Source organism: Helianthus annuus, chromosome 9, assembly GCF_002127325.2.
Source record: "Helianthus annuus cultivar XRQ/B chromosome 9, HanXRQr2.0-SUNRISE, whole genome shotgun sequence".
In the NCBI taxonomy this organism is placed as follows: domain Eukaryota; kingdom Viridiplantae; phylum Streptophyta; class Magnoliopsida; order Asterales; family Asteraceae; genus Helianthus; species Helianthus annuus.
The window spans coordinates 151875327-151947415 of record NC_035441.2 but is presented as its reverse complement, the minus strand read 5'-3'; the positions used below and the strand labels follow the sequence as shown (position 1 = coordinate 151947415).

General features: G+C 40.2%; 2 protein-coding genes, 1 long non-coding RNA gene and 1 other non-coding gene across 4 annotated transcripts in view; 2 read left to right on the top strand and 2 right to left on the bottom strand.

Moving 5' to 3' along the window:
* Window positions 1-421, top strand: part of LOC110874809 — a 2535-nt gene extending 2114 nt beyond the window's left edge. Inside the window, exon 3 of the long non-coding RNA XR_002556233.1 lies at window positions 197-421. This is a non-coding gene — a long non-coding RNA (uncharacterized LOC110874809). The remainder of the gene's footprint in view (window positions 1-196) is intronic.
* A 17037-nt stretch (window positions 422-17458) lies between these two features.
* Window positions 17459-18277, bottom strand: LOC110879128. The gene has a single exon (XM_022127544.2). It carries the CDS (start codon window positions 18215-18217, stop codon window positions 17768-17770), a length of 450 nt encoding a protein of 149 aa, XP_021983236.1. The 5' UTR covers window positions 18218-18277; the 3' UTR covers window positions 17459-17767.
* A 5987-nt stretch (window positions 18278-24264) lies between these two features.
* On the top strand, window positions 24265-31047 carry LOC110876561. The gene is made up of 2 exons (XM_022124729.1): window positions 24265-25252; window positions 30965-31047. Exons 1-2 carry the CDS (start codon window positions 24265-24267, stop codon window positions 31045-31047), a joined length of 1071 nt encoding a protein of 356 aa, XP_021980421.1.
* Window positions 31048-43961: 12914 nt separating this feature from the next.
* On the bottom strand, window positions 43962-44068 carry LOC118482501. Its single transcript, XR_004868535.1, has one exon. It is a non-coding gene; the product is annotated as a small nucleolar RNA R71 (small nucleolar RNA).
* Between the last annotated feature and the right edge of the window lie 28021 nt (window positions 44069-72089).

Below are 72089 nucleotides of genomic sequence, written 5' to 3'. Positions count from 1 at the left end.
TATCTTTACGCCATGAACCCCCTGTTTTACGGTGGAAGAATCAACATTCAGGGGCTACCGTAAATTACGGTAGCCACCGTAATTTACGGTGGACCCTGAACAAAAATATATTTTTAATTAGTTTCGCTTCGTGGACTCGTTTAGACATGTTTTTAAACCCCGAATGACTAAAGCATTTCAGGTTTATGAAATGTAGGTACTTTTGGATGCCGGAAGACGATCAAGCTCAACGAGGAACCGAACACGATAAAGATACACGCTTCCGCACTTTGCATCGTCATTAATTTTAAACGACGAATCTGATCACGTTATGTCAAATGACTTTTGATTTGTAAAAGTTTTAATAAACCCGTATTTCCGACGTATATGTAATCTAAATTACATGGTTGTTTTTCGTATATTTTACGTTAAAACTTGATTTTTAAGAACGGGTGTTACACAATGTTTTAATCTTACTTAGACTTTGTTCATGGGTTGTAAACTTTTTCTTAATCAACTTTTAAAACGTTCCAACTTAGTCATTACTTGACTAAAGTTGACGTACTTATGAACTCCATTAAGGAATGTTTTGTTACATAACCAATATTTTAGTTGAAATGGTGTATTTTATTTCTAAAATCAAGTGAAAAAAATTAAGGGTGTTACAGTTTGGGATTCGGATCGCGTTTAGAGGAAGTAGTTCGTCCTCTTTTCAAACTAACTTGAGGATGCGCCTCAGCATCATCACGATCACCCTCACCTTCAACATTCACTCCTTCATCCTCGATAGAGAGGTGTTCAGAACCGTACAAAATAATCTTGGAGTCGGACCCCTTCGCACCGCTCGACTCAGTTCTCTTTCCTTTGTCACCACCAACCACCACAGCTGCCTGAGCCGGAGCTACATTCACCGTCCGTATCGAAGGAACCGAACCCGAACCTCCCTGTCCCGCTGAACATCCTTGATTGATCGGAGCGGTTGGTTCTCTAATTTGATAAAGATTTTCTTGCACTACGCTCAAATATGGCGTATCGCCTTTCGGTGTCTTGGTGGCTCGAACATCAAGTTCGGTGGAATCGAAGGATTTCAACCTCAAGAGCATCTTTCAAACCTATAGCTGCACAAAACAAACAACAAATAATATCCATAGCCCGGCATGATAAAAGCATACAACGCACAGTAAAATAATCAATAAACAGTACGAAAAACACCGTATCTAGTTAAAAGTATAACTAACCCTCTCCGTTCCACCTAACGGTAGGATACCACTCCGGTTCGGCCCAAATCGTGCTTATCCGTCCCATGACAAGAATGTGTTCCGGATACTTTTGTACGCGCCCGGCTTCCTTGATCAAAGCCGCATATAAATTTTTATTAAACGCAAAGTCTTCAGGAAGAGGGGCTGGGAGGCGTGACTTTTTCAGTCTCCATGACATCTCGTCCGGAACGCATCGGTCATCAACCAGGAAGAAACGGTCTTTCCAATCTTTTAAATTGGTAGTAATCCACGTATAACAACAGGCATTTTTCTTCCTAACCTCAAAGGTATACCAGCTACCGGACCGATTCAGCTTATAAAAAGCTCGGAACACATTCAAACCCGGGTCAGAATTCAAACGACGACAAGCCAACTCAAAATGACACACCCTGGCAAGGCCGAAAGGGTTCATTTGAGAAAGATGAACCTCATGAAACAAAAGAACTTCGATCAAGAACTTCATCAAAGGAAGACGATAGTTACAGTAATCGAACAACCTGGTGTAAACACATATTTCTCCTGGAACGAACGGATATATGGTCGTATCCTTCGCAGGAAGAATCGGGTTTAAAGAAGCAGGAATGGCATACTGCTCCGTATACCACTTCAGTCCATTTCTATTCAAAATATTAAAGCAACCAGACAAGTTACTCTTATTCGCCATTGCATAAAGAAGGCACTAACCTGAGAGATAAACAATGTGCCGTTTCAGAGGAAAAGAAGAGGAAGGAGAAGGAGAAGAAGTGAAAATGTAAAAGTAAAAAATCTTTTTTTCCCTTTTTATAAGAAACCTCCACCGCCTCAGAACAACCAATCAAGTATTGACACGTCAGGGTGGGTGACGCATATCAAAAGTCACATCGATTGGGGTAAAAATAAGGTAACCGACGGTCACCAAAACAAAAGTCACCGCCAAAATTTGAAATTCAAAAATCAGCGAAACCAGCGGCAATTAAGGGCCCCGAATTGCCAAAACTTCGCCACTTAGTTCAAAGCTTTTGCTGAACAAACGCTACGAACTAGGGGGACTTGATGAGGATACGTCCATAGTCGGACCGAATGTCTAGGGAACACAAAACCGAACCGAATGTTCAAAGGAACTGTCGCACTTAATGCCATAGATGGAACGATCCAACTCCCTGATACAGCGTAACTAACTGGGGGCCCACAACTTTAACCGCTATGACAATGACAGGTCCGATCCTAACTAACTTGCCACGTCAGCATTCCCCAAAAGTATAAATACCCGGCCAAGACTCTACACCAAGGGTAATGACTACTTTCTCTCTCTAAACTCTCCTCTCTCTCTCTTCCTAACCTATTCTCTCCTCACAAATACTTATTCTCACGCCCGAGCTTGGTCACAGAGAGGCCCCCCTCCTTGTGACGAGGCTAACGGTGTGTTTCTTCCTTGTGATCTTGCAGGTTCTTGCCAGGTCATCTGAAGCTCTACTCAGACCAGATCGGACCAACTGGTTTTGAGTCTTCATGAATCATTGAATCAAATGATATTTGGACATACATAAATTTGGATGGATGAAAACTACAAAAAAAAAAGATGGCAAGTACCAACAAAATATGACATTCATATATGTTAATAAGCCAACGAAATGAATAGTACATTTTACCATGTTCATATATGATTGGGCCCATTTGGCGGTGATGGGCTTATCACCACCAAATGAGACACGTGTTGTGTCATCTGAAGGGCGATGTAATGCTACCGCCCCCTTTGTTACAGAGAGCAGGAGATGCGGTGACTCAAAAGGAATGCAGAGAGAGAAAGAGAACCGATTTCATGGCAGCTTGCTGGCGGTGGGTTGAGGCGGAGCTTCAGATGCCGCCTGTGAAGTCGGTGTTTTGCCGAAGAAGATGTCGTTGCAACCAGTGGTCATCCCCCTTGCCAACACCTCTTTGAAAGTCTCAGAAGAGAAGAGACTGAAGAGAGGAAAAGGGGAGGAGAGGGGCGGTGACCGGAGTCTCACCACCACTCTAATCAGGGTTTCTAGGGCTTCAGATTCATTTGATCTGTGGTTCAAGGTTTCTAGGGCTTTAATTTCTGATTCAAGGTAAGTACTGATTATATATTATATGATTGAAATCCTTTTTTTTTTACTTTAATGTTTAATTTACATGTTTTTCCCGATTGAAGATATTTGAGAAGGTTTTTTTTTGTTTTCTTTTGAAACATATTTGTTAGGGTTTATTTTCAATTTGTTATGTATAGGTGTTGGAATCCATTTATGATTAGTATAATATACATGCTTTTTAGTCGATCGAAGATATTCGACAAGGTTTGGTTGTGTTAAATTACTTTTGCTACAATTATGAATTTTGAACGAAATGAATAGTACATTTTACCATGTTCATATATGATTGGGCCCATTTGGCGGTGATGGGCTTATCACCACCAAATGAGACACGTGTTGTGTCATCTGAAGGGCGATGTAATGCTACCGCCCCCTTTGTTACAGAGAGCAGGAGATGCGGTGACTCAAAAGGAATGCAGAGAGAGAAAGAGAACCGATTTCATGGCAGCTTGCTGGCGGTGGGTTGAGGCGGAGCTTCAGATGCCGCCTGTGAAGTCGGTGTTTTGCCGAAGAAGATGTCGTTGCAACCAGTGGTCATCCCCCTTGCCAACACCTCTTTGAAAGTCTCAGAAGAGAAGAGACTGAAGAGAGGAAAAGGGGAGGAGAGGGGCGGTGACCGGAGTCTCACCACCACTCTAATCAGGGTTTCTAGGGCTTCAGATTCATTTGATCTGTGGTTCAAGGTTTCTAGGGCTTTAATTTCTGATTCAAGGTAAGTACTGATTATATATTATATGATTGAAATCCTTTTTTTTTTACTTTAATGTTTAATTTACATGTTTTTCCCGATTGAAGATATTTGAGAAGGTTTTTTTTTGTTTTCTTTTGAAACATATTTGTTAGGGTTTATTTTCAATTTGTTATGTATAGGTGTTGGAATCCATTTATGATTAGTATAATATACATGCTTTTTAGTCGATCGAAGATATTCGACAAGGTTTGGTTGTGTTAAATTACTTTTGCTACAATTATGAATTTTGAACTTGCTGTGATAAAGGAGAAAAAAATTTGTTGTATAATTGTAAACTTTTAGCTATGAGCTATCATGGTTTCATGAGTGAAGGCCATTACCCAGTTTAGAAATTAACATCCATGGTGTGTGTTTTTTTTTAATTTTCTACTAATTTATGTTGAGGGTAAACTTTAATCGAATTTTTGAAAGTTTCTGTACAAGTGTTTTGAATAATTATATATTGTTTGTGATTTTGATGTAGTATACATAAAACATTATAGAGATTTGAAACTGCCTCATATGTGCGACATCTTGATGTGTTACTGATATAGCTTTTTCTAGGTTATAAACCATTGGGGATGGGTTGGAAGAGATGGAAGTTGTCATGATAATTGTTGTTCTTTGACGTACAAAAGCTGAAATTGTGGTGGCATCAGTTAGTGATATACTTGAAATTGTGGCATCGCGTAGAGTAAGATTAGTTGCAGACATGTTGCTTATTGATGTTGCTAAACATTCATATGATCTAATCATGTTGCTTGTGGTTTGTTCCGATTGACCTATTTGAGCGGTCAACCCTCCTTGAGACGCGTCATCTAGCTTTATATGTTACCCCTCTTAAAGAAGACATAGGGGAGGTGACCGGAGTGTCACCACTGGCGTATTCAGGCCGTTTAACCAACGTTTTAGGAGATGGCGGTCGGGGTTCTTGCGAGGTTTCAGCTTTTCACTTACCTGACGATAATGGTGGCTTGCTACCTGGTATGGCAACTCCGGTTGCAACCGTAGCGCTACTGAGCGTGTTCAACGACGATGATGATCTTTTCCGGATCTAAGTCGTGTTGGTAATTCTGTTTTTTTTTTTTTTTTTTTTTTTTTTTTTTTTGCTTTCTGAGATTGATTAAACGATTGTGTTAGTGGTGTTGGCCATGTTGTTTCTCGCTATTGTTTCGGCTGTGATGTTGGTGGTTGTGTTGATAACAGTAGTAGTGAAAACACAAGCTATTTATGTTCGTGGTGAAAAGTACAAACTGTTTGTTTTTCGATTTATTTGGGATTTGAAGCGTTATCCGGCGATGATGGTGGCTTGCTACTTGGCGTGGCAACTCTGGTTGCAGCCGTAGCAGCACTGAGCCGTGTTTTGTTGGCACCGGCGATGATGAAGTGTCATTCTGAGCCTTTTTCGCTTTGTGACGACTAGCGCTGGTTGGTTGTGATTATCGTTGTTTTACTAAGCCGTCTTTTAAGGTTTGAATATTGGCGTTTAGTTGGTTGGTTGTGATTACCGACTAAAAATAGGTATCTATTAATACACCTGCATCGAATATGCTAACCCTAAAATGTGTACCGCATTATGCTAATTTGGATAATTCTGTTTATGTGTTTAAAAAGTGACAAATCTTAATCTGCAGAGTGCATGGGCTTTATAAAAGGAATCACGCACAAACTGACAGGTCAAACTGAAAGTATATGATTTTATAATTCCGGTGCGTGATCCGGAGTACAAAAGGAATCACTACAATTTTGTGGGTTGAAAAGGTCGGTTTTTATTCTAATTGATTTTAATAGAACAATTCGAAATAGAATTTGATGAAATCTTGTAAAGAAAGACTATAAAAAAAGTGTCGGTTCTGGTAACGTTATCCATTGGTCTTTGGGCTGATGAATATGCAGCCCCTGAGAGAAAAAGAAGTCGGCTAGGAAAATTAGAAGGAAAACCCATTAGTCATTCTTTGGGGGGGGGGGGGTTTCCAATCGCCCCACAATTTTGAGTAGACGCACACAACGAAACCAGTTTGAGAACAGAAACCGGAACCCGCAAGAAACCGAAACAGCTTTGAAACCGGTACCACTCATCGGTTTCTAACGGTAAGTTTCCTTTCAATACTATAATATTACCTTTAACAAAGAATAGCTATTTACTTAAGGAAAATTGTAATACTTTTTAACATCGTTATCATCAAACTTTGTTGTCAGGTACAAAATTTCATGTTGGTGATGACATGTAAGAGAGTTGGAAAAGGTAAATTTTCCTGCAAATCTGTGAGTTTTATGTCCATTTTCTTCACTATTTGGTTTAAGAATCATGCTTTGCAATATCGAATTCCATAGTCCAATAGTTAAGGAAAATGTTTACAAAACTCTAGAAAAACTCAAAGTGGGACTTGGCGAATTAACAGTTGGCTAGATGGATTATGGTCGTTTATGTATATATTTAACCGGCCCGTTTTGCCTGGAGTCTATACTGACTTCAATCCGTTTTGTCCCAAGCACATTTTAACCTGAACCAAACTGAACCAGTTTTGGATTAGCCTATTCTAAACCGAACCCGTTTTGACCCATTCTCAATTTGTAGTATCCATTATTGAAATACAACTTTGTGTTTTAGAGCAATTCCAATTGGTGTTCAGTAGAAGAAGATTGAAGAACTCATACTATTATATATTGCTACCAATTCGGATATTTGCAGTTGGTTAACAAGATTGCTGAAAAGACCATGAAAAAGCGAGACAGGGTTGAAAGGTTGAAGTCTTTGAAGAAAAGAAGAGTAGTAAAAACTTCACCACCATCAACATCATCGAATATTAGCATCTTTGATATGGCCATCACAGTTTTTTTTCATCGTCATCATTTTTCAAGGCAAACATATCTTATGCATGTGATATGATGAAAGATGATTGATATTCATTGATCTTGATGATGATCGGATTGTAATAAAAGTTTCTTTTGTGGAATGACTACGTTTTCATATATTGATGTTAATAGACACATTTTTTTTTGTATTTGATACAATATAACATGAGTTGTTTGTTTTGTTATAAATGCATTTGCCATCTTATTACAACAAAAATGATTCGGTTTAGCGTGATTGCTTACATGCTATCACCAAGAATGTGTATTTGATACAATTTAATATGAGTTGTTTGTTTTATTAAAAATACATTTGGCATATCAGCACCAAGAATGATTCGGTTTAGCATGACTGTGTTATGAGTTGTTTTGTAATGTAGAGCTCACATTTTATCACATCAAGAATGTTTCGATTGAGCTCGCCGCAACGCGGCGTTGGGTACAAAACTAGTTAGAATCTATAAACATGTATGGCATGCTTGTATAAGACTGTATAAAAAACGTGCTTAAATGTTGCTTTTAACAGGACAAGGATTTTTAAAACCAAATATGATGAATATTTGTTTAAAATCCGTATACATACAAGTTCCTTTAGATATAATTTAAAATTATAAATTGTAATGAAATCAATTGTATTTATCTTATTACAGTTTACAAACTCCTAGTTTTGTGTTAAAATAGCTAGATAAACTTTTAAACATATAATGTCCATGATTATTGTCCAAACATATAATTGAAGGGTATAAGACAAATGAGTACCCTCATACCACCACCGAAAAGTCAAATGTCTTTGAGTTCATGCCAATGGGATTCATGCATAAAGACTATAAGCAATTACATCAATGTGACATATTTCAATAATTATTATACATACATTATAAACAAATGACAATATCTTCTACAAGTGTGACACATTTCTAGAAGGAAAGTTCGTCATGGGAAAACTCATGGCTAACTGATTACACAAGGTAAAACGTAGTTTATGTTAGGCCAGTGGGACTGTGAAATTCAAGATGTTAAAGACAAATATTAGTGAAAACTGGTTTTGAATACGAGACCTTTGCTTAAGCAAATCATGCTAATCGTAGATTATAGTCGTCGGCATAAATGCAATCATGATTGAGATGGAACTTTTAGGAGAAAACAAGAAGGAATAATTTCATTAAATTGACAATTGTCCTCTCGTGTAACTTATTAGATGTCCCGTATATCTAGTTAGACATTTGTACAGTTTTGATAATAGCATGAGAGACGTAGTGTGTTGTGTCCCCACATGGCCCACACTTACAACGACATGACGATGGTGTTGATGCTTTGTCCTTACAAATAATTCAACTAGTTTGGTTAACAAATATACCCTTTATTGTTTTTGTTGGTTTGTTATTTGGCTCTTAGAGCAATTTCGGTAAGATTACACCTCAAAGACTTAACTTATTGTAAGTTTAACATATCTTAACCTTTTTTTTTTCATTTTATATCGAGCTTACATAAAAATTTAAAGACATCAAACAAAGAAAAGCAAAAAGGGAGTTTAGATGGACCAACCCGAACTCAAAGGAAGTTGCCTTACAAAAGATTCTTCCAGCTGGACTTCGTCGAGTCATCTATGAAATCAACAACCACATTAAATACCAACTTCAATTCCATAACTTTTTTAAAAATAAATTATTTCATTTCAAAAAGTTATAAATTAGATAGTGACAACTTCATTAATATGGTTTTTCCATCTAAAACATTATTGTTTTTAGTTTTCCTTTTATATGGCAACTTTTAAAATACTAAATTCATAATTATCATGCCTAAAATTGATGTACTTAGATAGCTTGTTTAATATCATGTCTAAAATTGATGTATTTAGATCGCTTGTTTAAAACTTAAGGATGTCCCACTCGAGCTTTCATGTTGTATTTTCTTGAAAAGAAAATTATGAAATTATTGTTTATGTCTTTATAAAATTATTGCCATGATTCAAAAATTGTTATGATACTTGTTTAACACATATAATGGAAATGTAAGATTTATGGCAGTTGCATTTCTTTTTTGTTTTGGTAAAGCACATGAGATATATGTAGTGGCGGATCCAGGAGGGTTTCTGGGTTACTAGGAACCCTCTCGGTTTGGAAAAAATGAAAAATTTTAGTGTAAACTTTGTATGATTTAGAAAAAAATAGTGAAAATTAGTGAGAATCTATTAAAAGAAACTCCCTAAAAAATTTTCTGAATATATGATTAACCATATGCTGAGACATATCCCAACACTGAGCCTACTAATGACTCACAATGAGTCACAACTGTGGGTGTAAAGTCATGGGCGAACGATACTGGGGGCAGGAGGGGGCGGCCGACCCCCCGAACTTTTCACTCAGTAGTGGAGAGTATATAGTTTTTGTATAGAAATTTTTGGGTATATGCGTTTTCGACCCCTCGTTTTATAGAAATTTTTTTGTATATACGTTTTCGACCCCTCGGTCGGAAATCTCAAGTTTCGCCACTGTGTAAAGTGTTTGAGGTGGAGGAAGGACCGCCTCTCAGATGAGACCACTTATGAATCACGATCCCTACTATATCTTACTATAGGTGATGTGAGTACTTCTTGCACTGCAATATGTCACACTTTTGGCTCTTATGTAGAGATCTTCACTTATTTTTATATAATGTAGTTTCTTTTATTGTCAAGAAAGTATTAATCTTGTTCAATGTTTATAACTTGCCACCTTGTAATACATCTAAAAGCAACGCATGAGGTGATGTCAGGATCACCACCACCCTGACACCCCCTTCTTATAAACTAGACTGAATCCGATGCAATAATTATAAACATATCTTGTAATAAAAAAAACACTCTTTGATTGTCATAAGAACTTTTCTTTGTTTAAAGTATTTTCTTTTTAACTTGGAACGTGTTATTTACATTTACAGAAAAACGGAAACTACTTACTTTTTTTAATAAGAAAACTATGATGCCAACAAACGACATAAAAATCTGTTGGTACAACCTGGTCGTTAAATTTCTTGATGAAGCATTTGTCACCGAGATTGATATGTGAACTGTTAGTAAGTTCCGCCATTAATATCTCGAAAAAATCTGTCGGCAATTTATTTACCGAAACCATCACTGGCGGAGCTTAGAGTAAAGTGGGGGTGCACCCGCCCCCGAATGTTTCGGTTAGAAGTGTAAAATTTCCTATTTTTCGTCCGAAAATTTTAAAATTATATAGGATTGTCCCCCCAATTATTTTGCCTAAATACTTATCCAATATATAAATTGGGTCCCATGACTTTTCGCCCCCTCGAAACTTTTGGTCAAGCTCCGGCACTGCACACCATGAATTCGAATAAGAGTATCGGCGGCATATACCTTTGTTTTGTAGTGGTCTCCCTTGCAATGTCTCTTGATCTCCCCTTTATAACTCATTTGAGATGGATTCTTCGTATCTATAGCATGTGGATTGTTATGAAAGTCGATTTATGTTGCAAGAATCATAAGATACTTAACCCATTTGACACATGTCAAAACAAAGTAATATGGATAGGGGTATCTGTCTTTTGAGGAAATTAAACATATAGGATAAATAATATATAAAATCAGACGTGCAACAACATAATTTCATTAAGCAACTAGCCAGATACTAGACCACATCGTAAAATAATGAAAAAGATAAATAAAAAACCAAGGTCTGTACTCGAAAACAGTGGATGCAGTAGGTGCAAAGCCCTCTAGTAGGGTTAAAGAAAAAAAGAAATCCGCTTTAATTATGCAACCAGCTGTAAATCAAATATGGAGTAAGAAAATCAATGTCTTTTGTAAAACTAGTAAAAACATTTACGTTTACAAAATTACAGCGGACCACAGGCTGTTCTTTCAATCTTGCCTGACAGCTAGGGGTGTTCAAAAAAATCCAGATCTGAAACCGAATCCGAAATATCCGAAAATCCGTATCCGAAATATCCGAAATTTCGGATATTCGAAAATTCGGATATCCGAAAATCGGATAATCCGAATTTTCAGATTCGGATACGAATTTCAAAAATTTCGGATAATCTTATTATCCGATATCCGAAAACTAATTATTTTTTTATAAATATATATAGTATATGAGCATTATATTTTGTTTGAAGTATTGTAAAAGTTAGTAAAAAAGTAGTAAATAATTGTATTCGTGTGAATTTATGATTGTTTTTAGTTTTAAATGTTGGAAATTTATAAAATCGAATATAAGTTTAGTTTTAATCTATACACGAAACGGATTTTTTGATTTTTTTTATAAATTCGGATATCCGTTTGGATATCCGAATCCGTATCCGAAATTTCGGATATCCGAAAATCGGATATCCGAAATTTCGGATACGGATTCGGATATCAATATTCACTATCCGAAATTTTCGGATATCCGGATATCCGAAAACCGGATAATTCGACCTTGAACACCCCTACTGACAGCTCATCCAGATTAAACTAACGTTCTTTTTTATAAATAAAACTAATATTTTATATACTTTATAGAAATCTTTATAATTAAGAACATTTTAGACTTTCCTAAAAAAATGTATCTTCTGCTACTCTGTTTTCATGAATAGAGAAAATATGAATATAAGTAATACCTCATAAAATATATAGAGATTGTTTCGTAGCCTCTTAATAAAAAATTTATATTCAACATTAATCATATTTGGTTTACTAGAAAGATATCTTAGGCTGCAAGTCTTTTTATTCATTATGTTTCAAAATGATGCTAAATGAAATTAAAATTTTATCTCTTTGTCTATTCATCTGTGTTTATAACGCTCAACGGACCATTCACGCAATAACTCCTTGACCCACTAACTACCACCACATCGGCGTATGTTTACTGATTCAGTACTTACTGGTTCAGAATCAATTTCTCAGTTAAACCTCTTACTAACACAATACTTAATAGTGCAGAAGCTACCAAAAAGCCTCTTACTCGTATACAAGAGCGAGGGAGTAAGCTTTCAATTCCATTCCCTCTTTCGTAAACTTTTTTTTTTTGGAAAATCACAAAACTAACCATTGACTCAACCAAAAAGCAAAATTAAGGCGTCTGGGCTTTGATAGTACAATATCATGGGTTTCCATGATGCTTCTAAGCTTAGAGGCTACACTTTTAAACGGAATAGACAATTGATTTGCGACACATTTCATGAAAGTTTGGAAGTAGCGACTAATCCTAGACGCTTCCCCATTGGAAAAGTCTAAGCCTAGCCTTTTTTTCCATCACGATTTTTAAAGGGTAATAACTTTTCATACAATAATAAATTTTTTTTTTTAAGTTTACTCCAAATTAAAGAGAATTTTATTTTCTTTATTTTGGTTTAATTTTTTTAAAGTACTATTTTATTAAAAAGTTATGTTCATTTAAAAATCGTTTACATCAAAGTAAGGAGAAGTTTATTTTCTTTAATTTTGTAGAATTTTTTCTTTAAAATATTATCTTATTAGAAAGTTAGACCCATTTAAAAATTATTATAGAGAAGAACAAAAGGAGTCTAGGCTTAGATTCTTCCTCAACTAGCCTTTTCAGGGGGGACGTCTAGGCTTAAACGCCTCATCTACATTTTAGACGCTACCTCCCACTTTCATAACATATGTCACAAGTCAATTAGGGGGTGTTTGGCCTAGTTTTTATTTTTTTGCCTTATGCTTATATTTTAAAGTAGCTCATAGCTTATTTTCTATCATTTAATAAGCTCTTTTCAAGTGTTTGGATTAGCTTATAGCTTATTTTCTATCATTTCCCTTATACAAATAAGCTTCTTCAAATAAGCTAAAAAACCATTTTCAAATAAGCCTTTTCAAATTAGCTTATATAAGCTAATAAGCATAAGCTTAAAAAGCTAAACCAAACACCAAGTTAAGCTTATTTTGTAAAAAAAAGCTATAAACTTTGTTAAAAAAGCTAGGCCAAACACCCCCTTAGTTGTTTTGTTTAAAAGTGTAGCGTCTAATCTGAGTTTTCATGAAGCATATAAACCCAAACACCTTAACTGGTTAATTTTGTTGGCGAACAATTGATATAATGGAACACGAATATGAACACAGTGATTTGTGGGGACTAAAACCACGACTCTTTTCTTTTTTATTAACTCAAAAACTCTTAAAACTAAACAATACAATTGACCTATTTATACTAAAGATAAACTTATTGTAGAAAAAACCTAATTCTACTCAAAATATAATAACTGAACAATAGGAGATAAACATAAACTATATTATTACTAATCTAATTATCTTCATGCAGACTTCATATTCACGCAACCTTCAACCTTTAAGTTATGACAAGATTAGTCCCAACAATCACTGATGAAACAATAGTTAACCGGGCGGGGTTAACACACTGGTCTCGTCAAGAAGAGTTAATCCCTTCCTCTCGAGGATCGCTGGCTGGATCGCCTGCTGGTTGATCTCCTGCACAAGGAAACAAACCGTGACTCGTAACAAGGTTGATGGGGTGGGGGGTGCTCCTTGTTACCACTCTCCGACGTGAGAATCAGTAGTCTGCTTGGGAATCAAAGTATGATAGTAGTAGCAGTGAGAGAGTTGTGAAGAGATACCTCAAACCTGGTTTGGGGTTGGTATTTATAGTCGAGGAGTGAAGGAGGAGGTGGATGGATAGACTGACGACATGCTGCACCTTTGTAGGTGTGTCAAGCATGTCGGCTGTGGAGGTGAAGCCACGTCAGTCTGTCGCTTACGTAGACCTGACAGGCGGCTGCCATTAGTGCTACTTGCTCTGTGGTGTCAGTCCCACTTGATGAGTGCACAGGATGCGGTGCGGGCCGCATCGCTGTTTGCGGTAACTGTAGATGTTCCCGCATCTCACTCTTTGATCAAGAAATACGCGAGATGCGGTGCCAAGCCACATCGTCGTCTGTGGTGACTGTTGTTGTTATCCAGCTCCCTTGTATTGATAGAAGTGTTCACTGGATGCGGTGCTAGGCCACATCGCTGTGAATACTTCCGTTTTCATACACCGGATGCGGTGCCATGCCGCATCACTATACCGTTCTCATATTCCAGGTAAGTCCTCCTCCATCATTGGGCAGATTGGATTCAACCACTGTGTTTGCGCGTTCCCGCACGGACACAGGTAGGTTGTTAGCTAGTGGGGGTTTTGATAAGGGTAATGGTCACTCGCGGTCGTGCTGACGCGAGATCTGGGACCATACCCCTTCAATCACCCCCCTAATCTTGTCAATAACTTTCTTCACATTATAGCCGATTCATCCTCATATCGGGTCAAGTTTGCCTCTTCATCTTTCAACTTCGGGCACTCGTTGTTATAATGACCATATTCTCCGCACTTATAACATTTCACGTGACTTTTATCCCGGATCCACTCATTACCATCTCGACCTCTCCCGGACCCACGGCCTCTTCCCCGGCCACGCCCAAAGTCTTCTCGGCTCGAGCTCCCATTGCCACAATGCTTGCACCCGTGCGATTTTTCATGTCTAGCCAACAACAACCCACCTTGAATGTCCTCCGTTTTCTCGTTGGCTTTTAAGCGCTCCTCATACGCTTTCAACCTACCAATACCTTCGTCGAATAACATGGATTCTAAGTTGAAACATTGTTCAATAGACGCAACAATTTGGAAAAACGGTTTGGGCATTGAATCAAGCAACCGTTTCACCAAGTCGACTTCCTCGAGTTCATAGCCAAGGCCTCTTACCTTCGATGCTAACCCGCTCAGTTTTTTCCACGAACTCATCAACCGTTTCGCCTTCCTTCATTCGCGAACTCTCAAGCTGCCTTCTTAATGTTGCCAGGCGAGCCGCTCTTACCCGATCTACACCCAAGTACCGTGTCTTTAGTCCATCCCACACTTGCTTGGGATTGGTGTAACTAGCCATCTGCAATACCAATTGTTGGCGAACAATTGCTATAATGGAACACGAATATGAACACAGTGATTTGTGGGGACTAAAACCACGACTCTTTTCTTTTTTATTAACTCAAAAACTCTTAAAACTAAACAATACAATTGACCTATTTATACTAAAGGTAAACTTGCTATAGAAGAAACCTAATTCTACTCAAAATATAATAATTGAACAATAGGAGATAAACATAAACTATATTTTTACTAATCTAATTATCTTCATGCAGACTTCATATTCACGCAACCTTCAACCTTTAAGTTATGAAAAGATTAGTCCCAACAAATTTCGCTTTTTAGATTAGTCAAAACTTACTTTCGTTTTATTCCTTTTTTTCTTTTTCAGATCGCATCTCGTTAGTTTTTTATCATCCTAAACTTTTCTATCTTTAAACCATCTTTCAAACAATGAAAATGATTATATCTCGCATCCCTCCACTCTTTTTTAATAAATAGAAATTAAAAAGATAAACTATAAACTATATGGAAAACTAGATAATTAACATCTTTACTTAAAACATATAAAATTATTTTAATATTGAAAAATTATGTTGCTCGTGATTGTGGCTTGAATTAAAATATAATATTTCAATAGATATTTAAGGTTTTATAATTATTTTAGTAAATTTTTATATTATATATAAAAGTCTGTTAAAATCTTATTAAAATATTATTAATTGAATTCATCTTTCAATTTTTTATTGAAACATCTTTCACATGAGCATCCTTAATAACTGAATTAAGAACATTTTAAAAGGAATCACATATTGACGTGTAAACAGGCAACAAGCTACGCATCTTCAAAACATAACTTTTATAAACGGTCTATTAAAATCTTATCGAATATGGCCATTTGTTTCTTCCCGGTTTGCATAGCTTTCCGCTTGACCATCCAAATCTTTCATCCCGCATGGGCGGTACCGTATGGGTGAATGAGTGATGTGGTGTTGGACCTGTTGGTGCGAGTACCGTCACACAATCTCACCATCCCTATTTTGTTGAATACGACGAGGTGTAAATAGATGAAAACTTTAAACTCTTTACGAAATTACAAGGATAAACCGATAAGGTTTGTATAAAGAATACATAAGAATGCTTTAATCACCTAAAAGGGAACATAACGTTTGATTATTTAAAAATTAGTGCTAGATTGGTATGGATTTAAAAGAAAAAAACAAAAATATGTCGTTTCCATGAACTCCACATCTCCCATATACATGGGAACCAGCTGTATGAGATTGTACATATCGAAAATCTCAACAAACCAATAAGTACAACAGTCCACACTGTGTGTGTGTGTGTGCATACCTGCATCTGAGTCATGACTCGGTAACACTCAATCTCTATTTCACTTTATGTATTCTACATTCTACAATAAACACACACTATGTGTATTCTAATTCTACATACATGTACATATGATACATGATACATCCATGCATGCTTGCATATGGTATATGTAGACTCGCAATCACATTGTCCTTTTGGCTACATGCAACGTTCAGTTCACAGCTGTAATGAAAATGAAGTTTTAATAAAGCATTTGTTGTAATCCCACGCATTGACAGATACCATCTACATTAGGGAAAATTACAAAAATAGCCAAGAAAAATGTTGACTTACCAAAATAGCCATCTCATGAGTCTTTGGAGAGGGGCATCACTGATTACGAGAGAGCTTATGCCTCTGCAGGGTCATTCATGCGTCCACCAATGTAGAAGTGACACGTGTCTTAGTGACATCATGCGTCCAATGCGCCCGTGACTCATCCCATGCGTCCGTGACTCATCCCATGCGTCCGTGACTCATCTCATGCGTCCCTGACTCATCCCATGCGTCCCTGACTCTTCCCATGCGTCCCTGACTCATCCCATCATCCCATGCGTCTCTTTGAGGCATCCCATGCGTCCGTGACTCATCCCATCATCCCATGCGTCTGTTTGAGGCATCCCATGCGTCCGTGACTCATCCCATTATCCCATGCGTCCCTAACTCATCCCATGCGTCCCTGACTCATCCCATGCATCCCTGACTCATCCTATGCCTCTGTGACTCATCCCATGCATTCCATTTTTGTACTTGTTGCTTCATCCATGCACGCATCCATATAAAAGAATTAAGGGGCATAAGAAGGGTGATGCCCCTCTCCAAAGACTCATGAAATGGCTATTTTGGTAAGTCAACATTTTTCTTGGCTATTTTGGTAATTTTCCCTCTACATTATCTTATCATACCATTCGATATTTTCAAACCGACTTTCGAAACTTCCAAATTCGTTCCACTTTAAACCTATCTATCATCCGTTGAAACAAGAACCGGTTTCTTGATTCTTCTATAGCGCGTTTAAAAGCCGAAAAAACTGTATATTCAAACTCTATCTATTATCATTATTATTGTTTTGAAGTACAATACTTTTTAAGTTTTTATATAAAATTGCTTTCCAATTTCCAAATATATACATTACAGAAAATTTGATGAAGATTGTGTTATGTCGCATTTTATACCTACCCTCAAATCAAGATAACAATCCAAACAACTTCTTATACATGATGTATCAAATATTAAACAAAATCTTAAAAACTTTTTCCTTATTATTGTTCACATTTCCCTTCTTGTTAACGTAACTTGCCCACCAAACAACACTAATTAATTCTTGTGATTCACGCAACGTACTTAATTCATCATGCATGATTTCACATCCATTGAACCTACTAAATGCAGGATAATTTTTTTTAAATTTGAATAAAAATATAAAATGAAGATTATGAAAGAGAGGAAGAAAAAAAAAAGTAAACTCCCGAATGTGAACTGCCCGTGATTAAAGCAATCCATAGATCTCACTAAAAGAATCACCCTTACTTCATACGATATTTACAACAATGCCACCGTTAAAAATATTTTTTTTTTTAACTTTTACTTTTACTCCTACTCCACTTTACACCAACTTATTCTAAACTACTCCGGAATAACACTCAACGACATTGCGGTAACACTCCGTCTCCTTCCACCGCCACCGCCTCTCCTCGCACTCCTCTCAAACCCACCCGCATCCGCAACCCGACCCGAAATCTTGTTAAAAGTCAAGTTTTTGTGACGGCAACTGGTCAATGCAGAGCTGGCTTTGACAGCCAGAGCCGCCATTTCTTCCGGCTGAAGCGGGTGTCTGAGCTGACTCAATGGCAGCGCGAAGTACAGCTGGCCAAGCTGCAACTCCTCATCGGCGCTAACGGCGGACAAGACGTCGTCAAACTCCATCTCATCGGAGTTACAAATAAAAGTTGAGGGGTTGTTTTGTAAAACGTACGACACCTTAACTGGATACGAGAATTCTTGTAACCGGCCGTCGTGAGATATTAGTTTTGCCGTCAGTACTGACGTGGACTCGCATGAACTGCAAATACCCATGTATTGTTATGTTATGTTGTGGATATATGGTGTAGTGGAGTGAGGTGGTGGATGTGTATATATAGATATATATAGGGGTGGGGGTGTTTATGGAGGGCAAAAGTGTAAATAAAGGGTGAAGTTTGAGGAGTTAATTACAAAGGGCGCAAAGGTGGGCCCAAGCAAGCTGTAAGATGTGGATGACAGCGGAGAAGATGTGTCCTTAAACAATGGTCCATGATTGTTGAAGAAATTACGAAGGGGGGACTGGTTTGTCATTTTGTCGTATTTGCGTGTATGTATGTTGTTTTTACTGTCATGGTAAAGATGACGTGTGCAGATCGGTGTAATATATTGTGAAAATTGATATTTTTCTACGTAAGCTTTTTTCCTAACAAAAGAAAAGAAAAGGTGTTTAACGAGATACACGAATACATAATACAAAATAATATAAAAAACTTAGTGTAAGAATTTTGGTTATTTGCTATTAATAAAAGTTCGGTTATTAAAAAAAATACTAAGATACAAATAAAAGTTAATAAAAATATGTCACGCGAACCTGAAACTGAGACAAGTGTGGTAAAGAGCCAAGACTATGCCATCGAAACACTATTCTACGAATGGCATTGACAGATGACAGATACTTGTTCAAACGCTTTATTGTAAGGATTGATTGTGGAACCAACCCTGGTGTATTCAAACATTTTAAAACATATAGTCAATTTTTCAAACCAAAATCATGCGGGTGTATCTATAAGTTCACAGCTTCACATATGATGTCTTTTGGCCTGAGTAACATTTTTGTGTAATTAGTTGAAATGGTCAAATGATCTTAGCTTAATAGACGAATGATATTATTCCATATATAAATTAGCAACTTATATGTGCATTATGAGTTGTATATTGTGTTTTGGGCATTTTTCAAAAAAAAAAAGTTGATTTTTTTACTTTTAACCTAAAGATTTTTACCTTTTGCAATTTTAACCCTACATAATTTGTTTTTTTAATTTTAACCCAAAACTTTTCATTATTTGCAATTTAACTTCACAACTTTTGTCACTTATACTTTTCTCTTTCGCAAATTTTCGTTTTACGTATACTTTTAATTTTTTCGAGTTAATACGACGTACCGTGCATGTCTGATTCAACGTTTTTACCTCTATTTTTCCATGTTTGATAGGTTCGTAGCAACACGCATATCCTAGGTCGAGTCAGTGTTTGTGGTCGATGACAGTTGTGTGACATTAGTACTATTTGACACCGTTTTACGCCTCGTCGCAACGCGGGGTGTGCTTTGGGGGCTTTTCAAAGAAAAAATGGTTATGCATATGATGGTTGTAACGTTGGCTTTGGGGTTTTAAAAAAAATTGATTTTTTTACTTTTCACCAAAAAGTATTTTATAAATTAATTTTAACCCAATACTATTTGTTTTTTTTTACTTTTAACCCAAAACTTTTTATCTTTTGCAATCTATCCTCATAACTTTTTTTTACTTTCAACTTTGGTCCTTTATAGTTTTCATTTTCCGCAAATTTTTCGCTTTATGCTTGGTTCTAAATTTTGTGACTTAACACATCGCAACGTGCGTCTTTGGTTTAACGTTTTAACGTTTCGTTCTAAATTTTGCGAGTTAACACGACGCAAGGTGCGTGTGTTGGTGAAAGTTTTTACATCGTCTATTTTTCTCTATTTGACAGGTTTAACATAACGTACGGGTCCTAGATCGACTTAGTTATTAATAAAGAATCCCCGCCGCATTGCGGCGGGTCGCAACCCTAGTTTTGACAATTTTCTTTGTTTTAATTGTTAAATGTCGTGAGTAATTAGAGTAAACATATCATATGGATGTGCACTGTTAAGTCATATTAGTTAAAGCAGTTAGTTTGATTTACCATGTTTGCATACAATAGATAAGTGAATTAAAAAATGAATAGGAAAAAACAGAGAAAATGATATGAAAAAATATTTAAGATAATGTCAAGACAATACACGAGTTAGAAATATTTTTAGACATGTTTTAGGAGTACTGATGTTCTTGATCATTTGTGCGCCTAATTCATCATTCTCCAAGATAAAGACACTATGACATTATTTACATCTTATCATTAGGTCAGGAGGTGTGGCTTAATTCCACCCTGTCACCTCAGCCACCATAGCGCCCTAGGGCTCCATCGACCACACCACCGGGAGTGGGGGGGGGGGCACGTTAACGAGCAAATTTGACATTTTTGAAATTGATGGTTTTTAAAGGGGGCGCTATAGTGTAAAGAGGGGTTTTATACCACACCTTCCAAGTTAAAGGAATGGGCTTTAAAGCCCCCTGTGTGACGTGACGTTGATGTGCCGCTGAGGTGGCGTGATAAAGCCCCTAGAGGCTTTATACCACACCCTCCAGCCTTAGAAGGATAATTTAGCATAATCGGCTAATGGTATATATTTTTTTCATATACCAATTAAAACATGAGCGATTTATACTCCGTATTTGTTTATAAATTAACACAAAATTTTAACTCAACGCATTCGGGATTTTTTTTCCCAATAGCGCTACTAAGTTTTGATATTATGATAGGTATTAGCTTGATTTTTTTTGGTAGACTTAAGTTAGATTGGGATGTGGGTTAGACTCAAACAAACTCTAATCCCCAATTCTTTATACTCATTAAATTTACACAAACTCTAATTCCTAATCTTTTGCATACAATGAATGGGTCAAATAATGAAATAATGAGCAATTCAATAAGAGAGCTCGAATAGAAGACTGATGGGTGGAGCAAGAGGTCAAATTTATTCGACTAAATATGTTAAACTAACTATACAGCCCAATGGTGGAGGTGGGAGGGTTTAACACGCTGGCGTGGGTTCCCGCCCGGGTGGTCGCGGGTTCGAGTCCACTCTGGCACCAATATTGGGTAATTCCAGTGCGGCTGGACCTTGGGGGGGGGGGGCTAGGATTCGAACTCGTGTGGGGGTTCAATTCTTGAAGGGTGTGTACCGCTGAGCCATTAAAAAAAAACTATAACCTAAAATGAAAAAATTAGTACATTCAAATTCAAAACATATAATTCTATACTTTTACTATAAAGTTTTTACAGGCTAATAAATTACGTCAAGTAACCAATTTGACACTTAAGAATAGTCATAAGTTGACTTGGGAAGATTTATCTACTTATCACTAACAAATATTAACACTAGATTCTATATTTTTTAGATATATATTCATCATAACCTCCATTCTGCAAAATTTGGCACTTATGACTAGTAACTTTGATCTACTAAAAACTATATAAAAAGAACATGTTTTTGATGGCTTTCAGATTTTAATGAAACGTGGTTTATTCATCCTTAAAAGATATCACTTTAATTTTCCATCATGGTTTTTAATACAATAAGATTTTAACAAATCTTTTCAACTAAGATATCAATAGGAATATAATAATACAAAACGACACTAAAAACTAAGGGCTCGAGGCAAAAGTGCACTTTCCTCTCCAATTTAAAAGGTACACAGAGTTTGAAAACTTTTAATACCTTTATGTTTTATTTATATATTCAATACATCATTATTTGGTGCAACTTTATATTGTTGGGATCATAATTGGATCATTTTATTACAGTTCAAATATCAAAACGTCAAACTTTAATGGACCACCTCCATTATTGTTTTCAATCATATAATCTTTAGATGCATTTACCTGATTTTGTAATTGTTTAGATATATAATGAGACTAAAATAAAAATGGTCGTCATTGTGATGCTTGAATATGTGTATAGTATTTGTGTATTTCGTAGTTCTGGATTCAATTGGGAGAGCTAAATGAATTGTTACGTTCACGCGTTGGCGCAACACCCTAACATCTAACATAATAATGCGACATTATATACGTAAATTATACTCTATTGAAGGGGTATGGTCCCAAAAGCCGCGTAAACCTTCCTAAAAGTCGCGCGCAGGATCATACTCCTTAATCAAAAACATGTTCAATTCCAACCTCGCGCAGGTTACTCCAGCATTGATTGACCTCGTGCGGGGTCTAAACAAGAGAACACATTAATTTCGATACTTAGCTTTCTGAATAACATCCTACAGCGACTATGATCCTGCGCGGGCTAGCTACGTGCTCAGTAGAGGCCGCGCAAGACTTGTAGCGCATGTACACTTCAGAGAGTACAAAAGGTACAAGTGGCAGATAAAAAGAGCCAATCCGCGTCCTTCAGACCCTGGTCAATCGTGCTCCACGATCGTCTGACGTGCAGGAGACAAAAAGTACTCAAGGACACCTACGTGGCACCAATCATAGGGCAAAGACATCTGTCCCACGATCTCCACTTACCTGCTGATGGCAGTGAGACAACAAGGCCGACAGCAGTGACACGTGGCTCCAATTACGGTGCGCCAGCACCGGAAAACTTCTAGAAGCCACTAACGGTCGACATTAGCGAGACAAGGAGCATATCCACTGCGTTGTCACTTTGCGGCCAGAGGCCCATCAGCCCACATCCTCTACACCTCTCCGGCTATAAATAGAGACCTTAGTTCACAGGTTAATTCATTCTACTACCTCTACTCTCACTCTTAATACTTGATTATCCTCCCAATGGCTTATTCTCACGCCGGAGCCCGGTTAAGAGGGAAACCCCCACATTCCCCTCTTAACGAGTAACGGTGTTCTGTTTTGCAGGGTTAAACATCAAGTCGGAGCTCAGATAATTCATTTAGAAGATTAACCACTATGGTAGTAACATAAACCAAACTGATTAATCTCATAATTAGTTCAGTGTTTCTTCATTGGCGCCCACCGGTTTTTCTACAACCATTTTCATCTTCTTTTTTCTGAGTTTTCGACATCTTTCTTCCTTCGATCATGGCTGGTCAAGGAACCATTCCCGAGTTTGGTTTCGGAGCAAACTCTAACGGGGCGTTGGGCGAGGGAATCCAAAACATTCAAGCCCAACACATTGAAGAGATTGGTGAAATCGAAGTAACCAACACTGGGAGCCCGCGCGGGAGCATCACCCGCATCACTCAGACGGTCACCCCAGGAAACAACGGTAAACGACCTTCAAACCCAACACCGCCTCAAAATGTTTCGGCACTGTTAGGGCTACCAGAAGGCGAAACTCCAGCCTCATGGTACGCCAAAAATATCGCCACAATCAACGCAGCATACCAATCTCTGATTGCACAGCAAGCAGTCTTGATGGCAGAACCGTCCTTGGTGACTCCTCAAAGTCAGGGGGCACGCCAGATACCCCACCGTCAAATCTCCAAGGCAGAATCAACAGGCCTCCCCCTACCAGACGTCTAAGCGTACATGACACGCGCGACACAAGGGGAGAAACGGAAAGTTACTACGACTATCCGTCAAACCTTCAAAGAGGTCTTGTTCATAGCCGGCTTACGCCGCGCAACATGAACAACGAATGGGAGGAGACAGACCCGAATGATCCAACTTGGGAAGATGACGAAGGCTCGTCAGTCTTCAACCGCTTGCAGAGGAATCATGAGTACTTCAAACCAAGACAGCACGTCGGGTACACAGAAGAAGCTGAAAGAGATTTCCGCCTGGCCTACCGGCCAGCGGAAGCTGCGGAGCATTCGAAGTTCATCCCAAAAATCGCACTCGTGCCGCTTTCAAGAGAAAAGTTACCTCCGACTGTCGGGAAGTTCAACGGATTGACTGATCCTGATGATCACGTCAGAACTTTCACAAGCGTAGGTTGCATGGGAGGTTGGAACATGCCTATGTGGTGTCACTTGTTTATTCAAACTCTTACCGGGGCTGCTCGTGCCTGGTTCGACAGCCTTCCACCGGGGAAGATTAAATCATGGGTAGATTTCAAGACACAGTTTTTGAGCTACTTCAGCCAACAACGACACTACCAGCGCGACACAGCTGAAGTAGAAGACATCTAGCGAAGAGATGGCGAAGGTCTGGAAGATTTTATCACCCGTTTTAACAAAGAATGTTTGGAGATAGGCGGCGTAAGCGAACAACTCAAGCGTTGTCACTTCAAGAAAGCCATTCGCTGTGATAGTTTCATCAGAACTATCACGGGCAAAGACGGAATGCCAAAAGAATGGGATAAACTCATGGAAGCCGCAAAAATTGTTGCGCAAACCGAAGAATCACTCGCTGGAAACAAGAGTTATTACTCTGAAGATCGATTCTCCAGAGGGAACACGCGCGACAACAACAAGCGCAACAAATACAAGGGTAATGATTGGAAGTCTGGAAGATTAAGGGGTCACGATGAAAGGCCGCGCTATAGAGAAGACACGCGCGAAACAATTGACAGAATCGGTTACTGGAAAGCAGTCAAGGATGATAATCATGACAAGCACTGGACCCCGCTCATAAAAACGCCAAAAGAGGTGTTAATGACGGAGAACCACGATTTCAAGGCTCCTAGGCCTATGACAAACAAGAAGGGGCAAGACCCCAACTTGTACTGCGACTTCCATAAAGACTCAGGGCACCTGACCGATGATTGCTATAGTCTGCGCCAAGAGATCGAGAAAGCGCTAAAGAGCGGAAAGCTAAGTCACTTGGTGAAGAACGTGCGCAAAGAAACTCGTCAGCTCCATCGCCACGATGAGGGAAATCACAAGAAAGTCCGACGCTTAGAGACCCACATGGTCAACGGACCAAGATACAGTGCAAAAGAGAAAGGCAAGCGCCCCTACGAGCCTTCATGGCAAGAGCAACAGGTCATTTTCCCGGTAGTGCGCGGCGGTCCTCGCGCCACACGACCCGTCGTCATTACCGGCATTATCGGCCACTATGAAACGGAGTACGTATTCATTGATCCAGGAAGTACAGCTGACATCATCTATGAACAGTGTTTTAACCAGTTTGATGAAGAAGACAAAGCGAGACTCGAGCCAGTTGATTATCCTTTGTCCGGATTTTGCAACGAGATGGTTTTCCCACTGGGTCAGATCAGCTTCCCCGTCACGCTCTCTGATGGGAAGCATTCAAGAACAACAAGCGTGAATTTCATGGTGATGCCCTTCAAATCGAGGCATGATGTGTTGATTGGGAGGGAAACCCAAGGTGTCACACCCCCAAATTACCACCTAGGGAGTGTCCCTGTTAGGTGTGTGACGACTAGCAATGAGCCACCCATTACATTGAATCACAAGTTTGAAATAAAATTTCATCATTTAATAATACTGAAATCCCAACATAAGTTATCCAAAAACCATAAGTTCAGCGGAAGCATAAATAATTCATAAAGTAAATACGAAACGATCTTAACAATTAAGTGTTTAATAAATAAGTCCCCAGCATGACCATGACCACTCCTACCCTCCAGCCAACAAGCTCTCGTTCCAAACACCTAATGACCTGCGAGCATGTAACAAGTGTATCAGACAAAGCTGGCGAGTCCACAGTTTTAGAAAACGTTTGTTACCAGTTGTATGTAAAACAGTTCAATAACCAATGCAAGTAATATTGTTAATATCTCATTTCCGAACAATGACGGCTCCTGAAATACACGACTGCCCTTCCCACGTACTCCTATCTAGTACTGGGCCAGACTGGGTCATTAGTTCACCTCCGTCCTCTACAGGCACGGGGTGAGGGTGCCAAACCTAAGTAGCGCTACTAACTAATACCCGATGAGGGACTTACAAAAGATGATAGGTGAGAATATTAACCAATATACCCGTTTTTACCCAAAGACTTATCCCCCCATGGGATACCCCCTGACTGTCCCCAACCACTGGGACACATGCTCGAATGTAGTGAACTCACCTTAGGGCGCTCGGTAGATCCAACTACTCGTTTAATCAGACAATCAATCAAGCCCTATGATTAATGCGCATATAACAGTTAGTATGCATTCAGGTCCATGTCATTCCACATACATTCACCAAACAATACACATCAGATACGAGTAGTAGCATTTATCAATCCGTATACCCACTTATTCAGCTAAGCACGAAGTATAAGAATTTATTACTCAGGTTCGGCTGGATAACATTCAAGTGCAACATACTGAATAGTTTCATATATATTACTAATAGGACATATGTGTGTATGCTCAAAAGATTTATAACCGCCCAAGGTCTCCACCAGCCCATTATTACCACAAGATACCCATGCAGCCCACCCCTTATTCGTGTATATTTGTGTGTGTGGCCCAGCTCTTAGGCTTAACCTTAACCATACTTCCAGTTTTTGTCAGCCTTATTGCTCATTTACACAAAAGTCATCATATTATATCACCATATTAGCCATCATTGATCGGTAATACCCAACCCAGACATACATACCCGGCCCATGCGGATCACATAAAGGTTTAAATATCCCTAATGACCTCCTGCCATGACTCTTAACAAGCGGCCCATCCCCACAAATCTAATCCAAGTATGTTTTAAATAAAACAGTTCACATGACTTAGAAAGGGGGTGGCTCAATAATTAGATGCTTAATGTATGGATCTGCTGAACACGTGCAGGCCACCTATTATGTTTTACACCCTTTATTTCACACCCTAAACCTACTTGGTGAGCATACATAATCATGTGTCATTCTATTGGACCTTTAGAAGCACTCAACCATCATTCTATTGGACCTTCAAAACCATTTACATCAATATGATAAATCATTTTTGACTCCATGCACACATACACACATCGAATCTGACTTCATATCTATGATATACCCTCTCACACACCTCACAACATAACCAATCATAGACAACCACAAGGAATTAATATGACATGTCTAAGAAACCTAATCATTGATTACATTAAGGAACTATTTAGGTGGCTAGCATCCTGCAACCTTGAATGACAATGCTATCCATTTAAAACATTCAATCCATACCCTATCACTACCACAGATCGAGCATCCTAATCGAACAACATTAGACATTCAACATATATGCAGACTTGATCGGTCCAATAAATAAAAAAAATAAACGATCATGGACATTCAACATGGAATGAATAAATGAGATTTACTAACCAATACTTCGGCTAATTGAGATGTAAGCCGAAACAGGAACAATAGCCTTGCCACTGCCGTCGTACAATAGGTGATTAGGGTTGTTGTGATGCGATTGTGAGACAAGGAAAATAGATACGTACGCTTGTATTATAAGGCCAATATTTGGGCCGGTTGTGTTTCCTAAACGAAACACTCAGTTGGGCCGGTTGTGTTTTCTAAACAACACACTCATTTGGGCCGGTTGCGAGTTTGTTTGTTTACACACCAGTGGGCCGATGAACTACAGCTTTGGGCCAGGGTTTTAATGAAATCACACAAGAGATGTAATGGGTTCGTTTAGATATGCATTTTCCCTCGTATCGGACCACATTCTCACATATGCACATTAACTTGTATGCTATTATCACATATGCACAGGACGTTATATGCATCATTTAACATAGATCATGTCGTCTACCGCTACGTTATTCGCCATGTATTAAACGTGATCAAAACAACCTAGCCGTATTATATAATCGACATCTACACCTTATAACTAACGTCCAACCAAGACTAGCAGCGAATCAAGATTCATAATAACTATAAGACTAGCCATATCAAATAAACACGATGAATCGATGATAGAATAAATCCATTGAAACTAACCAGAAAGTTGATGCGTGATAAACACGGATGCGGATTACTAATCCATTAGATGTTCGGTTGGTTATTGAGGCCCAGTACGTAATATATAACAGAGTTACTAAGTTTAACGAAGTTAAGAATCATGAAATTAAGGCGTAACTAACCTTGAGGGTTCGGGTTGTCACATCATCCCCAACTTGAAAGAAATTTCGTCCCGAAATTCACCAATGATATCAGAAGTTGATACAACCGTTTGTACAACTGAGGATACTAGAGCTTATTCCGCTCATCGCGTTCCCACGTGAACTCCGGTCCACGTCTTGAGTTCCAACGAACTCTCACGATTGGAGTTCGACTATGTTAACGAATCTTGACGTCCTGGTCCATGATTTAAGTAGATTCCTCAACAACTGCAACCTGTCATTAAGCTCCGACTTTAATAAGGGTATCACTAGCGTTTCATTGGACAATACTGCCTTAGATTCGGGACATAAATGATATCATGCACGTTACTCAACTCGATAGGTAATTCAAGCTTGTACGCCACTTGCCAATACGTTTCTAGAATTTTGAATGACTCAACATAACGTAAGTTAAGCTTGCCATGCTTCCCAAGGCGTAGTATACCCTCCCAGGGTGACACTTTCAACATGATACGATCGTCTACAGCGAACTCCCAGTGTTTCCTAAGCTTATCAACTTTCCTGACGGTCACGCGTTGCCGCCAACGATTTTCGATCCAAGCAATCTTCCCTAGAGTTTCGAGTACAAATCCTGGATCTGTGATCAGGTTGTCACCTACCTTAATCCAACAAAGAGATTAGCGTTACTGTCCATGCAAAGCCTCAAACAGAGTTGTCTGAATACTAGAATGGTACTGTTGCAGTAACTCAACCAAAGGTAGATGTCCTTCCAATTTTACTAAGTCAATCACACCCATGCTCGCAGCATGTCTTCAAATGTCAGGATGGTGCGTTTACTCTAACCGTTTGTCCTGGGATGATAAGTAATGCTCATGTCTAGACGTGAGCCGAGAATTTTGTGTAATGTCTGTCATAAATCAGGTATAGATTAAAATCAGAGATTACAGGAGTTGGCACCTCGTGCCCAAAAGGCCGCCTCTCTCAGAGGGATATCCACCAGCTGTGAAGACTCGTCAGTTTCCCTGATTGCAAGAGAGTGTATTGGTTGCATGAGACAATCAATGATCACCCAGGTGATATTGTTTCCGTTTTGAGTTCTAGGTAGACCAATGACAAAAATCCGTTGCAGTCTGTTCTCATTCCCAAATGAGTGTTTCTGGTTACTGACACAACCCAGAGGATTTCTGATATTCCACCTTGACTTTCGCACAAGCCAAACTTCGTTCCCGCACATTGCTATGTGGGCCTTCACGCCCGGTTACCAGTACCAGATTTATAACTCCTAATATCTCTTATCAAAATCCAGACGACTATAACGAGGCGGGTGTGCTTTGCTCAACACAAGTTCCCTACGGTTGCCGTATGGTGAGTTGCAAGCTCATTCGCGTTCAGGTTCCATAGTCGTAGTTGCTCGAGAGTTTCATCCCGCGATGCCATCACATAATTAGCTCTCTCAAGCAAAGGTACATGGGAGGCCCTTGTGGTCGGTCTAAATGGTGCAATTGGTACCGTCCAAGTAATGCCTCCATCTTAATTCCAAGGACCATGGCTTCCCCCACATGTTATGACTCATGCAATTCTTCCGGAAATTCTACTACGTAAACCATCACTTTCTCGTGTTGTATTGGCATGTAACTGGGACTCTGATTTGAACCGTCATGGTATATCGCCAAATCATCAGCACCCTCGGATAGAAGTGATGCTCAGTGCGTTGCAGGGTTGGGTTTCAGAAGCTGAAAAGACGTCCTCCTGATTTGTCTTCCACGAACACAACACCTCGCTGTGCTAAAGAGATTTAAGCTGCGCGATCTTCGAGAATCCTGTGATGAATCTGCGGTAGCATCTAGTGAGACCAAGAAATTGCTGCATCCTCGAAGGGATCTCTGGTGTCGACCTGTTTCTAACCAAAACGGGTCTTATCGAGATCCACGTATATTCCCACTTCATTGATTATATGACCAAAAAGGTATCCCTCGCATCCAGAAGTTACATTTATCAAGACTTCGCGCGGTGTGGCTCTTCCGCCAGGAGCTTTCAAATAAGATACTAAGCTGCCCATTCTCCCCTTAGACTACCTTCTGACAATAGCTCGTTTGTTATTCAATCCTCGAATGGAAACTCAACCCCCGCAACTGGTCGTCTGGTTGTCAATATATGGTCGTGGCAAACAGTTCTCTACTGTCACCTTGCTGAGTTCTGGATAATCATTACACATATGAAAAGGCTTTATCTTCCCGAATATAGCTGGGGCTCCCCAAAGCGAACAAAAACTATCTCCAATAAAACTCCTGTCCAACAGTTCCTGTAGATAGTCCTTGCAACCCTCCTGGTGCAAGACGGTATGTAGCACAAGTAATCAGGGTTGCCCCTGTCGTGAGATCAAACTGAAACTCTGCCTAACAGTGGTGGAAGTAAGTCTGAAAGCAACTCGGGTAGCACACTGAGAGGAACCACGAACAATTGGTGGATCCTCGATCCTCTTTTCCTTAGCCTCAACATCAGTAACGGTTGCTAACATAGCGGGGTGATCCCTCCGTAGACACTTCTGGCCTTCATAGCTGAAATAGCGCTAACTTTTGCACCACTCTGATGGTTTAGAACAATTAACGATTCTCCACACCAAGTTTTCTCCTCACAAGGTATATTTGCGTGATTCCTGGATAACCAATCCACACTAACTATTGCGTTGTAACTATCAAGAATATTAGAAGGAAGGTCGATCTCGAACACTTGTCCCACAAGGTCAAGTTTGCATCCCAATGAGCATAGGAGGTTTCCTTTGACTTGCCATCAGTCGGTTCCACAACAGGTTGGTTCCAAGAAGCATCAGGGTTAAACAGAACAGGAACGAGGCGTTTAGTTACGAAGAACGTGTAGGCCACCATGTTGTTATAATCCTGGCGTCGCCCACGCCAACCCTAAATGTCCCTCCATGAGAATCGTTTCCCGTATTGTTGTACTCGTTGCGAGGATTTCAAGTACAGCCGTCGTTCCCTTGGTTATTGTCGTTTGGTTTAACAACGGCCACTCCATGTCGTAGGCACCTTCATTTTCGATATTGTTGGTTACCATTCCAAATACCTTGATGTTGCCGTGACTATTTTCTCTAATGCTGTTGTTTGAAACGGAGCTCTACGATCGTTCACCGACAGGGTCCACCTCTTCACATTCCATGGCACGTGCTAAGGCTCTACTCACTGTGCGGGGAGTCTCACATTCCATTCTACAGTCATTTGTCATTGCTTTTGTCCTGATTGGTTCGTAAAGGGTGACTCCCATCAGTCGCTGACTAGGGTTGGAGATTCTATTACAGTCACTTTGCTACTTTGCTGGTGTTCGTTACCGATAATCAGGGTTGTCCAATTACTGAGGTTGGTAAAATACAACGCTCACCCTTCTGTCCATCGATCAAGCAAGTCGATTGGGTAATACGCGGTATGTTGCGAGAGTGTTGCAGAAGTGATCACGCATCGGAGTCTAAGACGTCAATTCATAGAGTTCCATCAAACGAAGAGAAGCGAGAAAGGTATAAACCAACTCGAGGATGTTCGTGCAAGCACCTAACATTCTACACGTTTCGCTAGGCGTTCAGATGTGTGTTCAAGTAATATTCGATAGCATCAAGATTTGTAAAGGTTCAGGAAGGAGTGAAAAGATCATGTTCGAGTAAGAGACAATCAATACTATGACTCATGTACACTGTTATGTTTCCCATCGATCAAATATCGGAACGGAACCCCTTTTTCACTTGTTAAGCCTCACTGGGACTCGCATGCACCCCACATTATTATTATGTGTGCACCCACAATAATATTGTGATTTGCATGCTCATCTCAGCTACTCCTAACTCATGTCAAATGGTTCCTCAAACTCGGGTAACAAGCAAAGAACATCACAAAACGCGATTCATGAATGTCTAAGGAAACACCACACTACCACTCACATAACACATGCAAGTAATGAATTCATACTGTTGTGCTAACCGTGCAATCACATGCATATATATAAGTGTTTACTAGTTATGCACTACAATGAGTAAACGAGTGACGAACCTTGCAGTCTGGAGCTGAGTGTCATGGTCAATGTCGGATCAGTTCAGTTATAGTCTGGTTTTATAAAACATTTCAAAACCAAATTCACTATAACCAGTGGCTCTGATACCAAACTGTCACACCCCCAAATTACCACCTAGGGAGTGTCCCTGTTAGGTGTGTGACGACTAGCAATGAGCCACCCATTACATTGAATCACAAGTTTGAAATAAAATTTCATCATTTAATAATACTGAAATCCCAACATAAGTTATCCAAAAACCATAAGTTCAGCGGAAGCATAAATAATTCATAAAGTAAATACGAAACGATCTTAACAATTAAGTGTTTAATAAATAAGTCCCCAGCATGACCATGACCACTCCTACCCTCCAGCCAACAAGCTCTCGTTCCAAACACCTAATGACCTGCGAGCATGTAACAAGTGTATCAGACAAAGCTGGCGAGTCCACAGTTTTAGAAAACGTTTGTTACCAGTTGTATGTAAAACAGTTCAATAACCAATGCAAGTAATATTGTTAATATCTCATTTCCGAACAATGACGGCTCCTGAAATACACGACTGCCCTTCCCACGTACTCCTATCTAGTACTGGGCCAGACTGGGTCATTAGTTCACCTCCGTCCTCTACAGGCACGGGGTGAGGGTGCCAAACCTAAGTAGCGCTACTAACTAATACCCGATGAGGGACTTACAAAAGATGATAGGTGAGAATATTAACCAATATACCCGTTTTTACCCAAAGACTTATCCCCCCATGGGATACCCCCTGACTGTCCCCAACCACTGGGACACATGCTCGAATGTAGTGAACTCACCTTAGGGCGCTCGGTAGATCCAACTACTCGTTTAATCAGACAATCAATCAAGCCCTATGATTAATGCGCATATAACAGTTAGTATGCATTCAGGTCCATGTCATTCCACATACATTCACCAAACAATACACATCAGATACGAGTAGTAGCATTTATCAATCCGTATACCCACTTATTCAGCTAAGCACGAAGTATAAGAATTTATTACTCAGGTTCGGCTGGATAACATTCAAGTGCAACATACTGAATAGTTTCATATATATTACTAATAGGACATATGTGTGTATGCTCAAAAGATTTATAACCGCCCAAGGTCTCCACCAGCCCATTATTACCACAAGATACCCATGCAGCCCACCCCTTATTCGTGTATATTTGTGTGTGTGGCCCAGCTCTTAGGCTTAACCTTAACCATACTTCCAGTTTTTGTCAGCCTTATTGCTCATTTACACAAAAGTCATCATATTATATCACCATATTAGCCATCATTGATCAGTAATACCCAACCCAGACATACATACCCGGCCCATGCGGATCACATAAAGGTTTAAATATCCCTAATGACCTCCTGCCATGACTCTTAACAAGCGGCCCATCCCCACAAATCTAATCCAAGTATGTTTTAAATAAAACAGTTCACATGACTTAGAAAGGGGGTGGCTCAATAATTAGATGCTTAATGTATGGATCTGCTGAACACGTGCAGGCCACCTATTATGTTTTACACCCTTTATTTCACACCCTAAACCTACTTGGTGAGCATACATAATCATGTGTCATTCTATTGGACCTTTAGAAGCACTCAACCATCATTCTATTGGACCTTCAAAACCATTTACATCAATATGATAAATCATTTTTGACTCCATGCACACATACACACATCGAATCTGACTTCATATCTATGATATACCCTCTCACACACCTCACAACATAACCAATCATAGACAACCACAAGGAATTAATATGACATGTCTAAGAAACCTAATCATTGATTACATTAAGGAACTATTTAGGTGGCTAGCATCCTGCAACCTTGAATGACAATGCTATCCATTTAAAACATTCAATCCATACCCTATCACTACCACAGATCGAGCATCCTAATCGAACAACATTAGACATTCAACATATATGCAGACTTGATCGGTCCAATAAATAAAAAAAATAAACGATCATGGACATTCAACATGGAATGAATAAATGAGATTTACTAACCAATACTTCGGCTAATTGAGATGTAAGCCGAAACAGGAACAATAGCCTTGCCACTGCCGTCGTACAATAGGTGATTAGGGTTGTTGTGATGCGATTGTGAGACAAGGAAAATAGATACGTACGCTTGTATTATAAGGCCAATATTTGGGCCGGTTGTGTTTCCTAAACGAAACACTCAGTTGGGCCGGTTGTGTTTTCTAAACAACACACTCATTTGGGCCGGTTGCGAGTTTGTTTGTTTACACACCAGTGGGCCGATGAACTACAGCTTTGGGCCAGGGTTTTAATGAAATCACACAAGAGATGTAATGGGTTCGTTTAGATATGCATTTTCCCTCGTATCGGACCACATTCTCACATATGCACATTAACTTGTATGCTATTATCACATATGCACAGGACGTTATATGCATCATTTAACATAGATCATGTCGTCTACCGCTACGTTATTCGCCATGTATTAAACGTGATCAAAACAACCTAGCCGTATTATATAATCGACATCTACACCTTATAACTAACGTCCAACCAAGACTAGCAGCGAATCAAGATTCATAATAACTATAAGACTAGCCATATCAAATAAACACGATGAATCGATGATAGAATAAATCCATTGAAACTAACCAGAAAGTTGATGCGTGATAAACACGGATGCGGATTACTAATCCATTAGATGTTCGGTTGGTTATTGAGGCCCAGTACGTAATATATAACAGAGTTACTAAGTTTAACGAAGTTAAGAATCATGAAATTAAGGCGTAACTAACCTTGAGGGTTCGGGTTGTCACACAAGGCGAGCTGAACATGGTAACTTCCACCCCCCCATTCAGCGATAGGGTTTTCAACCAAGACGGGAGTGGCAATCATCTACGCCAAGAAGGAAGTAATGTCAACTGAAGAATTGCGCCCAACAAAATCGGCGAAGGTCTCAACAACTGAGCCAGAAAAGTGGGTGTTAAACCGTAAATACCCAGAGCAAACAGTGACAATTGGCCACGCCATTTCGTCAGATATCAGAACGCATATAAAGCAACTATTGTTCAGAAATATGGATATCTTTGCCTGGACCCCGGCAGACATGACCGGTGTCCCGCGCAACATAACCGAACATTGCTTAAACACCTACCCTCTGTTGAACCAAAGGTCCAAAGAAGGCGCAGCTTAGGGGCAGACAAAACAAAAGCAATGAATGAACAAGTATGCGAGCTGCTCAAAGCTGGAATTTTGCGAGTGGTACGTTATCAGAGTTGGGTCGCGAACCCAGTAATGGTGGAAAAATCAAACGGTGGATGGCGAATGTGCGTGGACTATACTGATCTCAACAAGGCATGCCCTAAAGATTGCTATTCTTTGCCTGAGATCGACAAAAAGATAGACTCTCTCGCGCCATACAGATGGAAATGCTTCTTGGATTGCTACAAGGGATATTATCAAGTTCAAATGAAGCTCGAAGACGAAGATAAGACAGCTTTTCGTACTAATCTTGGGATTTTTTGCTATACAAAGATGCCATTCGGCCTTAAAAACGCTGGCGCCACATACCAGCGCTTGATGGATAAGACCTTCGCGGGTGACATCGGAAAACATATTGAAGTTTACATCGATGATCTAGTGGTCAAAAGTCCCGAAGAGGACAAGATGATGAAGGACATCGAAAAAATGTTCAATTCATTGCGCAGTGTAAATATGAAGTTGAATCCAGCCAAGTGTTCTTTTGGCATGGAAGAAGGGAAGTTTTTAGGCTTCATAGTCACAAACGGCGGCTTTAAAGTGAATCCAGAAAAAGTCCAGGCAATAGAGCGAATGCCATCGCCGCGAACAATCAAGGAGATGCAACGGTTGGCCGGCCGCCTGGCCGCGCTTAACCGCTTTCTATCAAACCACGCCGCGAAGTCGTACCCTTTTATCAGCACTCTGCGCAACTGTGTGAAGAAACAAGAGTTCAAATGGACCCCCGAGGCAGAAAAAGCTTTTCAGCAAATGAAGGAATGTTTGATTGAACTCCCCACCCTGACTGCACCGTTTGAAAAAGAGCCACTCATACTGTACTTATCTTCTTCGGATAAGGCAGTAGGGTCAGTATTGCTGGTGGAGAGAAATGGAGTCCAAACTCCAATTTATTACGTCAGCAGGGTACTCACTGACTCGGAAACGAGATATTCCACGATGGAAAAATTGGTGCTTGCGCTGCTACACGCCTCCCGAAGGCTGCGCAGATATTTTACAGGGCATGTGCTCACCGTGCTTACAAACTTCCACATCGGCACGATATTGCAAAAACCAGAAACATACGGGCGATTAGCAAAATGGGCCATCGAGCTGGGGGCCACAACATTTTGTACAGGCCGCGCCCAGCCATCAAGGGCCAAGTCCTAGCTGACTTCATCACAGAAGTCCCAATTGATAAAATCAAAGAGTGTGAGCTGGTGGAGACTCCCGAAAAGGACATGACAGATGAGACTTGGATGCTTTATACTGATGGGGCCTCAAATGAGGACGGCGCGGGAGCCGGATTGCGCCTAGTGAGCCCTGAAAACCATGAATTCACTTACGCCATCAAGTTAGATTTTAAAAACACCAACAACGAGGCGGAATACGAAGCATTTCTGGCAGGCTTACGCCTCGCCATCAAAATGGGAGCTAAAATTTACGAGCACATGTTGATTCACTCCTGATAGCCAGCCAAGTTAATGGTATATACGATGCAAAGGGCGAGGTTATGGCCCTATATCTAGAGCAAGCAAAAGAGTTACTTCAACAGTTCAAATCTCACAAGGTGATACACATCAACCGCTCTGAAAACAAACCGGCTGACGCGTTGAGCAAGCTTGCTTCAACTCCCTTTCAACATCTTGCCAAAGATGTAAGGATCGAAATACTCAAGAATCCATCAATCCTGCTACGACAAGTCAACGTGATCGAGATAGGGCAACCATCCTGGATGACCCCTATAATTCAATATTTGCAGGAGGGGATACTCCTTGAGAACAAAGCAGAGGCGAGGAAGATTCAAAACAAGGCCCTGCATTACGAGATGAATGGTGGTATTCTGTATCGAAAATCCTTCGTGGGACCATTGCTGCGCTGTGTGGAACCCCAAGATGCGAATTACCTGATCAGGGAGATCCACGAAGGGATCTGTGGCATCCATGCAGGTCCACGCATGGTTGTCGCGAAGATTATGAATGCCGGATATTACTGGCCAGGAATGCATGTCGATGCCCTGAAGGAGATCCGCAAATGCGACTCCTGTCAGCGACACTCTCCAAAAACCCTGCGCCCTAAAAACGACCTTATCCTTGTATCCACTGCTTGGCCTTTCCAGCAGTGGGGAATTGACATGGTAGGACCCTTCCCAGAGGCTCCTGGTGCCGTCAAATTTATAATAGTGGCCGTCGATTACTTCACGAAATGGGTGGAGGCCAAAGCTCTCGCTTCAACCACAGCTATGATGGTGCGCAAGTTCATTTGGGAACACATCATCTGCAGATTTGGCCTACCACTCAAGATTGTAACTGACAACGCACCAACTTTGCGTCTGAAGACCTCCAGAAGTGGATGAAAGAGATGAAAATCGAACACACTTTCTCCTCCGTTGCACATCCTCAAGGCAACGGGCAGGTGGAAAGCGTGAACAAGTGTATCGTCGATGGGATAAAGGCCCGACTGGGCATAAAGCGAAGAGGCTGGGTGGATGAGCTCCCGAGTATATTGTGGGCTCACCGAACCATGCCAAACACAAGTACCGGCGAAACCCCTTTTAGCCTAGTCTATGGCTCAGAAGCGGTTATCCCGGCGGAAATTGGCCTGCCCTCCCCGCGCTTGACAGCAGTCAACGCAATCGACAACGAGGCAGAGCGACGTCTTGACTTGGATTTGCTAGAAGAAAGGCGCGAAATCACGCAAATTAGAGAAGCCAAGTACAAAACACAACTGGAAAGGTACTACAATGCAAGAGTCCGCATCTGTACCTTCACTCCAGGAGAATACGTCTTCCGAGACAACGAAGCATCAAATGCTGAACGCACAGGGAAACTAGCACCCAAATGGGAAGGCCCATACTTGGTTCACGAAGTGCTAGGCAAAGGGGCTTATAAGTTACGCACCCTGGATGGTCACATCATATCGCGAACGTGGAATGCGCAACAACTGCGCAAATTCTATATGTAGTTAATCTCGGCCTTGCGCCTTTACCCGCTAATGTCGGCCACACGCCTTTTACTTTCTTATGTTGGCTACACGCCCTTTACAATTAATGTATGTTGGCCTAAGCGCCTGTTTCCAAGTCAATGAAAGCATACTACATGTTTTCCATTACTTCTTTCGTTACAAATGCATGTTAAAACTTCTGATTAGCACGAAAACACTCCAGTAACTTACGAGCTCTCAAATGGGAACGCCTCCAAGGTCCTCCGCGAACAGAGCGCGAGACCGGTCAATTGCACTCACACGAGAGACACTTCCATTTATTCGAGCTAATTTAACCAAAGTTTCTAACAACAGTGCAATAATTGTAACGGGAAAGAACAAATAGCATTCATTCAGTCTAAAACAAGCGCGACCGCGCAAAAGTTTACATTCAAAACATGCAAAAAATTACAAGGCACAAAGCCTGTCGACAAAGCCTATTCAAATTCATCATTCCCACTACCATCACGCTGATCGCCTTCATCACCGTCATCACCATCGTTTCCACCGTCATCACCATCGTTTCCACCATCATCACCAGCTGGCTCCTCCTCATCTGATAGTTCAACAGTTATCGGTGGGTCGAGGATGGCCTTGAGGCGCTGACACCAGTCGTCATGCTCTAGAGCCTTCGCGACTAAGTCCATCACAGGCAGTGATAGGTTATCATAAGCATTTTCAGCACGTGTCAACTCGGCACTAGCCTGGTCAGTCACCGAGCAATGACTCACGTCAAACTCCTGTCCAAATACCTCTTCAACGTGTTGCGCACATTCCAGATACCCTCCTCGATGACCAATTGCGCGCGCGGCATCTGTCAAAGCAGCAACAGCGCGATCTAGCTCTCCAGCGTTAAGGACAGAGTTGGCAACCTATAACGAAAAATGCGCAATAAAAATAACTCCTAACAAATAAAACTTCCAAAGGACAAGAATAGCATACCAGCACTACTCCGCGGCTGCGCATCCACTCGGCCTCAGAGGCAAGCGTATCAACGATGCCATGAGCCTCAGAATAGTTAGTATGCGCTACATTGAGGGCGGCGGTACTAACATCACGCGCTTCCTCAGCAGGGGCAGCCTTAACTTTCTCCGCTGGAAGGTCGATTTCCAAGGATTCGCATTTATCAACCTGATCATTCAGGCGGCGTTTCAGTTCAGCGATCTCGACATCCTTGGCCTGTAGATCCTTGTCCTTGCACGACAGCTGCAACTTCACATCAGCCAACTCAACCTAAAAAGCGACAAAGGACTTAAGCTATTTTGCATACAGAGTACATAAGGAAAGGGTATAAGTTGTACAAACCTCAATCTGCTCCTTAGCAGCCTATGCAGCTTGCGCATCCTCGACCTTCGCGGTCAACTCAACAACCTTGGCTTCAAGGTCGACAATCTTGTTACGAGCCGCGAACGCGCGCTCATTGTCTTTCTCACATATGCGCTTGAACTCGGCTTTCTCCTTAGCCAGCTGCTGTTCAGCAGCTTGAAGTTTGTTTTTCAGGCCCTCACGCCCCCATTCCATCGCTTTCCTGTCAGCCTTGAACTTTGCCTTCTCTTCAACAAAAGCGGCTTTCGACTTCTCGAACTCGCTAATACGCTTCAACATTCGCTCGCGGTAGCTCTCCCAATCCGACCGCTTCCTAACCATTGTCCACCACTCACGAACTATTTGATGATTAGCAGCGCGAGTGTTGGCCTCCCCGATCACATAAGTGCGATATAGCCCTTCATGAGTCTTCGCCCTCTGCCGATTAACTTCACTAGGAGTAAAGGAATTTAGGAACCAATTGCGGCAAGGTCCGAATTCTTGAAAGGTGTTCCTTTGCTTCAAACCCCAGTGAGCTTGGTGAGGGGCATTACCACGTTCCTCTTCAGTATAACTTTTATAGTAAATATCACCAAGGGTATTCTTCGCCCCGATAACTTGTGGGTTATAACCCCCAGCGCCACCAGAGCTCGCGCCACTAGAAACATACCGGCCCGATCCCCTGGTAGAAGTTACCTTGGTGCAATCGGGGACCTCAGTATGCGTGCGGTGGATAGGTTTCTCAAACTCAGGCTCTTTTCTCCTCTCTTGATGGGGATTCTCAGGCCCCGTGGTGATCACAAACTCCAGATCATCGATAGGCTTTTCCACAGCCTTTTTCCTCTTCCTCAACCTTTTTCCGACGCTCCTCAACCTTTCTCTTCTCTTCAGCAGCCTTCGCCTCATCCCCCTCAGCAACATTTTTATCCTTGGTAGACTCAGCCCCAACAGTCTTGGAAGATTTAATGGTAATCTTTGGCCTCTTCGGATCTGGCTCGGTAAACGTAACACCCTTCTCAGGGGTCTTCTTCTTGGTCTCTGCAGAAACCAAATGATTAAGAAAAGAAAGTAACAAAAGGAAGAGAAGTTAAGAACATACCAGGAGAGAACTTATAGAGAGAACACAAGTTGCTCGTTTTCCCAATCAAGGGAATTGCACCAGCTACCGACGCAGAAGCCACACCAGTTGTGGTCTCGCTCCTAGTTCTCTTTCTGCTGATCAACTTTTCAGTAACCTCCTCTTCTTCTTCCTCTTCTTCCTCTTCCACATGCGCAACAGTAGAAGGAGTAGCACCAGCATCAGGGTTACGAGAACCCGCGCTACCAGAGCTTTTTGAACCACCTGCTCCAGTCTTCTTCTCGGCTGCGCGCGACAAGCCTTCAAGTGAATCACTAATTATCACATAATCTTTTAAGTCACTCTGTCGAAGGCGAAGAGTACCTTTACCAGCAGCACCAGCGGTTGCGCGACTACTCCCGGTCCCCTTACTGGTCACCTCAGGATCCAAGTTGACTACCTTCTTCTTCCTCAAAGGTTTTTTCTTCTTATCTTCAGGGTCAATCCCCAAGTCGCGCAACACACCTACAAAGATGTTAGACCACGGACTTAGCTCTCCATTCGAAGACCCTACAGACTCCTCGCTGGAAAGATAGACAACCTCTTTCCCAGCAGAAGTCACAGAGCGCAAAGGACGAGGTTTAGGTATTTACGCACCTTCGGTCGCAGTAGGCGGCGAGGCAAATGCATCAACAACCGGGTACAGGAAATTACCCCTAATCTGGTGGTACCAATACTCCTCCCCAGCCTGGAGTGGGCGCACACTCATAGAACCACCAAAGGTGGAGAATGCAACTTGAAATAGTTGCTGATGTGTGTAAAATGCAACATATAAATCACATCAATTAAGGCATAAAACTAACCCTTTTTAAGTACTAATGTTGGAAAAAGAGTGTTTTTGTCTTCCTTTTGTATTTTCAGGATGAAATGAGCTCAAAATCACAAAAGAAGCAAAAAGACAACTAATTCTAGCATAAATACAAGAAAAGGAACAAAAGTAGACTGCCCGGACCCTCAACGGCACCTCCCAAGGCAAAGAAGAGAAAACAGAGTCTGAACACGCCCCGTGTCCAGCGAACACGGGGGCGTGCCCAGGAAGCAGCAGAAAAGACAAACCAGTAGAAGCTTCCATTGCCCACCACGGGGCCGTGTCCAGCGGGCACGGGGGCGTGGTGAAAGTACAGCAGACGCATTAATTGTAATTGCGAATTACAATTAATGAAGAGAGAGAATGTCAGACGGGCACGGGGCCGTGTCCAGCGGACACGGGGCCCTGTCCAGCCTTCTGTTCAGCCTATAAATAGAGGAGCTTGGTTTCATTCTCTCTCATCCCTTGGCACACCACCTCTCTCACACTTCATCCACCACCCACCACCACCATAACACCATCATCCACCACCATCATCCATTGTCCATCGTAGAGTGTGTGAGTCGTCTCGGGATCCAAGATTGATCGTAAGAGTTCTTGACAATCAAGGCCATGTTTGCCTAAGTCTCTTACATCACTTGGTGAAGACAAGTGTTTAGTATAATACTTTTTATTTTTAATCTTTTGCACTTTTTATTTGGTTTTGTATTAATGACTTTAATAACTAGTTACTTATGTTGAAGGTGATCTTTCCTTATCGTTTGTCCGTGGTGTCTTGGCATTATTTTACTGTCTATATAAAATAAAAGATTTTCACCATTCATATCTCCACGGTCTATATGGAGGTATGTTGGCTACCTGGTCGGGGGTTAAGGGAACGGTTTGGTAAGGGTCTTGCCCTTGTTCAGCGTTTAGAGGTCCTGCTTGGGACCTGGGTCAAATTTAGTAGGATCTCCTTCAATGCCCATAGGTATTGGATGGCGGGGATCCAAACTCTTTGACCCCCTCATAAGTTAACTACTATTAATACTATAACCCGGCTATTTAGGACTGTATCCCTGCTGACTCAGACTACTTAGCCGAGGGTAACGTCACCGCCAAAAGCGGGGCCTACCACAATTTGCATTAATAACTTAATTCATTATCTTTCAATAATCCGACCCTTTAGGATTGTATCCTTGCTGACTCAAACTACTGCGTTGAGGGTAACGTCGCCTTCAAAAGAGGGGCCTACTACAATAACTAAGATAATCTCTTAAACAAGTGCAAACGTGCGAAAATAATCAAAGGTTATACTAATACACATGTCGGATCCAAGTGATTCATCTTGTCTATCTGTTTTTATTTTATTTTTATTTTTCAGCATTTAGTTAGTTTTTATTTTTCTTAGTTTAAAACATTTTTCTCACTTTTTGATTTGATTAGACGTTGAGGATAAACCGGTACTAAAAGCTCTTGTGTCATTGGACGACCTCGGTATCTTACCAACACTATACTACGTCCACGATGGGTGCACTTGCCCATATGTGTGTTTAGTGTTAGTAAATATCGTGTTTTATAAATTTAAAACTTGGCTAAAAGTGTAAAAAGGGCTTAAAAATTCATCTAAAATATATTACACTACACGCACATCAAGTTTTTGGCGCCGTCGCCGGGGACACAAGGATTTTAAGAAAGTTAGGAATCAACGGCCTAATCATATTTTTATTTTTCTTTAATTTTTTAGGATTTTTTTCTTAGTTTTTCAGCTTCTGCAGAGCTCAGCACGGGGCCGTGCCTGGTCGGACACGGGCCGTGCTCAGCATCGTTACTGGCAGTTTTTGTTTTTCAATTTACAGAAGGCTGACCACGGGGCCGTGCCGGTGCAACACGGGGCCGTGTCCAACCTCCAGTAACTGGGATCTGGAAAACAATCACTGCAATTCCGACCACAGGGTCGTGTTCGCTCAACACGGGGCCGTGGTGAACCTTCTGACCAACATTCTTTTCTGTTTTTATTGCAGGACTTGGAACCCGACGCCATCCTCACGTAGTGTATGATCTCCAGTTCCAATAAAGACATAAAAGAACCGCTAGAAGAACCCGAACGCTTTCTCAGAAAATGGTTAAAAGCCAAAAACCAAGAGAAGGTTTCGGGTGATCCACCTCCAATGGCGGACCAACGTACCCTTATGGATTATCTATGGCCCACCGTAGGTAATCTAGGCGCCGCTATCAATGCTCTGAATGTCGAAGCCAATAACTTCGAACTTCGACCGCATTTGATACAAATGCTCCAAAACTCCGCAACCTTCCACGGGCTTGCGGACGAGGATCCCCATCTACATATAACTAATTTCTTGGAAATATGTGATACCTTTCGGATCAATGGAGCATCAAACGACGCCATCCGCCTCCGTATGTTTCCATTCTCACTAAAAGACCGAGCGAAAGCTTGGCTCAACGCCCTCCCAGCTGGATCGGTAAACACCTGGGATGAACTAGCCCAAAAATTTCTATATAAGTATTTCCCTCCTGCTAAAACTGCTAAATTAATGGCTGAAATTAATACATACTCACAAGAGGACGGGGAATCCTTATATGAAACTTGGGAAAGGTTCAAGGAGCTATTACGCAAGTGTCCCCATCACGGCCTCGCAATATGGCAACAAGTATCCACTTTCTACAATGGATTGTTGCCACACACTAGGCAAACACATGATTCTAGCTCCGGGGGACTTTTAGGTAACCGACGCCCACATGAAATATATAATCAGATTGAGGAAATTGCTCAAACCAATTTTCAATGGCACACCCCCCGGGGAAATAAGTCTATCGCCCCGGGCGCCCATAAGGTCGACGAAAGCACTTCTTTACAAGCCCAAATCGAGGCCCTTTCTTCAAAAATAAAAAAATTAGAAATGACAAAAACAGTCTCGGTTATGGCTTGTGAAGGGTGTGGTGGGTCACATGAAAATTGGAGTTGCATGAAAGAAACGGACGATCAACAAGAAATGGTAAACTACATTGATAATAGACCTAGGCCGTCGGGTCCCCCAACGGGAACTTACAACCAAGGATGGCGAAACCACCCAAACCTTGGTTGGAGGGAACCCGGCAATAGTAGTAACCAACAAACCCAACGAACAAACTTTCAGCAATCAAGAAATGAGTCACAAAATTTCACTCAACAACAAGGTGGACGAGAAAGGCTCGAAGATACTATATCTCGCCTCGTCTCTGACACTGATAAGAAAAACTCGGAAAGATTTCTACAATTAGAATCTAATTTTAGGAATCAACAAGCTAGCATTCAAAACATAGAAAAACAAATAAATCAAATAGCTCAAAACTTTTCCGAGAGACCGCAAGGCGCATTACCTAGCAATACCGAAACAAACCCAAAGGCGCAAGTTCACCTCATCACACTACGAAACCGCACCGTAGGGCCTGCAGAAGTACCACCACCTACAGAAGAAACAGTGCCAACACCTCTGCAGGAGAAGAACTCTCCTCCATCACCAGAGCCTACCAAGGCTCCTCGAGTTCCGTACCCCGGTAGGTTAATTCGTCAAAAGACAAATGAGCAATTCGCAAAATTCGAAAGTCTGTTAAAACAATTGCATGTCAATATTCCTTTTATCGAAGTCCTAACCCAAATGCCCAAATACTCTAAATTTATGAGGGACTTCCTTACGCATAAGAAGAAAATTGAAAATTTGCAATTAGTTAATTTAGGCGAAGAATGCTCTGCCCTCGTACTCAATAAACTTCCCCAAAAGAAAATCGATCCCGGAAGTTTCACGATTCCGTGCTCAATAGGGGAATCGCCCGTTCGCAATGCCTTGGCCGACCTAGGGGCTAGTATTAACCTTATGCCCTCATCAATGTTCAAGAGGCTTGGCTTGGGAACCACGAGCCCTACAAAAATGAGCATACAACTCGCTGATCGATCCGTCAAATTCCCACAAGGTGTCATCGAGAATGTCTTGGTAATGGTAAGCAGATTCGTTTATCCAGCTGACTTTGTCATACTCGATATGGAGGAAGACACCGAGGCCCCCCTTATACTAGGGAGACCCTTTCTTGCCACGGCACAAGCAGTGGTAGATATGAATGACGGGACACTCACCTTGAGATACGGGGATGATGAGGTGAAGTTCGGAGTTGGGAAGAGAATAGAGGACGACGACCCAGTCAATTATATGAAGGTTATTGATTCAAGCTTGGATGCCGCTCTCCGACGGTGTAACATGGGAAGCCAGGCATTCCACTCAGAAGATATATAACCTCGAATCGGGTCTAGCCAAGGACCCTTATAAACGTGGCGCACCACGGAGGCATTCCGCGGAACTATCCTTAGTTTAGTTTAATCTTTTAGTTTTTGCAGAATAAAACACACTCATGGTGGTAATGGATGAAAAAGGGAACGAGAAAAATGGAACCATGCACGAAGAACAGAGCAACCCGACAAAAATCTCCATCACAGAAGGCTCAACACGGGCCGTGCCCAACCAACACGGCCCCGTGCTGAGCCCCCTGCAGAAAATCACCCAGTTCAGGTAACTGGACACGGGCCGTGCTCAGCGGACACGCCCCCGTGTCCAGGCTTCTGTTTCAATTCTCTAATTTTTGTTACTGGCACTTGACCACAGGGCCGTGCCCGGTCAACACGGGGCCGTGTCCAGGATGCCAGTAACACAAAACTTTGCTTTTAAACCCACTTTTACACATTCTAATCAACCAAAAACAATATTTTTGGACACATTGAGGACAATGTGTAATTTAAGTGTGGGGGGGATGCTAAAACCTTGAATTTTGCAAATCCTAAACACAAGCCTTACACAAAACTCTATTGGAACCGCTAAACACCCCAAATTTTTTCAAAAACTTTTTCATTTTTTTTATTTATTTACTTGTCTTAGTTTAAGTTGGGAATAACAAGTTCTAAAAAGGTTATATTTTTACAAGTTTACAACCGATAGCGTCGTGATAACAAAGAACCAACATAAGAAAATTATGAAACAGCATGACAAGCTTAGTTAAAATTTGATTATATATACTTGATCACATAAAAACCCATTCCCACAAAAGTGAGTTTTGAGCCTTTATTGAGCATACAAATACACATCTTTAGATTAAATGCTTATTTTTCGTTTCTTGTGTGAATAGCCGCTTGGTTCTTACAAATCTAGAACTTGCCACGACGATACATTCCCGGTCCTTACCAACTTAAACCCAAGTAAGTAAATGATGGAGGCATTAGGACTAACCATTTTTCTTTCAAAACCATTATTTTTCATTTTTTTTATCACCTACCCAAAATCCCCCTAGATAGCCCCTTTGAGCCTAAACCTTTCATTTCATTACCCCAAAACCCTTTTCACCCACCAAAAACCTTTTTTATTTTTCACTCTTTATTTTAGTAACAAGCTCGGTTTTTCGTAAAACTCGCCTTTTTATGTGATGGAAAATATATATATATATATATATATATATATATATATATATATATATATGAATGAAGTCAAAAACAAACAAAAGCTATATAAAAGCTTGTTTGGAGAAATACTTCAAAATAAAAAATCGCTAAAGACAAGGCATTTTACGAAAACCGACGCTTTTACGATTTTCGCCCTTTTTACTAACCACTAACCCAACCACCCACCTTTAACCCAAGCCTAACCCTTTACCCCAAAAAAGTCCTCTTGATATTTACAAAGGTAAAAAGTTAAAAAGGAGGAGGATTGATTGCTTGGCAAGCCTATGGAAGGCGTAAGTTCCATGCCACTCTCGAGAGATTCACTAAAAATATACACCTTCGGCCGAGTGTTGAGTGATCCCCCGTGAGGTATGTGAACTTGTATATAAATGGAATTTTAATAAGGCATGCTATGCCCAAATAAGTAATTTATCTTATGAAACGTTCAAAATAAATCATGACGAATAAGATTGTAAATAAATAAAAATAAAACTTACAAAGACCTTGGATTCCCGACACTCTAGGACAAGCTAAAAAACTTCTCTTCTACCTATTCCATTTGGGAGTGTAAGCCACATTTAAAGAGTTTTGCTTGAGGACAAGAAAAAGTTCAAGTGTGGGGGTATTTGATGTGTGTAAAATGCAACATATAAATCACATCAATTAAGGCATAAAACTAACCCTTTTTAAGTACTAATGTTGGAAAAAGAGTGTTTTTGTCTTCCTTTTGTATTTTCAGGATGAAATGAGCTCAAAATCACAAAAGAAGCAAAAAGACAACTAATTCTAGCATAAATACAAGAAAAGGAACAAAAGTAGACTGCCCGGACCCTCAACGGCACCTCCCAAGGCAAAGAAGAGAAAACAGAGTCTGAACACGCCCCGTGTCCAGCGAACACGGGGGCGTGCCCAGGAAGTAGCAGAAAAGACAAACCAGTAGAAGCTTCCATTGCCCACCACGGGGCCGTGTCCAGCGGGCACGGGGGCGTGGTGAAAGTACAGCAGGCGCATTAATTGTAATTGCGAATTACAATTAATGAAGAGAGAGAATGTCAGACGGGCACGGGGCCGTGTCCAGCCTTCTGTTCAGCCTATAAATAGAGGAGCTTGGTTTCATTATCTCTCATCCCTTGGCACACCACCTCTCTCACACTTCATCCACCACCCACCACCACTGTAACACCATCATCCACCACCATCATCCATTGTCCATCGTAGAGTGTGTGAGTCGTCTCGAGATCCAAGATTGATCGTAAGAGTTCTTGACAATCAAGGCCATGTTTGCCTAAGTCTCTTACATCACTTGGTGAAGACAAGTGTTTAGTATAATACTTTTTATTTTTAATCTTTTGCACTTTTTATTTGGTTTTGTATTAATGACTTTAATAACTAGTTACTTATGTTGAAGGTGATCTTTCCTTATCGTTTGTCCGTGGTGTCTTGGCATTATTTTACTGTCTATATAAAATAAAAAATTTTCACCATTCATATCTCCACGGTCTATATGGAGGTATGTTGGCTACCTGGTCGGGGGTTAAGGGAACGGTTTGGTAAGGGTCTTGCCCTTGTTCAGCGTTTAGAGGTCCTGCTTGGGACCTGGGTCAAATTTAGTAGGATCTCCTTCAATGCCCATAGGTATTGGATGGCGGGGATCCAAACTCTTTGACCCCCTCATAAGTTAACTACTATTAATACTATAACCCGGCTATTTAGGACTGTATCCCTGCTGACTCAGACTACTTAGCCGAGGGTAACGTCACCGCCAAAAGCGGGGCCTACCACAATTTGCATTAATAACTTAATTCATTATCTTTCAATAATCCGACCCTTTAGGATTGTATCCTTGCTGACTCAAACTACTGCGTTGAGGGTAACGTCGCCTTCAAAAGAGGGGCCTACTACAATAACTAAGATAATCTCTTAAACAAGTGCAAAAGTGCGAAAATAATCAAAGGTTATACTAATACACATGTCGGATCCAAGTGATTCATCTTGTCTATCTGTTTTTATTTTATTTTTATTTTTCAGCATTTAGTTAGTTTTTATTTTTCTTAGTTTAAAACATTTTTCTCACTTTTTGATTTGATTAGACGTTGAGGATAAACCGGTACTAAAAGCTCTTGTGTCCTTGGACGACCTCGGTATCTTACCAACACTATACTACGTCCACGATGGGTGCACTTGTCACGGCTCCCCGACCCACCCTGGACGGAGTCGGGGGACCGCGAGGCAGTTCCAGTGGTATTTCATTTATGCGGTAGCGGAAGTCTTTTTATAACAGGATCTTTTATCCGTAAAATATGCTCGTTTAATATATTACACAAAGTTTAAGGGATAAATCCCATAATTTACAATAAGTTGATTTCACACAGAAATCTTTATTTTTCAAAACACGTTTTATTGGTTTATTTACACTGAGCCACTTCTCTGAGCTTGATAGTGCTTTACTGCACTTTTCCTGGATCACACAGATCACCTGAAACATGTTTGAAAAAGGTTTTGTCAGCGGAAAATACTGAGTGAATCATTTTGTTTTCTAAAACGACCCGTTAGTTATAATTTACAGTATTAAGAGCGATTACAATGTTTCTATCAACCAATTATCAAGAATGGGTATTTGTCACTCGATTCATTTCTGTGACTGTGGTCATACCACTATTGGGTCCCGTTGCCCAAATAGTGACGGTGTACTCACACAGAGTAGAAATAACTCACATAGAGTAATATTCACTCACATAGAGTGATAATAACAGTAATGTGCACAATACCCCACATACCAACTGTAATTTGGTGATTACAAAGACTTAATCCCTGTAATTATAACCTTTGAAAATAATTTGAGGTATTGTAATACTTACTCACAAACTGTGAGAAAACAGTTTAAAAGAAGAATGACTCACTTTGCAGATTAACGAGCAATAGATATAAGCCTACTGATTAGCCTTGCTTAAACCTAATTTTAACACAATGCACACATAAACAGGTTAGTAACTAATACAGCAGTTACGTCAATTCACGAGATTAAACCTTCACAACGATTAATCAGTGCAATACTCGACAATTCAATCGGATTCACAACGAATAACAGAGCATAGTCCGAATTCGAACAGCACTCTAATATTCAAGTCGAAATCACGACGAATAATCAAAGTACAAGCTCAATTGAGCAGCACCCGGACTATCGTTGGATAGTTATAATCGATCGGACGTTGAATCGTAATAGCGATCGAGTTATTACCCTGATTGCGGCAGCGTTTCGATAATTGTGTGTGTGTTGGACTGTTTTGCTTATAACTCGACGTATATTATGAATTTTAACGTCGTTCAAGTGCCAGATTTCAAGTCCCAACCCCTACTATTTATACAGAAAATTTGACACCGTCGCGTAGCGCGAGGGGGTACCCCTTTAGGTGTCGCGCTACGCGAGTGACCACCCTACTTTCATAGACTAGGTTTTTGCGTGTGTAGGCTTGCTGAGTCGTTAGATTTTTAAAATTCTATTTCGACAGAGAGTTATGATGATAATCGTAACTAGGGTTTTGCCCCCCTGAGTTTTAGGGGCCCTGATCCTGATTCTGATTGTTCTGGAAATTTTAGGGTTAGTGCAGAATTACTTGGGTTTCTCAATTAGGGTTTTCTTAATAGCTAATTACCATCCTAATTATGGATTTTAGTGGCAGTTGTTACATCCTCCCCACCTTAAGAAAAATCTCGTCCTCGAGATTTACTGGAATAGATGAGGGTACTTTCGCTTCATTTCCGTTTCCAGTTCCCAAGTGTATTCTGGTCCTCTTCTTGAATTCCATTTGACTTTGACCAACACTAGTCGTTTGTGTTTGAGAAACTTGACTTTTCTATCTTCAATCTGTAGTGGTTTCTCTATAAATTTTAACTTTTCGTTCACCTCTACATCTTGAAGAGGTACTACCAGGGATTCGTCTGCTAAACATTTCTTAAGATTGGATACATGAAATACATCATGTACTCCAGCTAATTCTTCTGGTAGTTGTAAACGATAAGCAACTGGTCCTATTCGTTGAATCACGGGGAATGGTCCAACGTATCTTGGACTTAGCTTTCCTTTCTTACCGAATCGTACTACTCCTTTCCAAGGAGAAACTTTTAAAAGTACCTTATCTCCGATTTGAAATTCTAAAGGCTTCCGACGATTGTCTGCATAGCTCTTTTGACGATCTCGAGCTGTTTTCAGTCTTTCCTTGATCTGAGTTATCTTGTTAGTAGTTTCTTGTACTAATTCAGGACCTGATAATTGACTTTCTCCGATTTCTGCCCAACATACTGGAGTTCTGCACTTACGTCCGTATAGTGCTTCAAATGGTGCAGCTTCCATGCTTGAATGATAACTATTGTTATAGGAGAATTCAATTAATGGTAAATGGCTATCCCAATTACCACCAAAGTCAATTACACATGCTCGGAGCATGTCCTCTAGAGTTTGTATTGTCCTTTCACTCTGTCCGTCTGTTTGTGGATGATAAGCAGTACTTAGATTTAGTCGAGTTCCCATTGCTTTCTGAAAACTTTTCCAGAAATGCGAAGTAAATCGACTATCTTTATCCGATACAATGGAGAGCGGGACTCCATGTAGAGATACTACCTCGTCCACGTAGAGTTGTGCTAACCTTTCCATGCTAAAGGTTTCTTTTATTGGTAGGAAATGAGCTGACTTGGTTAATCGATCGACAATTACCCAAATAGCATCATTACCTTTTCTGGTTTTGGGTAACTTAGTAACAAAGTCCATTGTTATGAGTTCCCATTTCCATACAGGCATTTCTAACTGTTGTAATAGTCCTGAAGGTTTCTGGTGTTCAGCCTTAACTTGTGAACAAGTTAAGCACTTGGATACGTATTCGGCTATATCCTTTTTCATTCCTATCCACCAGAAATTATTTCTTTAATCTTGGTACATCTTATTATTTCCTGGGTGCATGGTATACCTAGATTTATGAGCTTCTTCTAAAATCTTATTTCTTAACTCTCCTTGCTTAGGTACCCAAATTCGTTTCTTATGGAATTTCCAAATTCCATCATTTCCTTGTTCTAATTCTTTTAGGTAACCTTTCATTCCTTCAGCATCGTCTTGGATTGCTGTTTTCTGGACTTCTTTAATTTGTGCCATTAAATCTACTTGTAGATTTAACCTCAGAGCACGGACTCGTTTCTGTTTCTCATGGTACTTACGACTTAAGGCATCTGCAACTACATTTGCCTTTCCTTCGTGATATTGAATATCACATTCGTAATCGCTTAGCATTTCCATCCATCTTCTTTGCCTCATGTTTAATTCTTTTTGCCCAAATATATATCTTAGACTCTTATGATCTGTATAAACAGTAAACTTACTTCCATACAGATAATGTCTCCATATCTTAAGGGCAAAGATTATGGCTCCTAATTCTAGATCATGAGTCGTATAATTTTCTTCGTGCTTTTTCAATTGTCTAGAAGCATACGCAATTACCTTCTTGCGTTGCATTAACACACATCCATAGCCTAATTTTGAAGCATCACAATATACCTCAAAATCTTCTGTTCCTTCGGGTAAAGCTAAGATTGGTGCATTCGTCAACCTATGCTTTAAAATCTTAAAGGCTTCTTCTTGACTAGGTCCCCATTCAAACTTAACGGCTTTACAGGTTAACTTAGTTAATGGTACAGCTATTTTAGAAAAATCTTTGATAAATCGTCTATAGTATCCAGCTAAGCCTAGAAAACTTCTTATCTCCATTGCTGTTTGTGGAACTTTCCACTTCGTAATTGCTTCTATCTTAGCAGGATCTACATGGATACCTTCGTGATTTACCACATGACCTAAGAATTGTACTTCTTGCAGCCAAAATTCACATTTCGAGAATTTGGCATAAAGCCTTTCGTTTCTTAACAAAGTTAAGAGAACATGTAAATGCTCACAATGTTCTTTTTGGCTTTTGGAGTAAATAAGTATATCGTCGATGAAAACGATCACAAATTTATCCAAGTATGGTTTACAGATTCGATTCATCATGTCCATGAATGCTGCTGGGGCATTCGTTAATCCAAAGAGCATGACTGTAAACTCATAATGACCATACCTAGTTCTAAAAGCAGTTTTAGGTATGTCCTCTTCTTGTACTTTCAACTGATGGTATCCGGATCTTAAATCTATCTTAGAGAAATACCTAGCCCCTTGCAATTGATCAAAAAGATCATCAATCCTAGGTAATGGGTATCGATTCTTAATTGTAACCTTATTCAATTCTCTATAATCGATACACATTCTCATCGATCCATCTTTCTTTTTCACAAACAATACTGGTGCACCCCAAGGGGATGAACTAGGTTGTATGAATCCTTTGCTTAATAATTCATCTAATTGCTTTTTCAATTCTAACATTTCGGTAGGTGCTAATCTATATGGTGCTTTAGCTATTGGTGCAGTACCTGGAATTAAATGAATTCTAAATTCTACTTCCCTATCAGGTGGTAATCCAGGTAATTCTTCTGGAAAAACGTCTGGGTATTCTGACACTACCGGGATGTCCTGAAGTTCCTTATCATTAGTGTTAATGATTACTGAAATCATATACACCATTTCCTGTTTTCTCGAATAACTAGCCAACTTCATTACTGAGATGAATTTTAGTGGTTTTCGAGGTCTATCTCCAGTAATTAAAATTACTTCTCCTGTAGGTGTTTGAATTTCTACAGCATTTTTGTCACATAGGATTCGTGCATGGTTGGCTATTAACCAATCCATTCCTAATACTACATCGAATCCTGCTAAATTCATTGGTAACAAATTTGCAGAAAACTTATGGCCTAATAATTCTATTTTTCCTTCTTGCCAGATTTTATCTATTTTCACAGAATTTCCTTCTACGGTTTCTACTGTGAAGATTTGCCTAAGAGTGGTTAATGGTAACTTAAGATCTTGGCAAAATAAAGTATTTATAAAACTTTGGTTTGCACCAGAGTCAAATAATACTTTTGCAAATACGTTGTGAACTAAGAACGTACCAGCTATCACATCTGGAATGAGTTCGGCCTCTTGAGTGGTCAGCTGGAATGCTCGCGCATTTCTTTTGGTTGTTCCTTCAGCTGGTTTGGTTTGGTTAACTACAGGTTTAGCTAACTTAGGACATTCAGATTGAAAGTGTCCCCTCTCTCTGCAATTATAACAAACTTTTGTTTTCTTCCTGCAGTCTTCTTCCCGATGTCCTTTCATTTTGCAAAAATTGCAAATCATGTTGCATTGTCCATAATGCTTCTTTTTGCAAATTTTGCAGAAAGGAGATGATGAGGATTGTCCGGTTCCTCTTTTCTTGGCATTACCCACACGAAATCCTTGGGTAATCTTGTGAGCTAATTCCTTCTTGCGATCTTCCTCTCTTGTACGTACCAATTCATCAGTTAGGGTATTAGCTAATTCTACAGCATCGTCAATAGTACGAGGTCTCGCAGCTTTAACGATGTTTCGGATTTCACTAATTAACCCCCAGATGTAACGAGAGATAAGTACCGGTTCTGGCGAAGCCAGTGATGGCACTACCCTTGCGTATTCAAAGAATGTCGAAGTATATCCCCGACAATCTACTCCTAGCATACGATGACTTAGGAACTTGTTTGCCATTTGTTCCTTCTCGTATTCGGGACAGAATTTTCTTTCTACAAGACTCTTAAATTCTTCCCAACTCATTGCATAAGCTATCCTTCTTCCTTTTGCCTGGAGGACCGTGTTCCACCATTCAAGTGCTCCTTCTTTGAACAGATTTGATGCATACATCACCTGGTCTCCATCGGCACATTTGCTTATTGCAATTACTGCTTCGGTTTTCTCTAACCAACGCAGTGTTGCAGTTTCCCCTTCATTACCTGCAAATTCAGCGGGTTTGCAAGCAAGAAATTCTTTATAAGTGCAACCAGACGTTGCAGCTTTCATTCTTTTAGGGAGTGGGGCCTGCTGCGGATCATGATCATCATGATTGCCGCCTCCATTTATGTTGTTACTGCCGTTATCTTCTGGAATACGTTTACTAGGAATTAATTGTGGTTCGGCAGGTTTTCGAACAACAGCTACAATTTCTGGAATAGCATGAGCTATCCCTTGGGCGATAAATGCTCGATATCTTGTCGAGTTATATATTGATCTTCCTGTTCTTGCTCAGATTGATTTTCTTCATTAATTGGTTCATTATTAGCGTTTTCCATCTGTTAATTGGTAAAATTATTAGTGTCTAACTTATCAATGACAAAATTCACATAGATACACATAGATTATCACAATATACAAGTATCACCAAAATTGTCGATTTCTCGACTTTTACTTTGTTAGTATATTGTATATGCATCCATACACACCGTATCTTACAGAGTTTTATTGCCCATTTTACAGAATTTTAAGTTACTATCATACAATAGGGTTTTCTGTGGTTTAACTGACTGTTCTAGTAACGATGCTCCCTCTCATCGTACTTCCAAGTTAGATGCTCCCCCATTTCCCTGATCCTATTACCTGTACCTATCAGTTCTTCACCGAACTGACGGAGTTCAGCTAGGTTTTCATTACTCATGGGAGGATTTGGGAGTGGTTCTGGGTCAAATTGTGGAAGGAAGCTATAAGGACTGTTAACTATATTTTGGAATTGCCAGTTATTAGTCCACCATTCCTCCATTTGGCCTAATGGTCTGGTATGAACTAATGGGTCTGGAATAGCTGGTCCTAGGTTTAGTGGGAATTGAACTGTAGCCGGGTAAGAAAAGAGATTATCGTTGATAGGCTCTAAAACATCACAATTTTCCAGTAGGCGATCTATTTCGTCCTGGAACGTGATTTCCTCAGACTGTTTAGAGCTTTCGCCAATTTCTATTCCCTTTTGCTTAAGATCTATTCCTATTTCCTTTTCTGGTGGTTTCAAACTTTCTCCAGTTTCTATTTCCTTTCCCTTGTTCATGATCACAGGATTTTCTATTTTAGGGAGTTTCCTAGTGGCAGGTTTCCTACGGCGCACTTTCCTCCACCCTACGTATCTTCTCTTCTTTTTAGGTTTGGCTTTTTCCAGCGGTGGAGCTTGGAATTCCACAGGTTCTTCTATGTCAGCAATGTAACTAGTAAAGTCGTGAGAGACTTCGATAGGCACTGGATATAAGTTGAGATTCTGGAATGTTTCCGACATCTCATTCATGCTGCATAGCATATATGTAAAATGCAATGTTAAAACTTTGGAACAAAGTTTAACAAACAAAACACTGAAGTTTTATTGCATACTAATTTATACAAAGAACAACATGAATAAACACACTTAGGACTTTATTTATTTACGGGATTGTGATTTCTCTTACTAGACCCAACTTATCGGATATTTAGAGATTAGCATTTTCTGCTACAGTAGCTAGCATATAGAGATTTGCCCATTTCCCGTCTATTTTATCTTCCCAAGGTGTACTATTACCCAACTCTTGGACTTCTGGGTTAAACCTAACTTTCTTGGTTCGGGGTTTCTTTGTCTCCTGACTCTTTTTAAGTATCGAATCCCTTTTCTCTAGGGAAAGTGGATTCTCATAGTTTGCCTTGCGGACAAAGATTCCTTCTTCTAGGTTTACTGGGTTTTTAGAAGAAGATGCAACATCTAGTTTATGGTAGATGGCAGACAGCTTTTGTTTACCCATACTGTAACTATCAAATAATCAGTTAATAAAACAAATAATCACAGAATAACAATTAGTAAAATTAAGTATTTTGAACATAATACTTAATTTAGGCTTAATCAGTGGCTCGATCAGTGGCTCAATTTAATTATTAGCTCTGATACCACCTTCGCTGTCACGGCTCCCCGACCCACCCTGGACGGAGTCGGGGGACCGCGAGGCAGTTCCCGTGGTATTTCATTTATGCGGTAGCGGAAGTCTTTTTATAACAGGATCTTTTATCCGTAAAATATGCTCGTTTAATATATTACACAAAGTTTAAGGGATAAATCCCATAATTTACAATAAGTTGATTTCACACAGAAATCTTTATTTTTCAAAACACGTTTTATTGGTTTATTTACACTGAGCCACTTCTCTGAGCTTGATAGTGCTTTACTGCACTTTTCCTGGATCACACAGATCACCTGAAACATGTTTGAAAAAGGTTTTGTCAGCGGAAAATACTGAGTGAATCATTTTGTTTTCTAAAACGACCCGTTAGTTATAATTTACAGTATTAAGAGCGATTACAATGTTTCTATCAACCAATTATCAAGAATGGGTATTTGTCACTCGATTCATTTCTGTGACTGTGGTCATACCACTATTGGGTCCCGTTGCCCAAATAGTGACGGTGTACTCACACAGAGTAGAAATAACTCACATAGAGTAATATTCACTCACATAGAGTGATAATAACAGTAATGTGCACAATACCCCACATACCAACTGTAATTTGGTGATTACAAAGACTTAATCCCTGTAATTATAACCTTTGAAAATAATTTGAGGTATTGTAATACTTACTCACAAACTGTGAGAAAACAGTTTAAAAGAAGAATGACTCACTTTGCAGATTAACGAGCAATAGATATAAGCCTACTGATTAGCCTTGCTTAAACCTAATTTTAACACAATGCACACATAAACAGGTTAGTAACTAATACAGCAGTTACGTCAATTCACGAGATTAAACCTTCACAACGATTAATCAGTGCAATACTCGACAATTCAATCGGATTCACAACGAATAACAGAGCATAGTCCAAATTCGAACAGCACTCTAATATTCAAGTCGAAATCACGACGAATAATCAAAGTACAAGCTCAATTGAGCAGCACCCGGACTATCGTTGGATAGTTATAATCGATCGGACGTTGAATCGTAATAGCGATCGAGTTATTACCCTGATTGCGGCAGCGTTTCGATAATTGTGTGTGTGTTGGACTATTTTGCTTATAACTCGACGTATATTATGAATTTTAACGTCGTTCAAGTGCCAGATTTCAAGTCCCAACCCCTGCTATTTATACTGAAAATTTGACACCGTCGCGTAGCGCGAGGGGGTACCCCTTTAGGTGTCGCGCTACGCGAGTGACCACCCTACTTTCATAGACTAGGTTTTTGCGTGTGTAGGCTTGCTGAGTCGTTAGATTTTTAAAATTCTATTTCGACAGAGAGTTATGATGATAATCGTAACTAGGGTTTTGCCCCCCCCCCCCTGAGTTTTAGGGGCCCTGATCCTGATTCTGATTGTTCTGGAAATTTTAGGGTTAGTGCAGAATTACTTGGGTTTCTCAATTAGGGTTTTCTTAATAGCTAATTACCATACTAATTATGGATTTTAGTGGCAGTTGTTACAGCACTTGCCCATATGTGTGTTTAGTGTTAGTAAATATCGTGTTTTATAAATTTAAAACTTGGCTAAAAGTGTAAAAAGGGCTTAAAAATTCATCTAAAATATATTACACTACACGCACATCAGTTGCGCCTCTACAAAACAAAGTACGTAAATAAACAAGAGTTACGAAACAAGAAATCAAAAAGGCTAAGTAAATTAATAACCTCTATCGTTGAACATCAGAACCGGAACGTCTTTGCTATCAGCCGGCCATTGGTCACTCATGCGCGCCGCCACCAAGACATTTTCTCCAAACACTCGGTTTGGAGTAGAAGTAAGCTTCTTGTACCAAGCGTCATTCTTGGGGATCGCCAAATCCTCCTTCAAAATTGGTTCGGACCACGCGCGGAAAGTCATGGCAATCGGTATCACCTCCTCACGAATATAAAAGAACTTCGGTTTCCAGTCATGAAAATTCTTGGGGGGGGGGGGGTTCAGAAGTATCTTTTTTGCAGCACCCCGACTGGCAAATGAATAGAAGCCCATGTTTTTGATTAGCTGATAGAATACCCTAAACTTATCAACCATCGGCTCAATACCATGAGACCAACACAAGAACTCAAAGTGACGAACCAGGACCATCCTGGGAGGGCTCATCTGCGATATATGAAACCCATAAAACTGCAGAATATGGGCCATAAAATTCGTCGCCGACAGCCGAAAATTACCTTGATTAAAGAAATCTTCGAACAACGTGATATACCCCGGTGGTGCATCAGCGGCCGTCTGGTTTTGGCCGGGGTACTTAGCATCCCATTCCGGTGGAAACCGGAAACTCCTCTTGATCTGCTAAAAAAGACCCGGATCCCACCGGAGAATGGGAACAGGGCCCTCCTCCCCAGGAATATCCTCTTGATGTTCTTCAGCCATAGTAAATAAAGATTCAAGTTTCTTGAAAAACTTGAAGATACGAAGAAAGATCTTGAAGATCTGCTACAAAGTTTGAAGATTCGAAGAGAAAAGATACGAAAGGAGAGAAAGATAGCAATAGTAGAAGAGAAAAGTGATGACCTCCCACATCTCTTCGGATATATATACCCATCGCATTTAATGTGATGGGTAAACGTGCCGAGATCGCCGCGCACGTGACCAATTAGAAGATGACACGTAAGGCGGGAATCTCAGAGTGACGGTTACCACGCATGCGTGGGCCTCACTCGCCTGATGGAAGCCGAACCATCAGGAAAACCTGATGCAAGCAGTGTCAGCGGTCAACTCAAGCGTCGCCATCAACGACATTTGCACCAACCTGTCAGAATTCAAATTTCGAAGGTTTTGCCGCCTAAACTTATTACAAACTTCATGCAGAAGACACTAGGACCGCGAAACACCAATAGCTGATCAATAATCCTGCGCGCGTCAAGATGAAAGCAGTAAGTAAGCAAGAGCCAACCTGGTAGTCGCGCCGTAGTACCCGACAAGCAACTACACGCGCGCCGACAACCAGGATCGAGCATGCATTTTCATAAATCAACACAATTCTTTTTTCTATGTCCAGAGCTCCAACCACTTACTTCACGCATGGTGCAGCACTGGACTGGGGGACTTGAAGGGGTATGGTCCCAAAAGCCGTGCAAACCTTCCTAAAAGTCGCGCGCAGGACCATACTCCTTAATAAAAAACATGTTCAATTCCAACCTCGCGCAGGTTACTCCAGCATTGATTGACCTCGCGCGGGGTCTAAACAAGAGAACACATTAATTTTGATACTTAGCTTTCTGAATAACATCCTACATCGACTATGATCATGCGCGGGCTAGCTACGTGCTCAGTAGAGGCCGCGCAAGACTTGTAGCGCATGTACACTTCAAAGAGTACAAAAGGTACAAGTGGCAGATAAAAAGAGCCAATCCGCGTCCTTCAGACCCTGGTCAATCGTGCTCCACGATCGTCTGACGTGCAGGAGACAAAAAGTACTCAAGGACACCTACGTGGCACCAATCATAGGGCAGAGACATCTGTACCACGATCTCCACTTACCTGCTGATGGCAGTGAGACAACAAGGCCGACAGCAGTGACACGTGGCTCCAATTACGGTGTGCCAGCACTGGAAAACTTCTAGAAGCCACTAACGGTCGACACTAGCGAGACAAGGAGCATATCCACTGCGTTGTCACTTTGCGGCCCAAGGCCCATCAGCCCACATCCTCTACACCTCTCCGGCTATAAATAGAGACCTTAGTTCACAGGTTAATTCATTCTACTACCTCTACTCTCACTCTTAATACTTGATTATCCTCCCAAAGCAATCGCTTATTCTCACGCCGGAGCCCGGTTAAGAGGGAAACCCCCACATTCCCCTCTTAACGAGTAACGGTGTTCTGTTTTGCAGGGTTAAACATCAAGTCGGAGCTCAGATAATTCATTTAGAAGATTAACCACTATGGTAGAAACATAAACCAAACTGATTAATCTCATAATTAGTTCAGTGTTTCTTTATCTATGGTTTCCTTGATTTTTATTGGTAGTCTATGTAAATTCAATAAGCATAGAGGATTAGAGCATGTGTTGTGGGCGTGAACCCACTCTAACTCTGCTATTGACGCCCACACACATACCAATATTACACATATTCCGTTAAGGCATGGTTAATTTCTCCCAATGTTTTAAAAACCGGTAAATACCGGCCGGTTATACCGGTATTACCGTTTTCAGATGTAAATCCGGTACGAAACACCCCGGCAAATAAGTGAAACGGCATAAGGTTTGTACCGGCGGTAAAATCCGGTATACCGGTTTGAAACGTAATACCGGTACCGGCCCAGGGTTATTTTAGTTTAGGTCGTTACTTATTTTTATTATATATGTTACTTATCTTACGTAATTTTTATATATTATGATAATTCGTAACTAAAAGGTTTTATTTAATATTGTATAAAACGAAAATAGTTATCCTCTAGTTGATGATGATGACGATAATAGTGAATTTCATCTTTTATGTGATTGTGAACTTTATGTATTCAACACTCAAATGGCTTAAACATATCGTACACTTTCATTTAAAAGAGCTTGTTGGAAAATTGAATGATGTTTGATTATCTTTTAGATAATTTTTTATTATGAATTTACTTTTAGATTATCTTTTAATATGTAATCATGATTTTTTGGATTAACTTTTGAGTTGATGTTGTAATTTATGAAATTATAGAGTTAGGTAGTCAATCCGGTTGAACCGCTCGGTACAACCTGGTTCAACCGGTTGAACCATTTTTTAGTCTATTCCGGTTTGATTTAAAAACCGGTTTTTAAAACATTGATTTCTCCATTACCACAATAACGGACGTTAAGCCCTTATCCATCACCGTCTACCAATCACATTCACATACATATTCATTTTTTTTAATTTAATTTACTAGTTAAACCACTACACTCTTGTGAAAGTGTAGTTAATGAAAGCCCCACTACCTACTTGAAATTAACATGACATAAACTTTTTTCACCCACCAACTAAACCACTACACTCACTCTTATAAAAACATTCATGTTATTAGAGTCTTATTGCTCATACATTCCCTTCAATTTTTATCATCGCCTTACGATATATCTTCCAACTCTTGCATATTGTCTATAAACACAACATATTTCTCTATAAAATTAAACAGGCCTGCCTTTGGTTTACTTATATATCATGGTTAGTTTTTTAACAATCTTTTACGCCTATATAGCCTCTAGGGTTTTCTGTTAAATAAATTACAAATTGTTAAATCCTTCATAGATATGAATCTCATCCGATATGATACCACCCGAGGTAAATCAAATGTGGTTCTGTAATATAAATATGCGTAGGTAATGTATTTCTTGCTTGATATAATACATCTTGAAATAATAGTATGATCCAACGACCAGGTGTTGATTGTGATGGAGCTTTTGATTAAGTTGTCAAATTAACCACCATCGCCATCATCCTTAGTTTAATTGATGGAAACGAAATTTGGGTTTTTCCTAAATCAAAATGGCATTTATGAAAATGGCGTTTTTCCTAAACCAAAAATATATTTTTTCTACAAGATATATTTTCTTTTTTAGTTTTCATAAAAATGGCGTTTTTCCTAAACCAAAAATCCTAGTATGATGCTTTGAAAACTGAATAATTTGTGTATAATAATATAATATAATTTAGTTTGTTACTTTGAAGACATCAATATGATATATAAGAATGAAACTCTAAACTTAATCTAAACACACAAACATGTATAACTTAAAATCTTGAAAAAAGACCTTAAATTTAGAGTTCCCTTTAGACTTTTTTTAGCCGCTATGGCCTTTCTTAACCCTTTCTTAAAATCTTGAAAAAAGACCTTATGGTTTATGGTTTACCTAAATGTAATATACACCTCTACTCTAAATAATACACATGTAATATAGAACATATAACCTACAATTATTTAATTTTCTGACTTTGCTTTCTAGTCTCGATACTAAGCTCCATATGCGGTGGCCGAGTGCCCGAGTGTCACTTGTATGTTGATTATGTCCCATCTTATGTCATATCATTGGTCATTTTTCATGTTATAGTATGTTTTTAAGTTTAAACTTTGGGTTCATCATTGATGCTATATTTCCTTCTTTTAATTTCAGTATTTCACCTCTTAATCTCTAAGTGTTCCCTTATTATTTATACTAGTAATAGTAATAGTAATTGAATGAATTTCATATTCATGTATTACTACTTAAAGAGTTTAAGAACTAATTATTTAACCATAATAACTTACTTTTGCCCTCATAAACCAATCATACAAGTCGAATTTGTTTGGTTGATTAAGTGAAAAAGACAAGTCTGATATGGTGATTTCATATCCTGTTTTAGGGGTGTGCACGATTCGGTTCGTTCGGTTCGGTTATTAGCATTATCCGTAACCGTAATCGAAGTCATCGGTTAATCGGTTCGGTTAATTCGGTTAATTTGTCGGTTTTCGGTTCGGTTCGGTTAATTTTCGGTTAATAACCAATTCAAACAAGGGCTAAATTTTTTGCTTAGAAATACATGTAATGGATGTATAAATACATGAAATAGATGTTTAAATACATGAAATGGATGTATAAATAAATGAAATGGAGGTATAAATGCATGAATAGATGTTTAAATACATAAAATAGAGGTATAAATAAATGAAATGAAAGTATAAAACATGAAATACATGAAATAGAAGTATAAAAACTAGAAATATATAAAAAAATAAATGATTCGGTTCGGTTCGGTTAATTTCAGTTAACCAATGGTAAAAAAAATATCCGTTAACCGTCTTTCGGTTAATTTCGGTTTCAGTTAATTTCGGTTCGGTTTTGTCAGTTTTCAGTTCGATTTCGGTTAATGATTCGGTTATTACACACCCCTATTTCCTATCTTGTCATTTCATTAGAATATTATTATGCACATGGGCCCCACCCTTGTATATTCAGTTTGCACTTTTAAAACATATATCCATCGTCCACGTTGTTAAAGTTTGACCTCTAAATACATTTGCCCATCTTCAGATTTAAGTCTACCCGACTTATTTAAATACTTTCATTTTTAATAAAAAAAAATAATGTATCTTATTTCTATTATTGAGATATATGGGTAATGATAATAAGGTAAATTATATGGAGAAAGCTCAGCACAAAAACTCTGAAAATTGAATGTAAGGATATTAGGCTGGCACGTGTTATACTTTTTGACAGACAACTTTTTTTCTAAATTTGTGTACAGAGAGGAAAAAGAATGTATGAATGTGTTACATTTTTTAGCGTCACACTTTTTTGAACTTAATATGTTACACATTTTATGGGTTCTGATAGTAATTTTTCAAAATTTTTGAACTTCAACTATTTTCAATATTTTCAAAATTTATAAAAGTTTTTAGTTTTGCAGTGCGCATAACAATATTTTATATTTTTAAAAAGTTTTTTTGTGTAACACATACAGACAGACACACTTTTGTTTCAGACTATAACAAATTCTGTAAAACATTTTTTTGCAGTATGTGTATGTTACACTTTTCAGAAAAGTAACTTTTTTGTACTTGATTTAATCTACATCGTAAATTAAATGGATGGGTGATGGAGATGAGGTTTGATTGAACTTAAAGTGTCACGGGTTTGTCCTTTCAAAATATTTCGTATTTGTGTTTAATTTGATTGTTTGAGTTGTCTGGGCTAACAATTGATATCAAAGCTTCAGCTCGTAGAACACACGTGATTGCACGGAAAACGACGCCGAAGTTTGTGGGTTTTATGTTCGGAGGTTTTGGAAGAATTGTAGTTCGAAGGGAAGTCGGTTAAAGGTTGTGATAAAGAAAAAAGAGAAAAAGGTCCGCTGAGTTTTTTTATTTATTTTGCAAAGTAGGTGTGTATTAATCCTTAGGGAACATGATTCACAATTAATTCATTCAAGGGAGGTGCACATTATTTTTGTCGAGATCTGTTAATTGATTTTTCTTAGGTTATTGAAATAAAACATTATAGTTGAAAATTGTTGGGGAGCACCCCTTACGGGGTTCCAATGTGGGTGTGGGTGATTGAAGACGGATCTAGAAGGAACACGAGAAAGAAAAAGAAGAAAAGTTCATTCATAGATTGGAATGAATATTTGATTGAAATTAAGAGGATGGAATATAGATAAAGTACAAGAGACTGGCAGCAATATTCGAAGAAGAGGTTGTAGTAGGAAAATTTTTGAACTCTATATCTGATAAATATTCACCTATTGTTTGTTCGATCAAACAATTCACAGAAATCGAAAAATGGCATTTAAAGATGTGGTTGGACGTTTGAAGGCATATGAAGAAATAAACAAGTTCAAGAATGTGACTGAAAGTTCATCTCAAAGTCAGCTTATTGTCACACCCCAACCGATGGCGGAATCATCGGGGCGCGGCACTGAGCGAAACAGATTGTCCAGAAGTTTCCACAACAACTATTATCACAAATTCGGTTAAATGATACGTCCCATACCGTATCCCAAATAAATAAACAAGTTATCATAGAAAGCAGCTAGGCAAATAAATTCCGTTCCGACAACTCAGATTCAATTATTATTACAGACAATTGTTTATTATTTCTAGACTCCCTAGCCTCGATTTCATCACCATGCGCCTAAGCATCCTAGCAACTTAAGCACCTGTCACATACGTTAAAATAAAGTCAATACATAAAATGTAAAGGTGAGCACACAAGTTTGATAATAGTATATAGAGTTCGAATAGTTTACGCATAACCAGGCACGTACACAGAGGAAAACGATGCATGTTAATTATCGACATGGGACCATCGATACCAACGACTGCGGGTTGACCGTCCGAGATGGTTCGCAATACATGATTACCACCGTAATTCATGCAAGTAATTGTCCTTAACAACCCCCGTGTGAGCGGGTGCTGAGTCCAAACTATAGTACTATGTTGCTAAGGCAGGTAGATAGCACTCCACGTGTAAACATAATAAACAGCATTCATTTAGTCAAGTAGCACATGCAATTTGGTTAGCGTTCAAATAGTTTGTGTTTGATTGTGATTTGATAGGTAACGTATGTAACACCCAAAAGTGCTAAAAGCAAAATGGGATCGAGTATACTCACAGTGATTGATTGTGGATTGAAGGGAGCGCTGAGAGTAAGATTAGTTTGAATAGTTCGATAGCATAACAATAAGTAACGCGGAAAATAAGACAAGTGTGAATGGATCGAATGGGCTGGTCGATCGAACGGTAGGTTCGATCGAACGGGCTGTTCGTTCGGCTGGTGTGTCCGGTTGAATAGTCCTGTTCGATCGGCCGGTAGGCTCGATCGGCGGGGCCATTCGAGTGGATTGTTTCTTCCTCTGGTGTGTTTGTGTTTGAGGATTTGAACTTTTGAAGTTTTTGTTGTAGTATTTGAGAACACTGAAGTGTTCTTACCTTTCAAGTCGGTCGACCGAACGGTTCGTTCGATCGGCTAGCTCACTCGATCGGCTAGGAACTTCAGAATTAGTCCTCAGCTGAATGTCACTCGGTCGAACGGGCTGTTCGATCGGCTGGCATTCCCTACTACGAACGAGTTGTGAAAACGATTAAGTGTTGAAGTATAGTATTTCATGATCCGAAGAGTAATGTTCACCAAACACAGTTCGATCGAACATCTCTTCCTCAATACTATGCTTCATGAAATTTTAAAAGTGTAGGACCATGTGCTAGCCGATCGGCTGGCCTGGTCGATCGGCTGGCATGTCCGATCGGCTGGGCTGTTCGAACAGCCTAGCCGTTCGGCCAGCAAGTCTGACCTGGTCGGCTTTTCGTCTAACACATGGCTGTTTAATTATTTGTCATTCTTTCAAGGTATCTTGACAACGTGTTGAACTATGATAACCTCCGTTCCTACTTGTTTCTTTGGCTCGGACAGGAACCACCCAAGTCCGGCCGGTGAACGGTTCGGAATGTCGGTTTAGAGTTTAACCCGAAATCGGTGAACCTTGTTCATAGAACCCGAATCTTGAACCCTTTTAACTGTTTGAATGATTAGTTAACCGGTTCAAGCTCCGTTTCTACCGGTTTGAAGGCATGGAGTGTAAAAGAGTTGAAAGAAAGTTGGGATTCCTTCTTTCAATCCTTCACAACTTGTGGATGTTTAGATCTTTGGTAGATCTTAGCTTGTTTATGTGGAAATCGGTTAGATCTAAGCTAATCATAGTCGAATGAGGCCAAAACAAGATGTTCTTCAAGAACACCATGATGACATCACCCAAGAACACTTAGATCTTGGTGATTTCACGGTTAGAATCCAAGTTTTGAAAGATAGAAAGGTGTAGAATCAAGTAGTGATTAAGATCGTACAAGAATTAGAGTGAAAACTTACCGGGATTGAGAGAAATCTGAGAAAAGGTGAAGAAGATGGCTGGTTCGGTCAGAGCTTTCCAAAAGTGGAAATGAAGACAAGGACAGCCCTATTTATAGGTTTCCAAAAGAGGAAAGTGGCAGCCGATCGGCCAGGAGCTCCGATCGAGTGGGCTGCTCGATCGGCTGGCAAGATGCTAGCCGATCGGCTGGCCTGTTCGATCCGGGTGTCTCCTGTTCGATCCGCGACCCACTTCGAGTATTTAGCGACGATTTTCGATGTTTCGATTTCGATGGACGATGATATGAATACGATAGAGTCCCTAGTCAAATTACTTTTAATCCCAACCACTATATCTAACATACAATCTTCTTTTAGTCACGTTTCGATGTCGGTTTCGATTGAGTTCGATTGCTTTTCGAGTTTCGATTCGATTTTCAATTGATTTGCTTGAATACCACACCACACCAAACATAAAGTAAACATGCACAAGTAACACACAAGGCACATACACATGTATAACAATACCACAATTCGCATAATTCGAGTCTTGAGTTCGATTGATTGTTAGATCGATTTGATTACTGATTAGTTAACTTTATCGCATTGTTACTTCCTATTATTCACAGTCGTAGATCGGTTCGAATTGAAACACATTCGATTACTTCGATTCTTGTTGATTACAACACTTACTCCACCTAATACAACTAAAACATAAAATCGACTATCTACAGTCAAAGAAAGTCAAGTTGACTTGGACTTTGACTTCGACTTTGACATTCGAAAACACGGGGTGTTACAGCTTCCCCTTGTTTAGGGAATTTCGTCCCGAAATTAGGCTCGAAGGCTACACAACGCCGTGATTTACCAATTTGATGCTTCAGATCTATTTATTTAAATAACTGCGGGTACTTGGCCTTCATGTCGCTTTCGAGTTCCCAAGTGAACTCCGCGCCTCGTTTGCCTTCCCATCGGACCTTCACGATCGGAATGCGAGAGCGCCTGAGTTGCTTGGTTTGGCGATCCATGATTTCGACAGGCTTTTCCACGAAGTGTAACGTTTCGTTGACCTGAAGATCGTCGAGTGGTACGATTAGATCATGATCAGCAAGGCATTTTCGGAGGTTAGAGACGTGGAAAGTCGGGTGGACGTTACTGAGTTCCTCCGGTAATTCGAGTCTGTAGGCGACTTTTCCGATTCTTTCCAGAATCCTAAAAGGTCCAACCTATCGAGGCGCTAGTTTCCCTTTCTTGCCGAACCTGACCACACTCTTCCTAGGGGATACCTTTAGGAGTACGTAGTCTCCAACGGCGAATTCCAGGGGCTTGCGTCTTTTATCGGCGTAACTTTTCTGTCTGTTCTGAGCTTTCACCAAATTGTCTCGAATCTGGTGGATTTTGTCAGTCGTTTTTGTAGAATCTCGGGACCGACCGATTAGTTGCGAGTGACCGATCTCGTGCCACACAATAGGCGATCGATATCTTCTACCATACAAAGCCTCGAAAGGTGCCATTTGGATGCTAGCATGATAGCTATTATTGTACGAGAATTCCACTAATGGCAGGTGTTTGTTCCAACTACCACCAAAATCTATAACACACGCTCGGAGCATGTCTTCAAGAGTACGGATCGTTCTTTTAGTCTGTCCGTCGGTTTGAGGATGGAATGCAGTACTTAGGTTAAGCGACGTACCAAGGGTCGCTTGAAACGTTTCCCAAAATCGCGACGCAAACCGAGCGTCACGATCTGAAATGATGTCACGAGGCGTACCATGATTACGAATGATCTCGTCGGTGTAGATTTGGGCTAGTCGCTCTGTGACAACCCGTATTTCGAACCTATTTTGTGTAACGTTACGTGTTTATGTGAACTATATGGGTTGATTGAATGAAATGTTATGTGTTATCAAAATTGGGCCGCGCACTTTGTTTGGTCGCACATCCTCCACTCGGCCCAGCCTCACTCGCAACCACCTACCCAACCCGAGACCCCAAGGGCGGCCCAATGATGGGTTCGGCCCACTCATCCCTTGTACGCATACATGAACAATGGGGGGTGTAGTTCTTGGTTACTTGCAAGCACACAAGTTACACAAAACCCTAGAAGCTCTCTCTCTCCCTCTCGTTTCTCTTGGAACCCGACGGCAACACTTCTCGACCCTCGAAGATCCTTGTGTTCGGATCATCCTCTCTACACGTTTTAACTCGGTTAGTGTTTCATGATACGTGTTTGATTTATATTGTTATAAATCCATGTTTGACTAAGTGGTTAGGGTTGTTTGTGTGATAAATCGTGATGTTCTATATTGTATGTAAATCGTATGTTTTGCAAGTAATCGGTTGATTATATGCTGTCCGAATTATGTTAAGATGATGGTGAAACGAAAGCTTACTAATCAGTTGTGAGATGATTCGGATGGATGTTGTGATGTGTTGTTATGGTTTGTAGTATTGATTGATATATTGTACACATGGTTTAGGGTTGCATGATAGTTCTTGAATCCGTTATCACATGATCTGGTTACATGTTCATAGGTTATTGATTAGTGATTTTAGAATTGATATGAATGTTTGATTGATTCGGGATTATTGGATCTTGATAATGATATGAACATGCATGATTCTGGATAAAAACTGTTGTTTGATTCGTTTGGATTATAGCAAAACTGTTAATTGATTTGATTTGAAACTGCCAAATCTGTTTACAACTTGTTACGGAAATCATGGACTACAAATCAGGAAGTCAGTTACACACCTTGTCTCGACAAGAGATTTCGAGTCGAGAACTCCTAGTCTCAACTCGAGACCATAACACCGGCACAAAGCAACACAACTCGAGACCACGGTTGCGGGTCCGGTTGCGACTCGAGACCGTGTAGTCTCGACCAGACCATGATGACTCGAGAACTCTCTGTTGCGACTCGAGACTTCGAAATCAATATAACCCGAGACCGACTAGTCTCGACTCGAGACCGAGAACATGCACACTCTGTTATTGGACTGGCCCACTGTTACCAGCCCAATTGATTGGGCCGCGTATTTGGACTTTGCTTATGTGAAGTTACTATAGAACTGCCATGCTTATACGTGAACATGATGATCAATGCTTGTACACAACTTGTTAATATATATGTGGAACATACGTGCAATACTAGTGTACGAATCTGATTGGTATGATAACTGTGATAGGACGTGGTTGATCACTTTGTAGCGTAACTGAATTGTTGTGTATCATACCGAGCAATCCCAGGTGAGTTCACTGCATTTCTCAAGCATGCGTCCCGGTGGTTTGGGACAACTAGGGAACATTTGGAAGGGAATCTTGGGTAAACATTTAAATTGGGTTTTGGTTATTGAACATGGAATCAATCATTAACGGATTGCCTGTAGGGCAATGGGGTAATTAGTTGATAGCGCTATTAGGTTTGACACCTCACACCGGGCTGTAAAGACGGGCGTGAACTAATTATCTGGGCATCATTCCAATGCTTGGTTAGGGGCATTGGGGTCTGGACACTTCCAGGTTATTAAGGGGCACACTCCCCGGATACATATGGGCACACTCCCTAGGGTATCTAGCGTGTTATGAGCAACATCGTATCACAACGTTGAATCGGCTTAGCATACAACTGGTAACAAAACGCGTTAACAAAACCTTGAACTCACCAGCGTTGTCTGACACACTTGTCTGCATGCTTGCAGGTCGTTAGGGTTGGAGACAGGGACTTGCTATCTGGGAGTGCTGGAGTGGTCATGGATCGTGGCTTTTGATTAAACAGTTGACTTGGTGGTTTTGAAACTTTAAACAATTGGATATTATTTCACTTATGCTTCCGCTAAACATATCTTTTGGATTTAACGTTTGGAATTGGACTTGCTTGGTTAATTAATGACATGTTCATTTAAATACTTGTGTGGTTCAATGTGATTGGTGGCTCGTACTCTGATGTGTCGCACCTCCCGCGGTGCTTCCGCTTGTGGTGTTTTTGGGGGTGTTACAGTTTGGTATCAGAGCCAGGTTATAGTGAACTAGATTTTAAAACGTTTTTGTAAAACCAGACTATAACCGAACACCTTCGAAAATCGATCATGACACTCAGCTCCAGATTGCAAGGTTCGTCTCTCTTACTTTGTGCATCACTTGTTTAGTAATCACACACTCACAACTAGCATGGAATGAAACGTTAGATACTATGGTGACTTGATAATGTGACACTACTCTTTGAATCATATGAATTGTAGCCCTGTGATACCACTTATGTGTAGATTGAACGGGGGAAACTTCGAAGCGCAAGCTAAGAGGCTCTGAATCGAACGTGCAAATTGCCTTATTATTATGGGTGCACACTTAATAATAAAGCAAGGTGCATGCAAGTCCCAGTGAGTCTTATCGAGCGTGAGAAGGGTTCTACCTTATTTTGTGTACGAACTTGGTAGTGAATAGATATTAGTGTGATACATGACTTCCACCTTGATCGACTCCTAAATCAGTTCATTTTCAACTATAGAATCATGAGTGGACGAGGAAACGGACGTGGCAACATCAACATGACTCAGGCTGAGTTGACTGACTTAATCAATACCCGTGTGGCTGAGGCCTTAGCAGCCTATCAAGCTGGTACGGAATGTACCAAGTACTTTTCCTCTTCTACCGCGTACACGTCTTTTCACTCCTATAATGTGTTTCCTTTCGTCATTTAGGTCAGCAAGTGCAACCCTAACCCAACCAGCCTGCGTGTACGTTCAAAATGTTTATGGACTGTAAGCCACAGACCTTCACCGGGACTGAAGGGGCTGTGGGACTTCTGAGATGGTTCGAGAAAGCAGAGTCTGTGTTTGCTATCTGTAACTGTCCCGCTGGGGACAGGGTGAAATATGCTGCGGGTACCTTGGCGGATGGTGCCCTAACGTGGTGGAATGCCCAGGTGCAGTTGTTGGGCATTGAGGCAGCGAATGCCACAACTTGGGATGACTTTAAAGAACTGATCAGGGAGGAGTATTGTCCTCGGGATGAGGTCCAGAAGTTGGAAAACGAGT

Excerpts from the sequence above, each read along its gene's own strand:
- LOC110876561 (XM_022124729.1), top strand. The coding sequence starts at position 24,265 with ATGCCAAAAGAATGGGATAAACTCATGGAAGCCGCAAAAATTGTTGCG. Across the intron at positions 25,253-30,964 it reads GATTGGGAGGGAAACCCAAG|GCACCTTCATTTTCGATATT; the intron begins GTGTCACACCCC and ends TCCATGTCGTAG.
- LOC110879128 (XM_022127544.2), bottom strand. The coding sequence starts at position 18,217 with ATGGGTATTTGCAGTTCATGCGAGTCCACGTCAGTACTGACGGCAAAA.